Source organism: Ruditapes philippinarum, unplaced genomic scaffold (assembly GCF_026571515.1).
Source record: "Ruditapes philippinarum isolate M1 unplaced genomic scaffold, ASM2657151v2 ctg7070_1_1_1_1, whole genome shotgun sequence".
In the NCBI taxonomy this organism is placed as follows: Eukaryota; Metazoa; Mollusca; class Bivalvia; order Venerida; family Veneridae; genus Ruditapes; species Ruditapes philippinarum.
The window spans coordinates 1-72089 of record NW_026853474.1 but is presented as its reverse complement, the minus strand read 5'-3'; the positions used below and the strand labels follow the sequence as shown (position 1 = coordinate 72089).

The 72089-nt window shown below is 32.4% G+C and overlaps 2 protein-coding genes across 4 annotated transcripts; one reads left to right on the top strand and one right to left on the bottom strand.

Annotated features, from left to right (window-relative positions):
- The first annotated feature begins 13686 nt into the window (after positions 1 to 13686).
- LOC132736979 (aquaporin-4-like) lies at positions 13687 to 21737 on the top strand. The gene is made up of 2 exons (XM_060724197.1): positions 13687 to 14409; positions 21593 to 21737. The coding sequence occupies exons 1-2, from the start codon at positions 13831 to 13833 to the stop codon at positions 21689 to 21691; spliced, it is 678 nt and encodes a 225-aa protein (XP_060580180.1). The 5' UTR covers positions 13687 to 13830; the 3' UTR covers positions 21692 to 21737.
- Positions 21738 to 33973: 12236 nt separating this feature from the next.
- Positions 33974 to 60418, bottom strand: LOC132736980 (neurogenic locus notch homolog protein 4-like). Of its 3 annotated transcripts, none has more exons than XM_060724201.1 (15): positions 59994 to 60418; positions 58378 to 59278; positions 43924 to 44073; positions 42806 to 43329; positions 41598 to 41675; positions 41188 to 41293; positions 40217 to 40408; positions 38895 to 38990; positions 38218 to 38313; positions 37744 to 37836; positions 37040 to 37135; positions 36048 to 36239; positions 35448 to 35646; positions 34679 to 34755; positions 33974 to 34248 (listed from the first exon to the last, which is right to left on the bottom strand). In XM_060724201.1, the coding sequence occupies exons 2-14, from the start codon at positions 58856 to 58858 to the stop codon at positions 34725 to 34727; spliced, it is 2334 nt and encodes a 777-aa protein (XP_060580184.1). In that variant the 5' UTR covers positions 58859 to 59278; positions 59994 to 60418; the 3' UTR covers positions 33974 to 34248; positions 34679 to 34724. The 3 variants fall into 3 exon arrangements, with proteins under 3 accessions (XP_060580184.1, XP_060580182.1, XP_060580183.1); XM_060724199.1 differs by having other exon boundaries at positions 34679 to 34795; positions 59994 to 60417; XM_060724200.1 differs by having other exon boundaries at positions 34679 to 34795; positions 60012 to 60417.
- Positions 60419 to 72089: the final 11671 nt, after the last annotated feature.

Here is a 72089-nt window from a genome sequence, read left to right as displayed (position 1 = left end):
ATATTAACAGCAAAACCCCCACATTAATAAATCCTTGTCTGTAAATGTCTTCTTTTGGCATTTGAGATCGTGAATATAAATACCACGTCATGGCAAATAATGCAGGAAAACATGCAGCGTAATAATTGTCTTGAAACGGTACACTTGTCCAAAAAAGGGGGAAATAGGAATAACGAGAGAAACGCAACTAGTTAAAGAAACCATTTACTTTGTGTGCCTTATGTTTAAGGTACAATATCCCTAATTGGCACTAAAGGGAACTGTAAAATTGACAACGTAGGACCGTTATATGCCATAAAAGACACGTTTATGCAACATTTAAACAAAATTTACCATATGGTTTATGGGTAATGGATTATTTTTTCTGATCTAAAACTTTGCTATTAGTTGGGCTCTTTTTCAGAAATGAGGAATCTCTAATTAATCTATAATATCATCCTTATCCAATTTAAAGAAGCAAATATCAACATCCAGCTAACAATCCTCATAAGCAAAATGAGTGTTGCTACTCAAACTTTATTTATATGTATGAAAATGTTACACTACCCCAACCATTTTAACACGTGTCTGACCATTTTCCTACTTAGACAGCCTAATTAAAAAATACCTAAACTGTACCTGTTTTCAAAGTTTCCCTAAATTTTATCAAAAAAATATTGGTTGATCTTGCAAAATATTAAATACTTTTACCGTTTAGTTTTGATTTTATTACATCTTGAAAATATTAGGTACCATATTTTTTATTATATTTAGCATTATTTAGCCAATAAATAACTACAATAATTATATAATTGAAATCAAACACTTTTTTCTTTCCATAAGGGATCTTAGAGATACATAAATAATGTTTAAAAGAAGAAAAAAGAAAAAGAAAAAAGTTGCCCCTTGTGGTGTTTGAACCCACGCCCCTCAGTTTCAAAGCAGTTGACAGTAATTCTAGCCCATTTGAATACTTTTCAATGCGAAGATAATGCATTAATGGTAAACTACCTTAATATAGCACTTACTAAAATAGTTAAATCTTGTCCGGCCTTCACATGTCAAACTACCCAGGTATTTCAACTAAACTTTACAGGAGTGATCAATTACATCATACCTTGATGTGCATGTCGCCGGCACTTTCCGCTTCGCTGCACATAATGGCCACCAGAGCTAAAAAAAAGAAATATCTTGTCCGCCTTTACAGATCAAACAAGTGGTAGGATTTCAACCAAACTTTACAAGAGTTAACAGTACCATCCCCAGTTGTGCACATCACCGGCACGTTCCGCTTCGCTGCAGAAAATGGCCACCAGAGCAAAAAAAAAAGAAAAATCTTATCTTGATCGGCTTTCACAGGTCAAACTACTGGTGAGATTTCAATCAAACTTAACAGGAGTGTTCAGTACCATCCCTTGTTGTGTACATCGCAGGCATGTTCTGCTTTGCTGTACAAAATGGACACCAGAGCTAACAATTAAAAGTCTTGTCCGGCTTTCACAGGTGAAACTACTGGTGGGATTTCAACCAAACTTCACAGGAGTGAACAATACCATCCCTAGTTGTGCATAATGCCGGCACATTCCGCCTCGCTGAACAAAATGGCCACCAGAGCTAAAAATAGAAAAAGAAATATTCCACAGGTCAAACTGCTGGCGGGATTTCCACCAAAATTCACAGGAGTGATCAGAACCATACATCGTTTTGGGAGACATATGTTTATGTGACAAAAACCCTTCTTGTAATAATATTATTATTCAAACTTCAACCAGTTTATCTTCTGACAAAGTACATGCATCATCATTTTTAATTAAAATATTTCAAGACTTATTGAATCAAATACTTTCTTTCACAATCTAATGATAACCTTTCCTTTTATGACGTCATGTGTAAGTTAATAGATCAAGATAGTTACTGTTGTTATTTATAAATTGCTTAGTGACAGAAATAATTACTGGGATCAATGGATGAAAAAAGTTCCCTTTCAATACTTCATGCTTCATACGCCCACTAAAACCCACCTTTATTTGCTTCGCTTTAAATCAATCTAATTTGATAAAATTAGTGAGGTGAAATTGCAGTTATATGTCAAATGAAACATATTTTATCAAGACGCATACTATTTCTGACACGTTTTTCTCTTAAACTATATTCTTATCTACTGAGATGTACAGATAATAATAGAAGCAACTACGTTTTTATATTGGAAAATAACGGATAAAGATACTAAAATCACCAAAAATAAAATCATCTGCCTAATAATAGCAAAATAAATTGCTCACCTGATTTGATATGAAGCTTAACAGTCCTGTCCTTATATGTTAAATATGAGAATCCTAAATTTGTATGAAATTTCCCTCTTGAAAATTATATGATTATCAAATGTAGAGAACAAATAAATACTATAATTATTGTATTAAATGGTCATATCTCTAATCAAGCTCTTACAGCGAGCATTGCGAGAGTGTGTCCCTTTCCTCAGAAAATTGCACGTGACGAACCTTGTTCGAAATCAGTCTCTACAAAATATGTTATCTTGTTAAAGTAACATAAAAACAGTTAGTTGATAATGTCGCAACATTCTTAAGTTATGTCATTCTAGTAGGTTATCAGTTATCATTCAAAACATTGGTAAATAGAAACTGAAGACATTAAATGTAACTGAAACGTTCCTTGTTTCAAATCATTATATTTGTATGAACAATTATGTTTTAACAGTAATGTATTATCTGTTTATAAGCTAGTTTGTCAATTCTGGAATAAAGAATAAACCAAAGAATGAAAAAGACAAGCACGCTAACTGAAATTCCTGCTAAACGAAGTATGAAAAACAAAATCAACAAGGAAAGGTGGCATTCAATGGACGCATCTCCAACACAATACCACCGGCAAGAAGCCAAGCACAACATCAGACAGGACGAGGCACACGTATTTGAAATATTCATTACATTCATTACATGATCAAAAACATAGCTGCAATCTTTTTGATTCAAACCGCAGTCAACAGAACAAATGATAAAATCATATTCACTGGGTGAAGTATCATATTTACTGGGTGAAGTGTGAATTATCATATTCACTGGCACAATTTGATTTTCCTTATCTAAAAAAGGAGAATCAAACCGTGCAGCATAGGCTTTTGCAAAATTGTTGCATTTTGTTTTTGTCATATTTCTCGATTCAAATCTTTTTACTCCACACTAATTATTGGCGTCCGCGCCGAAGCGCGGCGCACTTATGGAATGAAATCAGATTTTGTGAAAGGGCGACAGCAACTTCTCGAGCCTTTTATAGTTGTTCATAATAAAAGCCGATCATTCCGATCGGTATGAGGGTGCTTGATTATTAATTAGTCGCGATATGTAAAATGAATAGCGAAATGGAGAATTTCGCAATGCAAACATTTTCAAATTAATTAACCTTTTCCGTCAATAAATCGCGCTCTTCGGGGTATTTTTATTTTTATCATTTTGTAGTACACAGTGGGTTATTATGGTATGTTATTCCGAAAGCTGTAAATAGAATGTTGAGTTGATGACCTAAATATTCCGAAAATCTATTTATAGAGGGATGTACTCCTGTCGGTAATTCCCGGTCTCTGCTGGTCTATTTTGACGACCGGCGAATAGTACCACACGTTTATTGTCCGGTCTCTTCCGGTTTTGGAGTAGATGTTTGATATCGTTACATAACAGAACAAATATTTAAGATAAATAAGCTTTTTTTCAAAATGAATGTTTGTCACTTAGTTTGGTTACAATAATTAATAAAAATAGATCAACTCTCAAATTTATTGATTATTATTATACATAAACATACAATTCGAAAAAAAACCAACAACACAAATCGCATGTTTTATTTTATCTTTATGAGATAAAAACAATAAGTAAACAATAATTGAGAAAAAATGTACATTTTTATGGCATTAATATGACACTATCAACTTTGAAACATTTTATTTAATTTGTTATTCGTGTTTAGTAAAGATGCCGAGGAATTATTCAAAGTTACAAATCAGATTTTATGAATTATTCAATTGATTGATAATTTAAAAAATGATTAAGAAAAATTCAAATGTACATGTATATGGTTTAAGAATAAACAATATTATATATTGAAAGTTTAACCATAATTTATTGACTTTTTCCAGTCAAGTTTTGACTTATACTCGTTGGTCATTATGACAATTGAATTCTTAAAATAGTAGTAAACGTAAAAACTCAGTATTAAAGTAGTGCATAAAACACAAAAAAGAAAAGCAAACAATATTCATAAAATCTGTATTTTTTTATTAAAAAAGATATTAAAATTAGTGTATAATAAACATTTATGCTCAACATGGTAATATAACAAGTGTCATATTGTTACTAAGTGTAAACAGATAGCTTAAGAGGGGGTCTTCGCTTATAGCGATAACATAATAAGGGACAATTACACAAGTGTGGTGTTGATCATGCGTTACTCATATGGATTATAAATGATTGTATACATGTATATCCGTTGCTATTAATAACCACGATCATAAAGAAATAACAAGTAATATTCTAATTTCTAGCATGTCAATCAAAGTTATAAATAATTAATGAACAATGTCTTTCGTTCGTTGATTCATAAGTGATATACAATTCTGGTAAAAACCAATGAACCATTGAACAGTTTATAAGAATATCTTGTCATCATATATCTACTAGTTCATCTGCACCTGCTGCATTTCTTGCTTGGACGCCCTTTGATGCTTTGCATCAATGCTTTTCTTGTTATAATTGTCACAAGTCAATAATTGTATAGTGTTTGTCTATTCTATATGCGCATTGTTATTGATCAGATTTAACTATATAAACAGTGTTGGTGGCAACAAAGACACACTATTTGCTGACAACTGGTCTGTCCAGAGAGGATACGATTGTGTTTCAATACGCATATAGCTTCCAACAGAATTGAAATAAAATAAATTAGTCTAAATTTAAGAGTATGTGCAATTGGACAAATTTGTATTGTTTTGTTTGATAGAATGATTATCATTCGTGTTATTTCATGAAAGGAAGGAATTTCAAACAATACTAAGTCTTATACTTTCAAAGTATCATCCAAACATTCTCCAGATTGAACTGAAGGTAAATGATATTCATTACAAAGGGAAATTACATTCACATTCATTTTATAAACAAGGAAGTAGAGCGTTCAGTGATAGGAACATGACCTTTCATTTTTCTGATATTAATGCTTGAAACATAATCTTGTGATACAATAAAATATCATATAATAGAACTTCACCCCGGCTGTAAAAAGAATCATAAACGGCAAGTATTAAAATCCAGAAAAAAATGTGCAATTATCTTTATGAAAAATCTCGGAAATCTCATAATTTGAGTCGTTAAAGAATTAAATACTGTTCATTTGCATTATCTATACGAGTCAAAACAGAAAAAATATTTCTATTGATATAAGAGTTCTTTATCATTTCGCTATTAATAAAAAAACAGAAAATAACCCCATTAATGTTGTCAAACAAGATAACATGCTCTTATTTTATGATGACAAAGACGAAAGAAAAACATAAATAATATTTAATAAGATAAAGATATGTTCCTGAAATATCACACAGTCAATCAGCAAAAAAAAAATATAAGAAAACATGTTGATGACAATAAGAGGCCATGGTCATCATCTATGTAAAGCTTGTTAATGCTAAAGAAAGCTTGCCAAAAGATTAAATTACTTATAGCTTTGATTCTCGTATATTATCCAAAAATAACGATACGATATATTTTTTTCTAAATAATGTAATATTATATCACCGTTTAATGACGATATAGGATTTGAAAAAGCAATAATTTTATTCCAAAGATATAAAGAAATCACGAATTTTCACAGCAAATTGTCACAAATTAAATTTATAACTAGATGTAATGCTCAAAATGTATGTTCTCAAGTTTCCTTGTTACCACTATAATACTTAAAGTAACTGACAGTTTTAGACCAGCATGCAGAGTGACTGTACAGATCTGATTTTCGATCTCGATAGACATAGTAATGCGAAACATCATATATAAGGGTTAGTTTTCTAATATCTGACTCGTTACTTAAATATAAAAGCCTAAATTCGAACGCACACCAAAGTCCAATGACGTCCTTATAGCTACAATATATTGAACTTACTTTATATGATATGTATCAACATGAGGGATCGCGATTTATCTTGCCTTATAATCATGTAAGTTTGGATCAACAGGAATTGTGTAGGTTATCTCTATCACTTTATTTTATATTCCATGAATTAATTTAGGACCTTTTCTTAAAACTAAGTCAAGAAACTGAAATAGCTGCCTGCCTGATTCATATGGCATGTATGCAGGTTTTCATAAACTAGCACTGCTTATATATTTTCATACCATATACATTGTCTCTACATCTGTATTATTTGTAACATACATTGGGGATACTCAATCAAACCGAGTCTGTAATTTTCATTTCATTGCTCCCGAGAGATATCATTTTTCCTGATTTTTATACCTCAAAAAAGAACGTCTGAAGTGCCGTATGGTACCAGTAAAAAGTTGCCCAATATTTATGTCAGTGTTGTTATCTGCTTCTGGTCCTTCGGGAACATTCTTGGTAAAGAAGACTCTTCTCTTCTGCTAAATATTAAAGCAAACAAAACAGTTTATAGTTCTCGTACTTTTAAAAGTTTACTGAACTAGAAAAAAACATATTAATGTTACTGTCAGATTATAATTAATAATAATAATTTTAAATCAACAGTCGATTAAAACTAAGAATGAAAAGTACAAAAAAGGAAAAGCGTAGTTCCCCAGAGAAAAATCAGAGTCTTTTTAAAAGAAGGCAATAACAGTATCAGTCACAGGTGTTGTTAACATTTAGTTTATCCGCGGAAATACAGTTGCTTAAGAATTGATAGATAGTTTATGGTGTATTTCAGGAATGATTTGATTAACTTTACATTCCTTTTGATCATGTTCTGTCATGCAAAAGTACAACGCATTTGAGATGACGTAAAATTAGATTAGTCCTATCAAAGTAAACACCATATTTTATTAAAGAAAATTGCTGTAAATTTAACAATGTACTTATTTGGAGATATAAAAGGGAAGATCCACTTGAATAATGCGCCATGTAAAAGGTATATTAACAGAAAATTCCCGCAGTAATAAATCCTTGTCTGTAAATGTCTTCTTTTGGCATTTGAGTTCATGAATATAAAAATACCACGTAATGGCAAATAGTGCGAAAACATGCAGCGTTCTCAACATTTAATAATAATTGTCTTAAAACGGTATACTTGTCGAAAAAAGGGAAATAGCAATAACGAGAGAAACGCAACTAGTTGAAAAAAAAACATAAAAAATACTTGTGTACTTTATGTTTAATATAACACATACGGTGTTTATTTGATATTAACAAGGAAGTAAACAGAATATTAAATCAAAGAAATAAAAACCATCATTTGCGTCATGTTTAAAATTATATAAATGTACTACAAATGTCATAGAGCTAGGTAATCAACTTTTAAATGTACCAAAGAATAAACAAACTTGACAAAAATGCGAAATTCTAACAATTGGCTTCAGGCATACAAAGAAAGCTGGTTCCAAACTCTTTATATACCTACACATGTAGTAACCAGACCATGGTCAATCATATGATATGACGATGCGTAGTTGACTTCTTGCTGACAATAGCTGACTAAGTCTGATTTATTCAGTTCTTTAAAATTATACTTCTGGATAATTATACAGTAGGAAAATGACTCGACTCGAGAGTAGTTTGGTTTTTATTTCTTTCTTTTTTAAATGATAATAATAATGAAACTTCAGTTTACCTTCTTACAGAGATTCTTTGACACTAATTTAATCAAAAACTTTCTTTCACGATGATAACTTTTCTCTTTTATGTGTCATCATGTGTAAGTTAGCCGTTTGAGATAGTTACTGTTGTTGTTTATAAATTCCGTGACATTTTCTTTAAAATAATGACTAGGATCAATAGTGGATGAAAAGAAAATCCCTTTCAATAATTCACTCATAACACCACTAAAATCTATCGCTTTAAATCAATATAATTTGATCAAATAACTGAGGTAAAATGACATTTATATGTCAAATGAAGCATATTTTATCAAGATACATGCTATTTTTGACAGGATCTTCTCATAATGAACTGAAATGTACAGATTATAATAAAATCCGCTACGTTTTTCATATTAGAAAGATAAGAATACTCGAAATAAAATCACCTACCTAATGATAGTAAAACTAGAAATGTGTCCGTAGGACACGGGTGCCCCCACACTCCACTGATTTGTCAATCTTATGTCTCTAGGTCAAATGATTTTTTGGCTACATGTGTACTAAGGTTGGGAAGAACTTGAGTGAATGACATTTAGAACAAAACAGTCTCCTCATTTCTTTGATTGAGAATGGAATACAACTAAATTAAAAATTCATGTCCTATATTTGTCTACTGGTGATAAGTGTTGAACGTTTCATAAATTCCTTAACTAGTGCTTACATTATGTGGAATATCATCTTATGAGTAAAGCACAATGAATATTTATCAAGCACTTTAAGACATAAATATTGGACGGACGACCGGACATAAGGAGTGGTTATGCTCCCACCACACATACATTACGGGGTTATTTCTTAATAAGCAGCATAGTCAAAACAGAAGATATAGAGGATATTTGTTTGTTTGTGTGTAAGATGAAATTTTATTTCATCGAGTGGGCTTTAAAAACAGTATTCTCACGAGTGGCGTAGCCACGAGTGAGAATACTGTTTTTAAAGTTCACGAAATGAAATAAAATTACATCTTACACAACAAACAAACAAATTTTCTTTTTATTTTATGCTAAAAAACAAGTTAAAACGAAATTTCTATAATATTAACGTAAATATTAAAATCTGTTTTCCCCATTGAGAGCCCCATTTAGTCGGAATTTCTCATTAAAAATAAGAATTCTTGAGCTGAAAAATAAGTCCGACAATCAACGTTAAATGACAGTGATATTATTAATTTTGTTCAAAAAATATGAATGATAGCTTGTTTTAATAATAAAAACAAACAATTCTTGTAGGAGAAAATTCCAACCATCCATCCATATTTCTGTTACTGCGAATTTATATTAGACCTGGCTTTGTTAAATGTAAGCGGTAGCCATTTTTTAAAGTTGTGTATTTCACGGGAGGAAAATAATTGTGTTTGATTCACTTCAGAGGGCTATCATTTGGATTTATTAGTCATACACCTTTTAAAAAGAAAGAAAACATATTTGAGGATTGAAACAGACATAAAATAAGTGTTAACAGATGTGAAAACATGAGAAAAGCAGCTATGAAAATGGAAAACTTGGAACTTGCTCGGAACGCTGGGTGGTTTACTTGTTCTACGAGCTGATAGCTGTCTATGCTTTTCAATTTTTCATAAACATACGGCAGTTATTGCTCGTAGGATACTTTGATATGCCCAAATGTCATCAAGAGCAGTTTGCATGTGGAAGGAATGTATTTTTCAGACTGTAAAAATGAAACAAAAAAATTAGAGACGAAATTTGGTGATTGAAATTTGAATGAATAGAAGTAAGTTTTCTTTTTAGATCTATTACTTTTGACATTTAAGTTATTTATCAATTTCAGCTTTGCGTTTTCTTTAAACAGCCTGACATTGTCAGAATTGTTAGCAAAAATGAAATTGAGATACCACATGGGAAAAATCTTAAAAAAGTAGTTTCGTCATTGAAAAGTGTGAAATTATATTTTGATAATTTTCACTGTGAAATTATCAAATATAATTTTCACGGATAAATCAGTAATCCACTGAAAAGCATAAAATAAATCTTAATAATTTCTATGTCATTTCATAAATGAAATATCATGAAGCACATCAAAATAACAAAATACTAGTACTAGATAAAGACAACAAAATATCTTCAAATGATGGGTTTTATTATATAAACATTAACTGAACTACGAATGAATTTTTAACTTCAAAGTTTTGTAAATCTGCCGCTGATCATGATTCTTCATGAAATGTTTTCATGATATACTAATCAACGCGATACTCATTTGTATAGAAGTGTCCACAATAGCACTTAATATTTGTATTAGTCAAAGGTAGACAGACAATCTTTCAAAATGTGTATTTATTACGATTGTTGTTGTAAATATTTATACTTTTGATATTTCAGCATTGAAATCAAATTAGATAAACTTCATGCATCTGAATTGCATTAAAATAGCTTGTGAGGGGTGTTTATTTTTAGGGGAAAAGCGGAACACGACACACCGTTAACATAGTGTTTTAATATTTTTTCTGGTACTTCAGAATCATTCTAGTCTCAAAAATTGGTTTAGCAAGCTCTACTAGATGTGAGAGAAGTTGTTTTCCATTTACACCATGATTAGGCTTGATAATAACGGGTGTATGATTTTTTATTAAATATTAACTGATCTCCAATTGCTATTGATCTGTCATTGCTTCAATATTTTGTACTTGATACAAAACAAATTGCACATTTACGACATTCAGTATATATTATTACTAGAAGCATTTCAATTGATCAAATCAATGTACATTCGATTAACCTTTAAAGCAAATACAATTTATTTTTAGTTGCTGTAATTACAGAACATGAGTTCAATAGCGAGGTCAATACAATATTAATCTTTTCATTAGTAAATTTATAAATATCTTAATCCGGTTACGTATTAAAATGTATTAAACTTCTGCACATAAAAACGGATATAGCTGCATATACAGAAAAGGCAAGATTATGAAAAGTAATTGGCTCTCAATGTAATATAAGTTTATAACTTGTGTTTAATTGTTATTATTGTTTTTCTTTATGCAATGAATGAATAATATTAAACGAATAATTTATTTATAGTGCAATGACCGGTACATGTCTAACAACTGGTGCATTTAAAAGCTGCATGCCTGTAGATTAGTCAAAGTTTTTCAAGAAAATCAAATTTGAGAACATTGTACTAATTGTTTTTGAGAAAATAAAAAAATTCGAGATTCAAGTAATAATTATATGTTATGTGCAATTAATGACTGATTTTGTAGTATTTTTCACCATATTATTTATCATCATTTTTACTGTGTAACTAATGCAGTAAGGGCTATTATTTCATATTTTACATTTTTTGCTATTTCACAGTACGTGGATTGTAAGCGCTGTTTGCAATGTGTAAATTAATCACAATTTTTTATTTTCAAAACATTTCAAATTTTTCATAAAATTTAGCATGGGTCGATCTGGAGGCATGCTGCTTTAAACATTAAAGTCAAACAGAAAGATCAAATATGAAATTCATTTCAACCAATCCAAATACCTTAGCTTTAAAAAAGAAGAGACTGATTTTCATAATTATATCATAACCTCGATATTTTATCAATTAAGATGTCGTAAAACTTGGTTGCATGAAAGTACATTAGATCGGGTGGGCTGTTAATTTGTTGACTTTAAAAAGTTATCCCTTACTTCACTTCAATGTTGTAATGTTTTTCTGGTCCTTCGGGATCATTGATTCCAGCACTTCTCGGTATTGAAAACTGTAGCGAAAATTGCGTACCGCTCAAGCCGGTGCTAGGGGTCTTAAGGGATGTTGCAATTTTTCATTATCACTCAATCAAACCGAGTCTGCAATTTTCATGTAATTTTGTTGTGATTAATGCTTCCGAGGGATCACACTTTTTCCAGATTTTTATATTCCACTATTATAATACGTCTATTTATCTTAAACATGTACACAAAACATATGAATAGACATTTAAGACAAAATAAGATTTATACTTGTTATGGCGTTAATAACCTTTTGAACCCTATATATGTCACAGTTGAATTGGAGCGCTGAAAAACTGTGGTTCGTTCCTTATATAACAGTGGTGAAAATAAAAGGTCTATTTTTTCAGTAGTTCACGTTATTTGTATAACCCTTCTCATAATATAATATGTAATCGTATTCTTTTTCAACCTTTTACACCTGACACTCAATACTCACTCATATATATTATTTTTGTCCACCTTTTGTTATTTATTAATTTTATACAGTAATTCTATACCCGGTTTCCTGTAGATACATATATAGTAGGCCGTGCAATTCTGATTTAGGGTTTAAAATGATCATAAAATGAACAATTTATATATATATATAAACTTTAATAAAACAAATTTCCCTTTTATTGCAATTATTTTACAGTTTTTATAGTATTAAATCATTCATGTGTTGATAAAAGATAAGAAATTCTTAAGATATGAAGAAGTCCGTTTGATTCTTAAAATTACTTGTACGGTATATGCATGTAATCAAATTAATAACACTAATTTTCAATGAAAACTTGATATAATAATTAAAAATGAATACTGTATCATAGAACTATTCTGTTTAGATCACCAAAAAATATTTGATATGTTTGTGCAATTTAAATGCACTTTAATTGACTTAGATTAGCCAAAATAGTCCAGCTATCACAGAAATGTACTCAAACCTGGAAGTTCGTACTTAGAAGTACAGTTATATGTGTGTACGTGCGTGGGTGGGTGCGCGCGTGTGTTTTTTGTTGCCTTTTTGTGTGTTTAATTTGGAAAATTGTTAGTTTTTTTCCGAGTTCAATAAAAAAATATAAGGTTTGACTGCAGGTTTTTTTTAAACTATGACATCTTATTATAATTGTGGTATAGTCATTTAAACCTGGGAATCCGCCATCTTAACATTTTAATCTGATCTATAGTCTACACCTATTCAATAAATAAATCAATTAGACCTTTTATTTGTCAAATATACAATTCTATACTGATACATATCTAATAACCAGCTAAATGTTTTGTCTAATTGTTTTAAAATATATCATCAGATCATGCACGTAAGAATTTCTATATCATATGACGCTCTAACAGTGATCGGTAATGATCGGTAATTATCGTTAATATTCCTACATCATATACCTGCTGATTTGTTTATACGTCTTTTCATTTGTTTACCCGATGTTTTAATTATCTTCTTTTTTTTTGAAACGTTCTTTGATTTGTTTATCCGTTTTTTTATGTTTTTTTTATTTGTTGGATCGTGAGCCCGAGCCCTATGGGTATCATGACTATTTCTCCTAATATGACACCAGTACTGGTTTGTTCCGGGAAGTGAACTTGATAGGTATGAAATAAGCTTAAACCTTTTTTCACAATCAAGCCTAAGGAAATGTTGCTGTGTCAGATATTTGTTATTAAAAACTGAATAAATTATGCTCATAAAAACCGACATTGTTAAAAGAATTGTAATTATAACAAATAACAGTCCTTTGGTGCACATTCAAACTGTTAATAGATCATTTATATTTGATAAAGTAAAGGCTTTATTAAGTTAGTCATAAAAGGTCATTCAGTTCAATTTCAACATGAATTTTTTAATTAAACACTATATTACGTTTGAATGTTGAGTTTGGCTTAAACCGGTGACTGGGGGTGAGAAGAACCTTGCTTTTTGACAACTACAGCCGATGAACAGTCTTAATTAAACCAATTCTACAACGCCATGAGCGTTCTTTAAGGTGTCTGTTTATATATTCTCTAAAATCAATTTCCTTTATACATAACAAATGGCACTGGTCACTGGTATAGATTTTTATGACATTTATATACATTTGTAGTTGACTTTATAGACGCCGGACGTGAAACATTAGATTACATTACATTGACCTTAGAGTGTCAAACGTTTACCATAACTTTACGAACTTATTTTACATTGAATTATAAGACATTTTGGTTTACATTTACAAACATTTTTACTTTTCTTTTTTTTCTTTTCGAGATTTATTTTCTTATAATTAAATATGGAGGCATCTGTAATATCTTCGCGTGAAACAATCTTTGACCGAGAAATTAAGGATATTAAATCGTTCAACTTTTGGCGGGCAGTTATAGCAGAATACATCGGGACGCTGATTCTTTTTCAGTGGTCTATCGGATCGTCGTTACATGACCCCGAGGACCAGTCACCCCCGGACCCACTTATAGGTGCTATCTGCACTGGATTTGTTGTAGCTGTCGTGATAAACTCACTTCTGAATGTTAGTGGCGGGCACGTGAACCCTGCAGTTTCTATAGGATTTCTAGTGTTGGGAAAGATCACCTTTATTCGTTTTATATTTTACGTCTGTGCTCAATGTCTCGCCGGTCTCTCGGCTGTTGCTATTTTGAGTAAACTTACTCCCGAAGGAATGATAGGACTGCCGGCACTTATAAGCCCAGCACCTGGTGTTACAAATGTACAGGCGTTTTTCATTGAATTCAGCATCGACTTTTTTCTTTTGTTTTCAATAGCGGCTCTTATAGATGACAAGCGTCCCGACGATACGTCACCGACGCCATTTTACGTCGGGCTGATTGTGGTTGGAAATATTTTATTTGCTGTAAGTATTATCTTTTTTCTTTGAACTTTTAAAATTTGACCTGATGAATTTTAAAAATTTACTTGTCCAGCTTCCATTTTTGCAAATGTGTATTATCAATTTTAAGGACATCAAATCGGAAATGTGAAGTGAGCGAACAGAACAGCCTGGTCAGACTTCAGTATGTAAATGTACGCTGGCCTGGCTCTATACTGGTGGCAAAGGCTTATTTCTTCCGGTTCCAGCAGATTAAAGATAACTTTTGTCTCTCGTATTCAAGTCAATATTATATGTTTGATAGGACTTTTAGTTTATGATTTGTGTACATGTAACGTTTGGCATACAATTAAATGGACAACAGGGGTATTTCAAATATTGATAAAAAGACACCATTAGAAATGCATCATTTGAATATTCCTATAAAATGAGTCTTAAAAAATCATAAAGTAATTTGGTATGAATATTCATATTATGAATAACTAGAACACTGGATCATGTTACCCAAGCTTACTTTCAACATGAAAATACATTGTATAATTCTTTTGTGGTTTGTTGTCACGTATGATACTAAATAAGACCGTCTCCGTGGTCGAGGGGTTAGAGTCGATGACTTCTAATCCCGTTACCTCTCTGGCGTGGGTTCGATCCCCGGAAGATGCTTTAGTAGTTTAGCACGGAGGAAGGTAGTCTAGTACTGGTGTAACTCTCCAGGAACAATGGTTAGGAAACTACCCGCCTAAATGACTGAAATGCTGTTGGGAAAAGGCGTAAAATGAAACAATCAAACAAAAAATACTAAATACAACAATTATGTATGGTATCGCAGATCTTCCATTATTTACCAATTTACTTTAATGAAACAACATTCAAATTGCTAAATTAACGAATAAACCTTTATATCGTTTAATATACATGTATATAAGGGTGTCTTAATGTGTAAATTACTAAAAGGTGAATCAATATCTAGGCATAAATGTAACTATATGTAAAAACGAAAATGAGTTTCAATAACTTGTGAAATGAAAAAGTAAAACATCAACACCTAGGAGAAAACAAAAAACATTTAACCATATTACATATTATCTCCGACACAAAACAAACATTATCATGTGCGTGAACATTTAAAATCATTAAACAGCAAAAATATATATCCTGTTTACTTTCTTTAAATTTGATAAAATTGCAGGGAAAATGCAATCATAAGCCTTTGATCATCGTACGCTAAAATAAAATAGGATTTTTTTTTATTTATCAAAAATTTATGGCTATCAAATGTGCACTTACACTCATAGTTCAAGCGTCTGTCTATCACGCTAGGTATCGTGGTTCGGTCCTTATTGAGAACTTGGTCCTTATTGAGAACTTGGCCTTGTTTTCTCATTTGGCACCCTGGTACAAGAAAGCTGATTCGATATTGATTCTAATTTGCTACAACATTTCTTCACAATCAAACTAAAATAAATATTTTTTAAAACAAAAGTAGGGTTTATTTCGACATTTTATATCACATGTAATTTAATAATTTAAATACGCAGAGACATCTTGCTCACAATTCTCTATCTTGTTTCCGTTGTTACCCACCGGAAAGCCTTTGTAAATAGCTACGCATGAGTACCTGATAGTTTTTGATGAAAATTTCCCAGCATGCAAATGGTCTATATATGTATACATTTAACTGTCATGCAACATACTCTTGTAAGTATTGAAAAGCTGGTTATATTATTTGCATGAAAATAAATTAGGATGAAATTTATGAACAGTTATGAAAACAGCTGATGGTATTGTCTGTATCTGTTTTGAACTATGTATGTCTAAAGAGAACATAAAATATAAATCTACATTGATTAGCCAACAGCAAAATTTCCACTCATACATCATGACTGCGCAGACTCTATGCTGGTTGCTTATGTCTCGGTGATACGTAATGTCAAATATAAGTTTTTTAATTGCTGATAAAGTAGTTTTGATCAGATTTGTAAGATACGCTATAAACTGGACCAAACTGATTAGGACCGTGTTCTTAAACGTTATGAAAGCTTTCAATAATGTATAAATGTCATCATAATTCAGATGAAATTAAGATAATTTTAATTTATTTTCGGTCGAAGCCCTCACATTTCTACGCTTTCAAATAAAACTTTGCAACCTAAGCAAAATTTGCACACACAAAAAATCTATATGTACGATAAGTATACAAAACCAAAATGAAGGATGTGCAACTGAAAGTGACAACATTTAAAAGGTTTCCTAATTTACATACGCACAAATTCAAATTTTATTTTTATTACATTGTAGAGATAACGTAATCAAGCCTGAGGCGACTACATCATTTGCAACTGTATATTTGTTTTTGAGCAAGTTAATCGTATTCCATACACCCCATCCCGTACCATTGCACCCTCCAATCGAGCGGGAAGGCGGTGCGGAGGTATCGAAGGAAGTGAGGCGGTTTTATTTTAACTCTCTATTGTTTCCGCATAAAAGTTTACTTTTTGTTTAGCACCCAAGGAACCGACTTAGGCTGGCTGTTCTGCGATACTAGCGCATTTTCCTTGGTTGACCCCCGCATAGCAAGAATCATAGCAGAGATTTGCAGGTCTAAGAGTTAAAGTTAGTGGGTACAAATATGTCTAGTGTACTATGCTTGCTTAAATCATTTCCTCATATCTCGTCATGTAAAAAGACGACTGTTGAAATTGTATCTTCTAGCCAGGGTCTCTCTATATTCAGTATATTGGGGTTTCTATACGTTATCCGACACTCGATTATGATTCAAAATTTAGATTTAAGTTGGTTAAATGTATACAAACACTGTTATTGACACCGTATGTCAACAGTTATATTATATTAAACCTTTTAAAGTGAACCTTACACTTTGAAATACATTTAACATGCATAAGTATTCAACTTATTGTACTTTAGTTTTAATGTTCAGTTTATATAAAATGTATATGTTAGCCTTCTTTGAGAGAGTGTTATACGGTTTGTATGCAATACATTATTGTGCTTGGATAACCGCCGTATGAACACATCTGCGGATGTCTCTAAATTCAAAATTTCACCATGTTGAATTCTGCTTAAGCCGGTGCTAGGGGGCGTGGACGCTAACTTGCATTTTCCAGTACCGTCCATGAACAGGCTCAATCAAACCGAGCCTGCAACATTTTCAATTTTGTTGTGTTGGACTTTCTTTAGGGATTCTGTTTTTCTCTATTTTATTGTCACATCCGTGTTATTTGTGCCGTGTGGCGGCTGTAAAAAATCTCCCCGTACATTTAATCAATGATGTTATATTTTAGATCATTGAAGATAGTTCAGCGCGACATTATTGTTGTGTATACATGTTATGTGGTACTTTTAGTTTCTTCTTTTTTGGCCATTTTCAACTTGGGTGGTTCCAGTATTCCTACATGAATTCTGTATAATCACCCTTAGGATATGTTGCCTGATTTTTAAATTTGTGTTTTGACGTCTTATCTGTGATATGCAGGCTTCATAACCTCAGATCCCCTTTCAAAATTCCATTTTATTTAGTTCCGCCCCTTGTTTTCTCGTTTAGGACAAAAGCATTCTTTTACTTGGGGACCATACGCCGCTTTTCATGGAATGGCACTACTGTGTCACATTGAAGGTTCCATGATGACCGCCGTATGAACACATCTACGGATGTCTCTAAATTCAAAATTTCACCATTTTCGTGTTAAATGTTGAATTCTGCTTAAGCCGGTGATAGGGGGCGTGGACGCTAACTTGCATTTTCCAGTACCGTCCATGAACAGGCTCAATCAAACCGAGCCTGCAACATTTTCAATTTGGTTGTGTTGGACTTTCTTTAGGGATTCTGTTTTTCTCTATTCTATTGGGTATATTTTATAAGTAAGTTAATATTATCCCCGTACGAACAGATATTCAATAGCAGTTTATTCGGGCAAAGATTTATTGTTATGTATACTTGCGACCTTACCATGTTAAAACAGAAATGATTAATCTTTAACACTATTAAAGAGTCAGACCAACCTGCACATCCGGGCAGTCAGGCCAGGCTCTTCACTTTTTTTTTTACAAATTCAAATTGACATCTTGATATCCTCAAAATTGATAAAAATTTGTTCTAAAATTGGAAGCTAGACAAGTCAATGAAAAAAACTTTAGGTTGGTTAACGGCTAATAATTTATGTAAAACTTAAAAATAAAGACACTAGCGAGATCTTTTCACGTCCTACCATAAACATTTGCATTTCTGTATTTATCTATTTGATTTATGTAAAATGAAACTTGAATGTAATAGTCTCAACTTTTCTATAAACAACATAAGTTATTTTAAGTCTTAGTTTAAATAAAGGTATATATTCACCTAATGTATATTTGAAAATGTGCTAGCGTAGCTACTATTGATTAATAAGATATATTATAAGAAATGTTGGCTGACCTAAAGTTAACCTTATTATAAAAGCATGGATATCATTTTAAAGCGACAAAAGGAAACTGAAATCATGGCAAGGTTAAACATATCACGGAATGTAACGTGTTGGCATGGACGAAAGCTACATGCTTTCCATTGACAAAACATGACAATTGTCGCAATTAAAGGCATTCTTCTGAAAATGTTAATATCATTGTTACCTTTGTTCAGTCTTCAATCAAAATAAGTAGACAATCTTTGTAGTGAAGAAAACGAGCATAAAAGATCAAAGTTTCCCCGCTGTTAATCAGCTGAAACACATTTAGTTTAGCTCAATTGTGAAAAAAACGGAAGTAGATTTAAGCTGATTTCGAACTGATTTCTGATTTCCATTTCTTGGCCATACCAGTAATGACGTATGACGAAATATAATGGTCACTCAAGTACGAGGGGTGTTCAAATATGGATGCAACTGGGTCAATTTTCAGAAGTGCTTAATAAACAGTGCCAAATAATGATCTCGATCATTCAAAATACTCACCATAATAGAAAACGTTTAATCCATAATTAGGAACCCACTTCTCTTCGCCAGTGATGATATTTGCGAAAGATCGATTGTTGTACTAAGGAAACAGTTTCAACAATTGTTTGGAGATTATTACCCGAGAAATTTTTTGTTCTTTTGTAAGGAGATGGGGTATCCATCTGGCACATATCCTTTTCATTTTTAAATCACGTTTGAGAATTGTATGAGCGGCTCCTACAGAGATACCAACGCATTTAGCTATATACCTAGTAAATATGGCTTCAGTAGCAATCAAATCCTTTACTTTTCAACCATTTTTGGCAAAGTTGCAGTTTTCGGACGGCGGCATGAGTTTCATCTTTTACTGAATTCACACCAATTTTTAATTTCTTACACCACCGGGTGACAGATGAAAAAGAAGGTCCATTGTTCCTATAAACACGACATATTTCATAACATATGTCTTTTGCCTGTATACCAAGAATTCAGCGGTTTTTGATATAGGACCGTATGTGGTCAGTGAAAGGAGATCTTTTCCCAAGTATACATGAGTAGATAGAGTTAATCGAGCTATTGTCAAAGCTGGACTGAACTGATTTACATATGTATTGCTTACACAACCATCTATGCGATACATGTATAAAGTTCGTTCAAAACGTGGGTAAAAGCGAGTTAAATCAGAGGTAAAGCGAGTCAGATTACATTTGACGGGCCAAGTGGGAGACTATATGATGGACAGTTCTTAAAGCCCTTTGGGACTGAATTGCCTTCGTCGGGCCCTTGTAGGTGATTTTCTTGTTGCTCTGTCTTCCTTTAAGACATCGAGTACTTTTGTTATGGTCATTGGGTTTACTTTTATATGTTTCTACATGATCATTTTGGTGTTTTACTTATTTAACCTTTTGTAACCATAACAACTGTTAGAATTTCACTTGGCGGGGATTCATTTTATTTACACTGTCTCGTTTATAGGAACATGGTGGGGCTAAGAGCGAAGTTTGGTGCACCATTAACCGGTTTAAACTCCCCAGTAGTCATTATTATGCTGCTGACCGTTCCAAGGCGGCGCCCCTCTGTGTTCCTCAGATGTATGTCTATGTTGTTTTATACTGTTTTGGTGACACTTTTGCTCGTGTCTCTTGTTGTTTCTCGTCTACGGTAAGTATCTTCCCTTTGTCCCTAGTTTTTATTTATTTTATTCCCCCCCCCCTTCCCCATGTTTCATGTCCCCTTCCCTTGTGCCTTTTGACATTATGGGCCTTATATTAAATCATTTATTTGTTTTGTTTTATTTCCTTATAAGTTACTAATTATGTATTCTGATGTAGTGGTTTGCCTGCCTTGTGCCCTGTCCTGTTTTTCTTTGGGGTCCTCCTGGGCTCCTTGCCGCTGGCGCTTGTTGCTGGGTCGGGTGGGGGCTGCGTTCATTGAATGCCGCCTTTCCTTGTCGATCTTGTTTATCATATTAAAAGCCTAGTTGCATTCATATTTGAACACCCCTCGTAATGCTCAAACTTATGATCCATGACTTAAGGGCAAACAAACAAACGTGTTACTCGCATGCTACGATTGCAATTTTTACTAAATATATTAGTTTTCTATCCTATCTTATTAATCAAATGTTACGGTTTATTTCACTAATATATTTTACTAAAATTAAACCACTTATATCTAAGTAACAGCAAAAGTTTACGTTATTTTGAATAAAAACACCATGAACTGACACTTTAATTGATGCTTTAAAACCAATGTTAATCCGGTTTGTACATGTGCCTAGGCTTGAGAAATTAACATATACCTCGTGATATATAAAGCTTTACAAGTCAAAACTTGTATTGGGCAATCAACAAAATTGAGCCGCGTCACGACAAAACCAACATAATGTGTTTGCGACCAGCATGGATCCTTATCAGATTGGTCTGAATCCATGCTGGTCGCAAACCAATGTGTTGGTTTTGTCGTGACGTGGCTCATTAATGATGCACAGAACTGAATTCATGTGTAAATTAAAACATTATTTAACTTTGTCATTATATATATAATTTATATGACATATATCTAGTGTGGTTGGGTTCTGTGAACATCGCCTTGCCTTTCTGATTTCTATTCTCATTGTTTGTACAAATAACTTATATAAGGCTTGCGTTTTAAGTACTGTCTTTGGCAACAGTTGAACTCAGATTTGTATCATACTCTGGTTGAAGCTTTTCAAATTGTTTTGTTTAATATAAAGATACAAAATGAAAAAAAATATATGTATGTACATATAATTTTAGGCAAGAACTTCCGGTGGTTGTATGAATCCAGCAAGAAACTTTGGACCTGCAATCCTGACCGGAAATTTAGAAACGCAATGGGTAATATGTATTTTCTGATTTTATGGATAAACGATTAATTTGTAAATATTTTATATGTCCTGTTTAAGGAAAAAAATAATGAATTTTTTTTTTACAAAATAAAGCAGTATTTAAAGTGACATAATGCCCATCAAATGGTATGTAGTGAGTGAACATGGGAAATCAAAATAAGTTAATGTTTTGTCATAATTCATTTCAATGTCACAATTAATTTAGCATGAAAGATAAAAAAAACTCACGTGACCTAACGGAATTTCTGTAAATATCGATCAGAATTTACCTGTAAAGTTCAATTCATAAAAAGAATGGGACAGTCTCTTTGTCTCTTTCTATTTTAGGCAGATATATATTTTATCCTTAAGATTTTCCAATATCAATTGTTGGTCAATCACCATTATAACTGTCAATCTTTTGAAATATACTGACAATTCAGCTCAACTTGATAATGAAAAAAATGAGCATAATGTCACTTTAAACATAACATTACCTACTTGGATGACACATCTCAGTGATGTTATGTTTTTTTCCTGTCCTCCGGGACCACGTTTATTTTGAGAGTTGCCGGTTGAACACCGTGTCAGCCGGTGCTATAGTGCGTGATGAAAGACGTTGCACATTCTAATATTTTTAATGATCGCACTTTACTTTAAATATTTGTAGTTATTTTAATTCTTTGAAATAATTACTCTTTAATATGATATCTTTTGTAATCTTGATGAGTACAACAAAATACAAAATAAAACTAATTAACACAACATGACATTAACTGCTTATAATAACAGCTCCTTCCATAGGCCAAAATAAAAAGCATTCCATAAGAGACGACGCCGCTCACCGGCGTCGCCAACAAACTATTGTTATAGCTTGAAAATAAGGAAACAAAGTTGATGTTTAAAATCTAAGGGTCGATTAAACGTTTCACAAGGATATATGGTTGCCGCTTAAACGGTTATCATTTGTGCACACTTTGACATCCCTACTTGAATATATCTAGTACAAGTACAGATGTTGCAGTGCAATGTAGCAGTTAAGAAGCAGTTAAGAAGCTCCGCGCAAAAATGCGCTCATGACGGATAACCTGTCAAATAATTCCTGCTCAAAGGTCATTTACTATTTAGGTTATAAATAGACCTTTTTCTGAATGTTCATTTAAAGTTACATCATTAAACTTTTCTCGTCAGCACTGTCCATTAGGGAGGGGACAGGTATTGAATATAAAAAATATGTTTACACCAATTCCTACCTGGTAAGAAAAGTAATTCCAATACAAACAAAATTGTAAAACAAGAATTAGAAGACGTGTACTGTGACATGACAATTAGTAGCAACATTGTTTTGTTTCCGTCACTATGTATGAAATATGAAATGCTATAACCATTCCGTTTTCAGATTTGTTCTGTTCAGCGATTTATCACCTACAGTTTAAGTCTCTGTACTTAAAAATCTTATGATCTTACATGATAGATATATGTTGTTCAAATGAAGAATTATCAATAATGCATTTTTGTTCGTTCATTAATAAGCTTAACATATTGTGCATTGTAAGCCGGTATCAGTCTAAATATTAAGAACGAAATAAAGTTGATTTATTCACACTTGACTATCAAGTAAATGTTAAGAAATTTTCTTTTATATAAAAACTTAATATCGATTAGAAAGATGTTGTTAGTATACTAATACCTTGAAAATGTTAATGTGTACGTGTATTTTTTTGTTACTAAACATATTTGTATGCAGTACAAAACTGCTAAAAAATTATTTAGCATTAAAGATAGTGCACGTTGTTTCAGTATATGAACTTTTATTATATATGCTTTATATTTTTATAAATCACTCCGACTCACTATGTTTTCATCCTATTAAAAAACATACTTTTTTAACCCATTGCTTCATGAGCATTTTGTGAAAAATGGCTGTTTTCATTGAAAAGTCTCCCGTTACAAGTTCCAAATTGCTATAATACTATAAAAACTGCTTTCAACACTAATCAAACTTGGCACAAATGTTGACTGGGACCATTTGCCCTTGGCAAAACAACATGGCTCAGGCTTAAATTTTCTGTTACCATGGCAACGAGGGGACATCTCAAAATTTTGCCAAAAATCACTATTTTGCGTTGATTTTTTTCCATCAAAAAATTGATTTCAAAGTGCTGCAACTTCTTCAATGGATCGAGATAGAGTCAAATGCTTTTCAGCGTTGGTTACACGTTACATTATGATCAATCTGGGTCATTTACAGCCTCTCACAAGTCCAAAAATTTTCTTGGCGATGAGGGGACTCCGCCCCCTTCAAACCCCCCAAACAGAAGGGGCACATCCCCCTTCTGGCAACCCCTGATGTATCTTTTGGTTGGGGGGCCGCGCCGAAAAAGAGGTCACTTTTTTTAACAAAACAACATTTCTCCTAACAAAAAACAAAGTGTTTGGGGGCCTAAATAAAGGCATTTTTTTCATCATTTGAGACAACAAAAAGGGGGGGGGACGAAAAAGGCGTTAAAAGGCGTATATATGAAGTAATGGGTTAATAGCGGCTCGGGTTATATTTACAAACAGCCGTTAATATAGAGTCATATAACCTGTCAACAATCTTTATAACGAATGATATTCGGCTGCTGTCAATTTTCTAAGATATCTCACTTTTTTTCTCAAAAAAAAGGAAGATTGCGGTATTATAAATTCGTTATAAATATTTCTGACAGGTTCATGAACGTATATAAACGGTTTTATGCAATATAACCCTCGCCTAGCGGCTTAAAAAACCATTTGTTTAGGGTCATATAGCCTGTCAAAAATCTTTATAACTAATAATAGAAATCTGGAGGATATTTTCGTAAAATGTAAACACTTATAGCTTCGCGCCAATTCCTTTTTCATAAAAAGAACGAGTCTAATTTTTTATACTGTATTTTGCTGACATCTTCTTTTTGTAGACTTGTCTTAAAACAACAGACTGCTGTTACTGTAAAGGGTATAGCAGATTGAAAAGATTAAAAAATTTAAATGAAAATTACCAGTGCTTTCATTTCTTAAATTAATAGGTTTACTGGGCTTCGGACCCTTCTTGGCGCAGCTTTTCAGGGGCATGTTCTGTTACGACAAATTTCCTGTTCAGCCGCCTTGCTATTGTCCGGTTCCGGTAAATTTCTCAAAATTCTTGCTGTAAAAAAATCAGACGAAAAAAAAGACAACCAGGACCTGGCCAGAATCATCAAATAACGAGAAGGAACGGCATGCATGCTTACAACGGGCAAGCTTAGTTTTTTTTGAAATTGTTTACCTCTAAAGACATCTACTTTATATAAAATAAAATACCTGACAAACTGAAGTAAATACTAAACACAAAACTCGTATATGGTATTGGTTTCAATCTTATGTTATGGGCTTGTTTTTTTTGAAACTTTAATTTAGTTATTTCTTAAATTAAAACGTTCAAATTGAACAAAGATGAAATAATTCCAGAGTTACCGGCCTTGCTCGCTGTTTCTTGCATGGGTTTGTCATTATCGTGACGATTGTATGAATTTTTTGTATCATTTATGTTTTCAGTTATTCGATGAACTATTTGTAGTATTTTAATTTTCAATTATTCGATTTATGAATTATTTTTTCAGTATTTGTATTTTCAATTATTCGATTTACCGATTATTTGTAGTATTTGTATTTTTAATTATTCGATTTATGAATTATTTTTTCAGTATTTGTATTTTCAATTATTCGATTTATCGATTATTAGTAGTATTTGTATTTTCAATTATTCAATTTAATTGTTATTTGTAGTATTTGTACATTCTATTATTCGATTTATGAAGTATTTGTTATATTTGTAATATTTGTATTATTAATTATTATTATTATTTGATTTATGAACGATGCCTAGCATTTGTATTTTGAATTATTTGATTTCCCTGCAAAATGTATCCCATTGCATGTTTCTATGACTTGCCACATTATTTTATAAGAAAACGGTCAGACGTTTTTATCCAATGGATACTAAGCATTTTGATTGATGTTTCAATCGTACCTACACAATGTATCATTGTTAATGTTTTTGTTATTGTTGTTTCTATTAAATTCCATTCATCATGTTCGTTGACATCCGGAGAAATACGTCATGTTTCGAATATTTCAATATTATTCTAAAAGTAATCCGATGACAATTTGTTTTGAAACACGTCGATTATTAGAACTTTTTTTTAAACATAGAAAGGGATTGCACGCTCACGTAGTTATTTCCCCTTCTCTCTGATCAGGGAAAGATGTATCTTCAATATTTTATTATCATTATTTACGTAATTGTAATTGTTATTATCTATATTATAAAATTCAATAAAAGTTTATGTTTTATTATTATTCATAACCCCAACTTGATTAGGGTTCAATGATATCCGAATTGTGTTCGAACAACCAAACTAGACGTGTATCATTTGTTTTCACCGATCCTATAGAGAAAGAAGAAAATAGAACCGGGTGACTTTGTAACCAGCAAGAATTAGGTGATGAATTCCATTATATTTCATATGTATTCATTTTACTCATGAAAGTATGGTGGCATAGAGGTGACATTTGCAGTTTAATTTTATCTCGTGGCCACGACTTATTATCTTGAGGCCTCAAGATATTATCTCGTGGTCACGACTTATTATCTTGTGGCCACGACTTATTATCTTGTGGCCTCAAGATACTATCTCGTGGCCACGAGTTATTATCTTGTGGCCACGACTTATTATATTGTGGCCACGACTTACTATCACGTGGCCTCAAGAAATTATCTCGTGGCCACGAGTTATTATCTTGTGGCCACGACTTATTTCAGCCAATGAAAATGTTCGTTTCATCTCGAACAAAAGTTAATATCACACTGACATTAACTTTCACAGGAGGGGCGGGTCAAACGCACCACCGTAGATTCACTTCAGTAGTTTCCTACGCATTTACCCAGAGACGTGCTGAATTTCAGTAAGGGCTTATCAGTTAGTATCGCTATTAACTGTATATATCCCAGTTACACATCGACTGAGTAGTGTCTTGTCATCACTTATATTATTATGTTCTCTGTATTCTTATCTAATGGTCCTAACGTTGAAAGATCAAGTTTCTATAAATGCAGTTTTCATACAATTCACTCACTATTATAAGTGATAATCACCGGAAGGAAGTTATCAGTGAGCAGTAGCAGTAACACAATTATAAAACAACAAGTTGGCAGTAAAATTGGTAGTAGCAGTAGCAGAGCAGTAGCAGTAGCAATCAAAGAGGAGATCTTAAAAGAATTGACATTTGTCTTTGAAACATTTATATGTCAGTTTTGATAAAAAAGAAAGAGACTCAGAAAGCCCATCAAAAATAGTCATTTATCATTATGACATCTTGATATATCTTCAAAATAACTATCTAGATACATGTCTTTCACGGAATTCAAATCCACAGGGAAAAGGGTCAAGTAATTGAATGAGCTACCTTAAAAGTATACATCATCCGCTTATATTTCTTAATTAAATCCTATTGTTATACTGTCCTCATCCTTGAGTAAAATATATTTTAATATTAATTAAATCTTTTAAAGATATACTGTGCTGATCCTTGAGTAAAATATTTTAATCACAGAAATGTATTTAAATATTTTGAATTCTAACTTAATGCGTTTAACTCAATTAACTATGTACTGGAAGTTGATCTTTTCTTAAAAAACTGACACTATATATATTCATGGTGACCACCTTTAACTTGTAGAATGTTAAACATAACACATCTACTTCCTGTGAAGTCAAAACATGTTTATTTTATGTTTACAAAGAGACAGTGTAACAATTATTAATATTTTCTAATATCAAATTTAAGCAAAGTATATCTTAAAAGATGAATGAAAGAAACACCTGACCATACAAAAAAGAAGAAAAGGGTACACTAATAACTATAAAACGTCCCCCTTATTCACCACTGCAGCGTTTGAACCGCCGCTCTTGTGACACTTTGGCCAGGGTGATAAACGGTCGTGTGATTCAAGATGAAACGACCATTTTAATTGGCTGTAATAAGTCGTGGTCACAAGATAATAAGTCGTGGCCACGAAATAATAAGTCGTGTCCACAAGATAATAACTCGTGACCACGAGATAATATCTTGAGGCCACACGATAATAAGTCGTGTCCACAAGATAATAACTCGTGGCCACGAGATAATATCTTGAGGCCACAAGATAATAAGTCGTGGCCACAAGATAATATCTTGAGGCCACAAGATAATAAGTCGTGGCCACGAGATAATAACTCGTGGCCACGAGATAATATCTTGAGGCCACGGGATAATAAGTCGTGACCACAAGATAATAAGTCGTGGTCACAAGATTATAACTCGTGGCCACGAGATTATAAGTCGTGGCCACAAGATAATAACTCATGGCCACGAGATAATATCTTGAGGCCACAAGATAATAAGTCCTGACCACAAGATAATTCCTGGCCACGAGATAATATCTTGAGGCCTCAAGATAATAAGTCGTGGCCACGAGAAAATAACTCGTGGCCACGAGATAATAAGTCGTGGCCACAAGATAATAAGTCGTGGTCACAAGATTATAACTCGTGGCCACAAGATTATAAGTCGTTGCCACAAGATAATAACTCATGGCCACGAGATAATATCTTGAGGCCACAAGATAATAAGTCCTGACCACAAGATAATTCCTGGCCACGAGAAAATATCTTGAGGCCTCAAGATAATAAGTCGTGGCCACGAGATAAATTAAAACTCCAAATGTCACCTCTATGCCACCGTACGAAAGACACAAGTTAATCAGTAATTACTATTAAAGTTTCCTAGTATTTTAAATTTTCAGACTTTAATGTGTAGTGATAACAGAAATATTTTACTTAATATAAGTAATAATGCTGAAATTTCATTAAGTCATCTTCCTTATTCACTTATTTACCCCTTTGCCAAGTTTGTATTATCATTTGTTTTTGTATTGTTTGTTTGTTTGTTCACTTTTTATGCCCTTAAGGGCCATGATTTTATGTTTAACAAATAAAAAAATTAACATTTACATTTGCTAAAAATAAATCTTGCTGCATAACTAGTCTCTTATTTAAAAGTTTCAAAAAGTTACCTATCAACCGCTTTATGAAACGTTCCTTTGAAATTAAAATGAGGTTAAATACTATAATACAAGAGAAAATAATATTAATTAAATGTTTATCTTCACCGGAAGTTTGGCACTATTAGGTTACATTACATGAATTACAAATTGTAGAAGAGTTTGAAATATATGAATAAATTATGTTAATTTAGTTATATAATGACGCTACAAAGTGATAGTTTACACTCGATATATCTTTTAAAAAATTCGGCCATTTACATGTATTATTTATATAAAAAAAAAAACTGGGTGAGAAAAACGACACTGTTTATCTTTACAAGCACAAGTAACTGTGTTACACGGTTGTGTCCCTAACAACTTGATATTTTATTCTACGTTCATATGGAATGCTTTTAAAGTGATCATGATTTATTATTTTTAATTTGAGATCAGAGAAAATGATAAGTGTTTCATTGTTGTTTTTGCCCTTTTTATGTCTATTTTCTATTTTGTACAGACATAACCGTATCCTTTCCAAATGTTTATACTTACAACAGTAAGTGTCAAGCTGTGAAACTTTCCCCCGCACTTCTCTTACTTTGGTCATATTCAGGATAATTTATTCCAATGCTTTATTCTGTTGAAGATTGAATACTGTTTAAACCGGTGCTAGGGAGCGTGAGAGCCGGTTCTAATGAGCGTGAGAGCTGGCGCTATGGAGCGTGAGAGCCGGCGCTATGGATCATGATAGCCGGTGCTATGGAGCGTGAGAGCCGGTGTTATGGAGCGTGAAAGCCGGTTCTAATGAGCGTGAGAGCCGGCGCTATGGAGCGTGAGAGCTGGCGCTATGGAGCGTGAAAGCCGGTTCTAATAAGCGTGAGAGCCGGCGCTATCGAGCGTGAGAGCCGGTTCTAATGAGCGTGAGAGCCGGTGCTATGGAGAGTGGGAAACCGGTGCTATGAAGCTTGAGAGCCGGCGCTATGGAGAGTGAGAGCCGGTTATAATGAGCGTGAGAGCCGGCGTTAGGGAGCGCGAGAGCCGGTGCTATGGAGCGCGAGAGCCGGCGCGATAGAGCGTGAGAGCCGGTTCTAATGAGCGTTAGAGCCGGGTGCTATGGAGTGTGAGAGCCGGTTCTAATGAGTGTGAGAGCCGTTGCTATGGAGCGTGAGAGTCAGCGCTATGGAGTGTGAAAGCCGATTCTAATGAGCGTGTGGAGCGTGAGAGCCGGTTCTAATGATGTGAGAGAAGGTGCTATGGAGCGTAAGAGCCAGCGCTATGGAGCGTGAAAGGACTGCGCTATGGAGCGTTAAATCCGGTGTTAGGGAGCGTGACAGCCGGCGATATGGAGCGTGAGAGCAGGTGTTAAGGAGCGTGAGAGCCTGTATTATAGACCGTGAGAGCCGGTGCTAGTGAGCGTGAAAGCAGGTGTTAGGGAGCGTGAGAGCCGGTGTTATGGAGCGCGAGAGCCGGTGTTATAGAGCGTGAGAGCCAGTGCTTTTGAGCGTGAAGGCCGCGTGTTAGGGAGCGTAAAAAAAGCCGGTGTTATGGTGCGTGAAAGCCGGTGCTATAGAGTGTGAGAGCCGGTGCTATGGAGCGGGTGTTAGGGAGCGTGAGAGCCGGTTCTAATGAGCGTGAGAGCTAGTGCTATGGAGCGTGAAAACCGGTGTTAGGTAGCATGAGAGCCGGCGTTAGGGAGCGTGAGAGCCGGTGCTATTGAGCGAGAGAGCCGGTGCTATGGAGCGGATGATAGGGAGCGTTAGAGCCGGTTAGCGTGAAAGCTAGTGCTATGGATCATGAAAACCGGTGTTAGGTAGCGTGAGAGCCGGTGCTATGGAGCGTGAGAAATATTGCATTTTCTATTGTCCCTCATGAACAAACTAGGGATCATCCCTTTTCCAGATTATGATACGTTTCGGACGTTCTTCAGAAATGTTTCTGTGCTCTCTAATTGATAAACTAGGTTCATTTATCATCCATTTAACTTTGCATTGCTCTCGGAAGAGCTATCCTTTTCCAGAATGATTTCAAAAAAGCACTATCCTGAGGGACATGTTTTTATATTATTCTGAACCAGTATGTTATTGTAATTTTCCACGCTTTGCATTTTTACTCGGTATTTTTATTAGGGGAGAGAACTAGAACATGACGTTTTCATTAGTCTATATAGATTACTCTCCCCTGGCGAATATTGCAAATATTGACCGGGTGATATGAAAGATCAAAATATCATCACGTGACGTCAAATTAGGCTCTATAGCAAAAAGTTTACGTGAGGTACAATGATCAATCAATTCAAATGATATTTATGAATTTAAGACTTTTAATTGGATTTACAATCAAATTTTTCTTAGAGTTTAAAAGAATGTAAGAAGACATATTGCTGGAAACCAACGATACTCCTTCAAACATTACATTAATCGATGATGGGAAATAGCTTGAGAATGAAATATTCAGACGTCACGAAATGCTAGTTAATAATATTTTACAAGCAAAAAAGGATTATTTAAGATCAAAGACCATAAATTAATCACTGAATTTCTAGGCTACCTTGTTTCTGAAACTGAAACAATATAAGTGCCTTATCATCAAAGGTGTGAAATACAGGGGAACTACAAGTCGTCAGTAAGTTAGCAACTATATACAGTGCTTATAAAATATATGCAAAAATTAAGTAATACAAGTTATAGCTAAAAGTTAGCTGAAGGATGCACAATTTTGCTATTCACTAGAAAACCATATCGTAGATAGAGAAAAGTACGCAATAAGGCAATAAATATCATTCCCTTGTGGCTTAGGGATTGCCTGTAGGAATTAAGGCATCAGAATTCAACTACTGTTTATCCCTGCGTGATCGTAAAAGGCGACTGTATGGGTTTGAATTATTGTAGTCTATGTATCTCTTAGCCTCAGCAGGTGAAGTGGTTTCGCCCCAGATGTTGCTTAAGTGTGTAACACCCAAGGTTAGCCAAAATCATATTTCCTGTTTCGGCGCCATATGATCTAAACTGTGTTGTTGCGCCGTAAAACCAAACAAAATAAACATAAATACCAACCTTTTATGGCTTTTAGTAACAAGAGAAAGCATCACGCACATTAGCCTCAGAAATGAATATTTTTCCCTCTGTGGGAAGGGCAAGCATGTGTTTAATACTGTTGTAATATTAAGATCTTGTACGATGGTAATCACATGAAGAAAATAGCGTGATAAAAGAAGCAAAATATATAAACAAATGGGTAATTTGACTTTCATTCAAAAATACTAAATCACTATAATTGACAAAAAGCCGCACAAGACGCAAAAGATGGCTCGGGTATATAACCAATGGATAACTTTCTAGAAATTGTAATTTGACATCAAAAATAAAAAAGCTTTTGAAAAATAAAAATTATAGCATTTTATACTTAATGGATAAGCATTTAAAGTAATTCGGATAAAATTATAACAAAGAAGTCATGTATAATTTTTGATAAATCTGTTTATCTTATTTCTATAACATTAACATGTAAACCATCTACATATCTTAGTTCAGTACCTCTTAAATTTGAGATACAAACTTTCTAGAATCAACATAATAATTTTTTTCACATTACTGTCTATGGTCAAAAGTGCACAATAGTGCATTATAGTATAATTATAGCTAGTATTTTAAATATTTGTCAAATCATGTTTGTATAATTTTACCAGTTGTTTTCTACTATCCTCTACAGTTTGTACCAACTTTTTATAGTATTAATGATACTATGAAAAATTCAAAACGTTTTTCTTTCATATCAGAAGCCAATGATAAAAATAAATTTACCTTTTTCATACAAAATAATCGCTAACCAAGTCCATAAACAAAAAATGAATCAAACAATGACAATATCAAATGAATGACAAAACTGCAATAAAATACAATTATATCACAATTGAATATACTGGCTTTGTCGAACTATAGATCAATTTTTATCCTTACTACGCAATCACATTTCAATCTGGAAAATGCCATTCATCATTTCTAGAATTATCTGCAAGTAACGTTCTGGCTGAATACCGAACAGTGCAGACCGTGATCAGACGGCAAAAAGAGGGGCGGGAGGGGGAAATTCAGAAAAGGCTAAAACAGTCCAATGTCAAATTGTGATTTAATAATATTATTTCTTTTAAAACTACAATGCTATCCTTTGTCTCACTATTATGATATAGAAAGAAAGGTCTAAAAATACATGCAATTCATGTTTTGGGAGTGAATCTTTTGTCAGAAATAGGGAAAATATACACTTTTGAGGGAGGGAGTGAGCCGTCTTTCGGTCCGAAAATTTGCCCTAAAAAGCTTTGCAGTAGCTACCAGCAGGCTATGGGTTAACTAATTAACCAAAACAAAAACAATACAAAACATGAAGTCTACCAGAACTAACGTCAAGAATGATATAGTCGTGCATTTTAACGTATACGTGATGCAAAATATACATGTACATCATACCGTAAAAACCAAATTGTTGCGTTGATTAAAAAAACCAATTAAGTCGTATTATCTGAAGCCTCAATTTCACAGACAATGTTTGCACAACAATAGCTTATTGCCTATTTTATTTTGCAACTTCAATTTGACATAGCACGGTCTCTCGTAGCGTCCCCTAATCAGTTACTAACAGTCACCGAATCGAGTATATGTTTTCTCTTTTGGTTTTGAATTTTAATACTATATATCATTTTTATTTTAGGTTTCTTTCATTTACTTATATTATTTATGCACACCGAATGATATCAAACAACGTAAAATAAGGATATTCGAAATTTTATATGGCCGCCCTTCTGTTCACGTGATAAGCCTACTCGTATACTACTCCAATAACCTGACATTTGAACATTTTATTGTGTTATCATATTTCTTTATCTTATCTAGACATGCCCATAATAAATCGTATCAAAAATGTATATAATACACGTGCGACTATAAGCACGAGCATGGAAGAGCGAGATTTAATATAACATCAATTTAACTAAACTAAAAGCTGAGGTAATTAATAAAATAGTACCCGTATAGGTTTTGATTCCAAATAGTGCAAGCACATATCTGTATACTATATTTGTCATTTTTTTCTCTCCTTCTCTCTTTCCTAATTCTTATCTGTACTGTAGATTAAATAAGAAACCCTTTTCTACAGAAAAAACTGTGTTCAGCACTCCATTTGCTTGTACTTATTTCTTTGATTTCTTAGTAGAATTATTTGAAATTCATAGTTTCGGAATTAGACATTTCAAATATCTCAAAGTTTTGGAAGTATAAAATTTCACATTTTCACAGTTTCGGAATCTGAAATCTCACATAATTCACAGTTTCGGAATCGGAAGTTTCCGTTATCATAAAGTTTTGGAATCGGAAATTTCACACATTTCACAGTTTCGGAACTAGAATGTTCACTGTTCAAGAATTGGATCGTTGATGTCACCGCTAGAGTCTTTACATCTGTATGCAGTCTTGTACATTGTACGTGTTGCCAGGACATACACTAACCTGAAATTAATGTGAAACCATGACATACAGTAATCTAGTTAGACCATGAATATTCCATAATACAATTATCATTCAGTTATATATATATATATATATATATATTATATATATATATATATATATATATATATATATATTATATATATATATATATATATATATATATATACATGTAGTGGCTATCATCATCAATATCATCATCATAATCATCATCATCATCATCATCTTCATTTTTATTATTGATGCATCGATAAGCTGTTTTGGATTGGTTAGAAGATAGCATTTTCATCAGTTATAGCATAGAGGATAATAAAACTTAAGAGATTTATAAGGGATGGGATTAAAGAAAGATTCTAAGTAGCCTTTTTCTTTATAATCAGTTTCTAAAATTTCTTTTCCTTTGATAATATTAAATGCCGGAAGTACACACCTTGTTTCTATACACATCTTCCACTTCCAGGGACCACAAAGTGTAGCTACATCTTGTCTCTGGGGTTGTCTGTATGTCTGTATGTAAGGCATAAGATAAGTCTCGTAAGTGCATTCTCTATAAATATAAAAATCATGAATTTTCTAGATATAACCTTCGTCAGTTTCTGTCTTCTAGTTTGATAATACACAACATTAACTTATTCTTTATATTTTCTATTGTTAAAGTAGACCTACAGATTACACTGATTTAGCTTAATAATATTTTATTGCTATTTGAATACAATTTATACATTGCTTTCAAAAGAAACAACAATTTTAACAAAGGGTAAAAGAGCCGAACAATAAGATCTTAACTGCCCTTCCCTTGAATTACACCGATAGCTGGCAACACGTATCAAAATGGCTTCCTATAGCTAATCATAACATAATGTAATATATATTGAATAGTTGCAAATGCAAATATTTCAGCCTATATTAATTTGAAACATGCTGCTTGGTTGCAAGGTACTTCTTTCTTAGATGTTTGTTATTTTTAGTGCACATACACAGTATTTATGTCATCATTACAGAAGTAACATACTATGATTATCATTGTCTGATATCATAACCGTATTTTCTTTATCTATATCTATAGTTTTTATAAATGAACAAATGAAGAAAATACATGCAATATCAAAAACGTAATTGTTACGTAATGAGTTAACTTACTGCTATGTAGATAATTTATTAAAATGTTTTACAAAAAAAAACTTTCCGTGTGTATTTACCTTTTCTCGCATCTTGATCCTGTATAACCCTTTCTACACCGACAGCGCCTTTTTCGACATTTCCCGCCATTTAAGCACGTGGGACATCTGCGGCGTTTTCTTATTTTATGACACCATCTTCCTCTATAACCATCTGGGCACGTGCATCTGTTATTTCCGGCACAGACGCCGCCATTATGACACGGTTTTCTACATACCACTAAATAATAAAACATACATGTATTAGGTATTAAAAATACACGGAGATTTGGACAAAAAGGGATTAAGGACCATTACTTATCTTTTCTGGTAAAATAAAAGAAACTGACCCAAACGGGAAGGAGGACTTTTCTTGTCCTCAAGGCTACATGTACCTCAATCCTTTTGAAAGGGTTGACACACGCATTATTCTATACATGTATTTATGAAAGGAGTATTAAGAAATAGTTGAAATTATTATCGAGTTATTTATGAACTATAAGGAAGTGGATTTGTGATAATAAAATGACAAGATGGGGTATATTAAGATATACAGCATTACCTCCCTTGATGTTAGTGTCATGTGCGTGCATTTACATAAAAATGAAAAAATAACTATTACATTGGAGTTAAAGTACTTACGATTTTCACAGAGTGGTCCGCTGAATCCACGTTTACACTGACACACGCCGGGATAAAGGCACCGTCCTCTGTTTTGACATGCCGGGTAACAGACCGGTCGATGGCATCGGGTTCCAGTAAAACCACGAGGGCATGAGCACGTGTTGGGTGAAACACAGCGGCCTCCGTTGTAACATCCGCGTTGACAGACAGCTATAAATGAAATATTTTACTCATTGATACATTTATTTTGTTACCGTTTTGAATGCATGTAATTGAAATAATAATAAATTAAGTCATTGACAAAACAGATTGTCAAAGGAAAATCGTGTTAAGAATGAAACTGTAGAATATTAAATCGTTCTTTTATTAAAGGGACAGTATACCTCAGAAATAGATTTGAAAAGAAAACTTAAATGCTTGTTACCTTAAGGAAGTAGCAATAAATGTCAACTAACTTGTCATAAAAGTAGCGAAATGTAAACAAAGTAGTATTTCAACTTCCATACAAAATACTAATTCACTATAACTGTACTTACTGCCAAAAAGGAACACATAAAAAATGGTTCAGGTAATTGGCCAATGAGTTACTTTTTCATTTCTATAAAAGTACACCAAAATTAAAAAAACAACTTTTTGCGAAATAAAAATGAAAGCATTTCTGAAGCATAATGGGCATTGAACTTACTTGACCACTGCTGAAATGAAACTCGTCTTGTCATTAAAAACTGAGAAATGTGAAAACTATACAAGTCATTTTTAGACTTACGTTAATGAGTTTTATACCAACGGTACATGCTATTATATTGATAATTTACAGTTTCTATATTCTCTGAACGTAAGCCCAAGTTTACCTTATCCCAATCCAGAGTTACCAATGATTCAATGTATGTACTAATTAACTGAACCAAAGAATTTTCATTAACAGCGGATTTTGTTTTGTCAACGAACCGTAGAGTGATTTGACATGTAATCAAGCAAGTAATTTTAAAATGAACAGAAAAAACGCTTACGCATAGAGCAGTCGGTTCCGACATAGCCTTTCTGACATTTACATTTATTATGTCCAACACAGGTCCCACCATTACGGCATGGTAAAACACACACAGCTGTAAAAATGAAATAAAAAACTTTTGATGTGTACCAACGCAAACTATCTTAGTACAAATGAGCCACTAGATATGTGACATAACTTGTATTGACTAGGACAGCTGGGTGATTTTAATAACTTAAAATAAGCATAATATTATTTATTGATATAAATTATGATTTTACAAGAATTCTTGTCACTTCTTGTCATACACAGACTGATGTGACTCTACATAATATGTTAATGAATTTTTCACGATGGTAATGCTGTTTTGAAAATATTCAATCTGAAACAAAACGATTGTGACAGAATGTACGGATAACCTTCCAACTAACGTCATTTCCAAACTGATATAAGTGTCTTTACTTCCATTAAGCAGTCAGTCTTGTTTTGTTGTTAAAATGTACTTACTTGTCAATTCAATAAATGATTACAGTCTTAACTAAATAAATCAGCATATAAGAATTCGTGTTATAGGCAGATTATTTAAGATTTGTTTTAGCTGAATAATGAATACTCATATTACTCTTTATTCTTTAAATGGGTTAAACAAAATTAAAACAGGTAGATAATTAATGTTTTACGTGATTAACTTTGTCTAGAATTTTACATAATGAAATAACGTACGATCACAGTTTGGTGGCATATATCCATAAGGACAGGAACAAAATCCAGGCTGTATACAATGTCCTCCATTACCACAAGCTGGTTCGCATATTGCTAAAATAATATATAAACCATACCAATATCATAATTGTAATACAAAAATAATTATATTTTACAACAAACGTCAATATATTGCAATGTATATACATGTATGTAATTAGACTCTAATCTGCAACACATAAGGATTTTCAGTTTAAAACGAGGCTCTACTTCCCGGCCAGAAAAAGGCTCGTAAGTAGTCTAACAAAATGTGATGTTTAAACATTCAAACATTATAGAATACAATAATGATTTTTTGTTTGTTTTACAGTTGACATCTATTTCTTATTGTTTCAACAATTTAAATTGATATTAAAAACACTAAGGTTTTGATATTATATTGTATTCAAAGTTTGAAAATGAATGCTATATTCTTTTTCTGTATAGATATATTACCTGTTTGACAGTACGTGCCGGTGTAACCAACAGGACAGGTACATACATCAGGAGAAACACACCGACCACCATTCATACAATTTATACTACATGTTGCTAAAAATAAAATAAAAGGGCAGTATAAAACGATATCTAAAATTCTAGACAGACACTGCAACCTCTGCAGAGCGGCTGTAGAATATGGTGGCTGATTTGTGCCATGTCGTATTTCTTTTGCTTCGCGGTGTGCCAGGCGAAAATACAACAAAGTGACCACTTTGCCATTCTTTTGCTCTGTGCTGCGCTACGCGAAAAAACACAAAAATAAGACAAAGTGATAACTTTTTCGTATCCATTATTCGTGTTTTCGTCTGGCGCCCCACGAAGCGAAAAAAGACATGGCACACATCAACCGCCATAGAACACCAATGCCACAAGCACTTATTACTCCTAAAGTCTTACTTTACAATACACTTAACCTCTGTGGAGGGATACTCCTCGGCAACATCTAAAATCATTGTATCTTATGTTAAGAGCATTGCACTGCAAAATGAGAGGGATATCCGAGTACGACATATGTCAGGTAGGGCAAATATTGACGTATGTGAAACGTATTAGAAATATTATTTATTGTTAACAAAGAAGTCAATCTAAAATAAAAGTTAAATATAAGAAAAAATGATTGATTTACTTAATACCTGTAGAGCAGGTTGGCCCTGAAAAGCCACGCGGACAAAAGCAAGTTCCTGTGCCAAGACATTTCCCGCCATTTTCACATGCAGGATCGCAGCCGACTGAAACAATAAATAACGTTATATACACTTAACACAACTTATAACTGTGCAGTTTTTAAATCTGAATAACTTTTTTATTACTTGACATTTTTTACCCAAATTTTGGAATTCATCCTTTGAATGGTTTATTTTTACAATGCTATATTCAGAAATTACGGTTATTTTTGTTGTGTGCGTTCATCCGTGACATGACATAAACAACAAAGTGCACGTAAGGATGACAGGTTGGCGCTAAATGAAGTTATTGTTGACCATCAAGGATTCTATTAAAATAAAGACATCCAAAAAACATAAATTTATTGCAGATTTTTGCAATTGAAAGAAAAATGGCCGTCTAGAAGTTTTACGCAAGAGAATTTGCATTTCGGGCGCCCATTTTGAAAATAAATTTGCATAATATTTTCTCAAATAAACATCATGACTAAGATTTTACTTTAAAACTAAAAAAAAACTTTCTCGGTACTTTCATATTAATGAAAATACCGTGTTTGCATTGCTTTTAGTAACTGGGTACAACGCGTTACGGAGATCGACATAAACCAGTCTTTACTGAAATTCAATAAAGCAAATATTAAAATGACAGTGACATAATGCCCTGGACTTCATTGTAGTATTATATCCTATAGGTGATCCTATGTTTTATGTTTGTATTTTAGTGAAATCAAGAGATTTAGACCTTTTTACACCAATTATAAACACGCATTTTACAGAAATGTGAAATTCGGTTTTTGCACAATCTTGCACACATCGCTATTTCTCAGTAAATACGAATCGCCCTGACATTAAAATCGATACCCATCATTGCACATATCTGTACTATACTTGGTAAAAATTTCAGAGACCTATATTTCTTTGTATCTGAGAAAATTTGATTTTTATACGTGCACAGTTATAAGATTTGTTAAGTGTAGTTCTAATAGATTGTATTTAATCACTTAATAGCAGGTGAAAATATGTGGACTTCTCATTTGTATAAATTCCAATAACCAATTGATAAGCTATTTGAAATCCAATTGAACAATCAGTAAAAATTGCCATTAATTCATACGAAGAATCATATCCCGACTCAATATTTGAATACTAATCTTAATAATTAATAAATGAACAACCATTCTTGCACAATCCACGGGACATTATCCATGTTATCATGTATAACACGTCAAAATAGTTTCCTCCCTTTAATCACAATGATCATTAGAATAAGAACGTGTTTTCTGTTCCTTTACCTTCACAAGACTGTTGATAACACCATCGAGCCTGCTCGCTGTCAAGACCTGCCTGGATACAAGTACTGATAACGTTATCCCCGCAGTACTGGGTTCGAGTCTGTACTCCCCGGCCACAGGTCCGGCTACACGGCGACCACTCGGTCCATTCAGCACGTATATCAACTTCTGTCGTAGTTTCAAATGTTGTAACTGTATGTATAATATAAACATTAATATACATGTATATAATCCGGTCCAGTCATATCATAGGAATATGGAAACAAGGTAAGTAAGCGTCATGTTCTAACTGTATTTTTTTTTAAATACAAAAACAAAAATATTAGCCTTCGATTCAAATGATTGTTAAATCAGGTTATCATCATGTATAAAGAAGAAGTGAAACATATACATTGTATATTTCTGTATTTACCTATCCTTTTTATAAGTTTATTTTAAATTTATTATATTTTTTGTTTACTTAGTAACATGTCGTCTGCTTGTTGAGTATGTCCATTTGATTCCCATATGAGATTATTAACTTCTGGTTGTTGAGTACGTCCGTCAGGTTTTTTAGTTATCATTTTTTGACTGTATAAACGGTTGTTTGTATATATAACCCGACCCGCAAGGAGGGTGCATAAAATACGATCATATAACCTGTCATGACTCCTTATAAAGAAATCATAATGAAGTAAATTTCCATTATTTGAGAAAAAAAAGAAGAAATGGTGGTGTTGGTGGTCGTAGTTTACCCTCTGGATCACGGCAGTAGGCCACATTGAATTTACCAGAGCAGTCCGTGTGGTTTATATATGGTAATATTAACATACCTTTTGGTTGTTAAATATGCCCGTGTGGTTTATATATGGTGATATTAACCTACCTTCCTGTGGTTGAGTATGTCCATGTGTTTTTTATATGGTAATATTAACCTACCTTCTGGTGGTTGAGTATGTCCATGTGTTTTTTATATGGTAATATTAACCTACCTTCTGGTTGTTGTGTATGTCCGTGTGGTTTATATATTGTGTTATTATCTTCACCATGGCTTATATCATCTATTTCGTTGTTACCCTCATCTTTAATGGCACGTTCCTAAAATAGTTTCCATCTTTATATGAATATATTCATTAACTTTCACTTTAAGTTAATTTGAAAGCAAAAGGAAGGGCTTTTAGTAAATCAAATCTTACAGTTAAAATATAGATAATAATAGGTGTTTCTGAATATTTCAAGCTGGTAGAGACGCTGTTACATTAATATAATTTACAAAGATGCTGTAACATTAGATTTGTAAATCTATGTCATGCCTAAAATACACCAAAAGCAATGATAGCTTCTGAATTATCTTTCTCAGCATACTTCTAAGTAGAGAGAAGTTGTACAATGACAAACTTACCGTGTGATCTATTACAGAGGAACAATGTTGTCGTGCTGCACGGGAATCATCACACAAGACAAGCTGCTCCAATTCCCCCTAATAATGATAATAATACATTTGTTATAATAATAATAATAATAATAATAATAATAATAATATATGCGACAATAATAATACAATTGTAATAGTAGTAATACAGTTGTTGTAATAATTATAATAATAAATCAATGATGACAAAATAATAATTATCATTGTTGTCATCATAATGATCATGATATAAGATGTACAGATTAAACTTGTGTCAGATAATTCTGATATAAAGATAATTCCGATATAAATATAATTCTGATATAAAGATTAAACTTGTGTCAGATAATTCTGATATAAAGATTAAAGTTATGTCAGATAATTCTGATATAAAGATGAAACTTGTGTCAAATAATTATGATGTACAAATTTGACTTATGTCAGATAATTCTTGTGAACAGATGTAACTTGTGTCAATAATTATCATGTACAGATTTAACTTGTGTCAAATAACTCTGGTGTACAGATAAAACTTGTGTCAAATAATTATGATATACAGATTAAACTTGTGTCAGATCATTCTGATGTACAGATTAAACTTGTGCCAGATCATTCTGATGTACAGATTAAACTTGTGCCAGATCATTCTGATGTACAGATTAAACTTGTGTCAAATAATTTTGATGAACAGATTAAGCTTGTGTCAGATAATTCTGATGAACGACGGATTAAATTATCCATTGCTTACGTGAGGCAACTAAAGAGAAATATTTTAGACTTACTATGATGTAAAAATTATTTTCAGATATAACTTATGTAAAAAAAAACATAATCAAAACAGACGCATTATCATTTGACGCATTCTGTAACTTGTTTTTTCAAATGTAACACAAATAGATGTGACATTAACGTTTCATTACTTAACGAGTTCGATAAAGATAAATTATATTCATTAAAAATGAATACGTTTCTCTTCCATTGCAAAGTCTAAATGAATAATCATATTCAAATTTGAACAAATTGCTCTTTTTTTATAAAAAAGCATACATGTATATATCATAGAGACAATTTAGCACCGCATTAATAAAACTAAAACAGCAAGAGCTCTGAACGATAAAATTCTACATCAGCAAACAGTGGTTTTACATTTAATTTATTAATAACATTAGAGTAAAGTTAAGGATTTGAAGTTCAGTTACCTCAAAGCTGTCACCATATCCGGTAAAATATGGTCCTAGCGCCATCATCAGATTGCTGCTGAGCGGGGACCGGTCTTTAACCGGAACCGGAAACTCCTTTTTCAATACTTTATCACAGTCTAAATATAATTCTACAGCGTCTTCAGAAACTCCAAAAGCAAACCGATGCCAGAAGTTTTCTTTTAGCTGCATTTGGAATTCCGGAGCGTTTTCTCCCGATAAATCTTTATCGTCGTAAAACTCAAACCGTATCACGGCGTGACTGTTCTTTATTGCAAACTTAATGGCGATCCTTTGTTTTCCTGCTAAATCACTGAGAGTGAAAAAATAGCCTTCAAATTGTTTAAGTTTAATAGATACCATGATTGAGAATTCCTGAGGTAGTTTGTATGGATAAATTTCTGTAAGAGGTGAGTAAAGTTTAGCACTTTTGGTTATATTGAAAGCTCCCGGTCGATCCTGCACGTGGTAAACTCCAAGAGGTAGTTTATAAATACCTAGATACGACAACAAATCATGGGCATCTGAAATAAATAAAAAAACATGTTAATGATAACAAAACTGTAAGTTTTAAAATTCAATTTATACATATAAATTTTATGATTATAATGTATTAAAAATGTATTCTAGAGATGGTGATGATAATCATGATAATGATTTCATCATGTTCATAATGGTGATGATTATGATGACGATCATAATGATGATGATGATGATGATTAGAAGGAGGGGGATGTTCATCATGATCATGATTATGATTATGATGATGATGACGACGATGACGATGACGACGACGATGATGATGATGATGATGATGACGATGACGATGATGGTGATGATAATAATGATGATGATGATGATGGTGATGACGATGACGATGACGATGATGATGATGATGATGATGATGATGATGATGATGATGATGATGATGATGATGATGATGATGATGAAATGATGTGACGATAAGGACTTAACGCATCTATAAACGATTCGGTCTGACTTCTTTCTTTTTGTATTCTTTATAAGATTATAAATGTCACACAAATATGATATCATTTTTTCAAAAAGCAGAAGAGAAATATTTATCAATGTAAGAATTGTTTACCAGTCAAGTTTACCTTCACAAGGGAAACTATTACACGATCTGCGGTCCATTGTAGCCGTGTCACACTTCTCGGACTCGGTCAGCGAACAATTACGTTTTCTAACCTGGTCACCGCCACCGCAAGACTTCGAACAAGATGACCATTCCAGCCAATTAGTCGAATCTGGATTATAAAAATAAATTATATATGTAACGTACAAGCTTTTCTTATAACTAGAAGTATTACTTTACATTTTATCAGACTTGTTACTTTTGAGGATGCAATATGGCATTGTAATAATACGTAACTTCAAAGACACTTACAGAAAAGGTTTTTTATATATATTCTTTAATCTCAAGACACTGACCAAACTTTCATTGTCTTTAAAATGATTTGTTTTGACTATATTCATCAAAAAGGATCGTAAGAATGTCCTTGGATCAAGGTAGAAGTCCATATAATGGCACGTCACATTTACCACAAATGTAATTGCTTATACTAGTAATATGATTGTCATATTAAACACAAATATCCCTATCTAATTTAATGTAGAATGATATAATATGCGTGCATTTTTGATTTTACACATGTACATGCATTTCTTAAGTGAGATGAGTGCCTTTAATATTAGAGGTATTTTAATTAATTGATGAAAGAAATGTAACTATGTACATGAACAAGCAAAGTCAAGTGCGAATCATGTGATGGTGGGGGGATGAATAACCTACTACAAAATATGTAAAAGAAACATTAAATGCCAACATTTATGAAGTCACGGATAATTACCTGCGAGCTATCATCAAACACCTTGCATTCGTTATAAAAAGTATCTCGTAATAAATCAATTTAGATAGGATACTTGATGTGTCACAGGCGATAAACTTTTCAAATATCAACACAAAAAATCACTTAGAGACACATAATGAAATGATTGCTAGGCGATGCAAAATGTACAAGCTTGAAATAATGATAAAAAAAAACGTTGTTGTTCATTGAAAAATCGTCGGGTAACTGCATAATTGTATGAAAGTGCCATGAAAGTCATGCAAAACATAGAAAAACAATCATTTAAGAGTTCAGAAGTTTAAGGAAGAAAGACATTTCCTCTTATTCCAATCCACTGAAGAAATGTTTAAATTTTGTTAATTATCATATTTATCTCTATCATGTTTTGATTTTGAAAATGGTCATAGAATTTCAATAATAAGTATGAAAAATCATTTGCATTTATTAATTAATTTGTTATCAAAACTAAAAAGAACACCTGTAGCAGTTTTTATCTAATACAATATTACCACCCTCAAAGTTATTGTCATAAAAAGATTAAAAATATGCATTATCGGTGGTATACGATCGTTATGATATGTATTATCGGTGATATATGATCGGTATGATATGTATTATCAATGTTATATAATAATAGATGATATGTATTTTGACTGACATTATATGGCATGTAACAAATTAGTGCTCGTATAGAATGATATATTAAACAATAAACGCTTCAATATCAACTTTCTTCATGCAAAGATTATCACGACAAAAGAATCACCATCAGATGTCATACAGTTATACCGTCATGTAATGATTCCCACGAGCGCTTTAATTGTATCAACTTTACTACAGCGTCTGCTCTTTCAAATGAACCCAAAATGTCACAAAATCGCTGAATAAAACAATTAAATCATTATAAAGAAGTCGTTCATATCTAATTGCCTATAATGCTCCTTGCCAATCACTTTTTATGTAATTAATGTAAGGCAAGATATGACTGAAATTGCATTGTTACACGGAAGCATATCTTTACAAAAAATCAAGTTATCTTTACAACAGGACGTTTAGTTCATCAACCTTTGCTTTGATCGGTCGCATTCAGACTTTGTTAATTTAATTGTTGGCATTTTTGGGATTGAGAAGGTATTGTTGTGTTTTACTATTCAACAAAAAAACACCCAGTCAGCTTTTGTGACAGATATGTCAGACATGAATTTTGCATTTATGGCAAAATGTTAATGATTTAAAACACAGAATGAGTGACAACTGCATTTTTTTAAATATATCAGCAGACTGGGTATATATGTCATGTAAAAATCTGGAAAAGATGATCCCTCGGAAGCATTAATCACATCAAAATTACTTGAAAATTGCAGACTCGGTTTGATTGAGTCTGTACACGAGGGATAAGGATCCCTAGCACCGGCTTGCGATATACTAATTTTTCAACGCTTGAAAGTGCCGGAAGAGCTTTACTTAATTTCCAACACATAAAAGTGCTAGAATCAATGATCCCGAAGGACAAGCATGTTTCCTTTTTGTAAAAAAACATGTTCCCTTACGTGTCTAGTTTCTGTGTGAATTAGGCATTTGATAGACACCCTTTGTATGTGATCTGACACATAAACGAAAGAAAATACACCATTTCCAAAAATAATACATATACTAATTCCAATTTAGATTTAAATGCTAACTTGCCATGCTAACGGTCTTTTCAAACAGAAGGGAATTATTGTTAATTATGTGTTTAATTCTGTTCATGCAATCCAGTCTCGATGTTACTACCGTGGTGGCTGGAACACCCGCAAATTTACAAACAATGGTAGTAAAATTTATTCAACTCCTTAAATAAACCTTAAATAAAACCATTCATGAATTAAATTAATGACCTCAGAGAGTACTTTGGAAATCTGACAATTTGAGGAAATATCAATTATAATCGCATTTTACGCTTTAAAATGGCCCCACTATACCAGGCGCCGTCCAATTATTTGCTTAGACGGACCTCTGTCCTGGTTGTATTAAGTGTATTCTATTCCTTAAATTCTTCTTTTATATTTTTATACTAAGCAAACACATTTCATTCACCCTTGTGTGAACTTGAAAGACGAATTATTGAAATCAACGAGCTGTTATGAATGATAAGTTGACAAAAGTCCGCTATTTAAAATGGTTAAGAGTCGTTAAGATGTTTGAAGTAGGCAATAGTTATTTAAATTCTTAATTCAGCATATTCAATGGGATAATGTAATTGATGATCAATTTAAGGGAATGTTTAGAAATGATTAAGATGGTACGTTACGAATATAGTCATGAATGAACGATGCACCCGAAAGTGAGCCGCATACTATATTGTGCGCCGTCGCATAAAATTTGTTAATTTTTTATAAATTAAATTAAAAAGCACATTCCTTTTTTAGTAATCATTATGAGTGTAAAGTAACATCTTGCTAAAACGTCCTTAAGGATTCCGCCTCTCCCTATTTTGGACTATTTCATTGTCTTTCAAACTGTAAAGTGTATAAAGTTATGTCTAATTAAATACTTTTGACAAAATTTATAAACGGTAAAAGAATGTTGTTTCATAATCCATAAGAATTATATAATAGAATGTCTCAATATTAATCACATATGAATACAGGATTTTATAAGAGTAGTATGTAGTGTTTACATTAAGTTCCATTGATTAAAGGCACAATATCCCCCAATAATGAATAAATCTTTACTTCTTTAGAAAGGGCAAACATGAATCTAATAACATTTAAATAACTGTTTTAGAGCATGTTAGATGCTTGTAAACTGAAGAAGTTACAATTAATGTGAAATAATTTGTCATAAATCTAGCAAAATGTAAACAAAGTAGTATTTTGACTTCCATACAAAATATCAAAATCGCTACAACTTTACTATTTGCCAAAGGACAACAGATGATGCAGATGACCAATCAGTAACTTTTTGGAAACTTAAAAAGTACACCAGAAATAAAAGGCATTTGAAAAATAAAAATAAAAGCATTTCTGATGCATTATGGGCCTTTAATATTGTTTAAAATATATCATATAAACTCATGGGATGTAACCATATAAACTTTCCATCTCGCAATTATAACAATAATATCATATTATACAAAACAAGTTTGAACGAATGAATTAATTCAAACACTATCTACAGATACAGTTATAACTTACATGTAATTGTAAATCAATGTACATGACTTTATTTATTAGGTTTCATTATTTGTTTGCTAAGAAAAACAGATACAAACATATGTTAGCGTGCAAATAAACATGTAAATTTACGAGTATGTATAAATTATGTGTTTTTTTTAAATTTATTCAACAAACTTTACATGTAAATATATAAATGAGCCGCGTCACGACAAAACCAACATAATGGGTTTGCGATCAGCATGGATCAAGACCAGCCTGCGCATCCACGCAGTCTGATCAGGATACATGATGTTCGCTTACAAACCCTATAACAAGTAGAGAAACTGATAGCGAACAGCATGGATCCTGATCAGACTGATCGGATGCGCAGGCTGGTCTGGATCCATGTTGGTCGCAAACCCATTATGTTGGTTTTGTCATGACGCGGCTCTTATACTGTTACTCCTAATAACACTTAGATATCTACATTTCGCTTAATACATTTATTAAAACTGATGAAAATGACAAATAAAGTGTAATAGATATAAAAGGACAGACGTTTTTCTATCTATAAAGATACTGAAGTCCAGCAATTCATACATATTCGGTGTCACATGTTAGAATTAATAATAATACAAAATGTCACACCTATACAATAGCTTGAATAATTTTTAAAAATCTTTTTTTATATTTTATTGTCATTTTTACGTATGGTATAGAATACGTATGCATTAAAGATACATAAATCATCAGTTAAACAGATGAAATGCTATAAGTTGATTGATAAGCTAGTTAGTAAAATTGAAATGGCATACATAATTGAATATACAAAAATAGCATGTGAAATAGGAACGTCGACATGCCGCCAAACAGAAATATATACATCAGCGTTGAGGGCAATGGAATAGGTGTTTTAAGTTTCAATTTCATGATTTGAAATGAGGTCGGACATGAGGATTTGTCCACAATAATTGCATAAGCTTAAAGAAATCACTTTCGATGTTTTATTCAACAATTATTTTTGTGGCCAAACATATATGAAAATGCGAAATTGTGATTTGATGTGTAAGGCAATAATTGAAAGATATACAATATTTCGTCACAGACATCAAACTATAGCTATAAGATTTTTAAATAATAGAAAAATATTTCTGAGGCACTGAATCGTATATGAATCTTAATAATCAAAAACCATTTAATCTGTCTGATTAAGAATTGATTAAACAATTATTTTCTTTCTTTGTAAGTAACCAAGTTGAAAAGACATTAACATCATTTTCAGATTGCTGACAGACAAAACGTACATGTCAATTGTACGTATATTAAAAGGAAACAATTTTAAAAATACTTCTTAGAAAGCTTTTACTTCATCGCGTTCAATTTTGGACGGAAATGCATTATGAAATAAACACAAATGTATAATGTATGGTTATTATAAACATAAAATAAGTTGGATTGATTTGATAATATGTTTATTTAAAGTTCAAAGCATTTATTTCCTATCCTGAGAAATACAAATGCAACAGAAGTGATCGATGATTCTTTAAGATAAACGTTTTCTCATACATAATATAACGACATTTGTACTGATAGCATGTGGTTAAATTAGAAGTGTACCTCGTTTGATATTTCTATAATAAAAAAAACCCAATGTTATCTTGTACAAGATTCACTCTTTCCTTCTCTTCATTATCATCATGTACTTATTTTAATATATCATAAATGATACGAGTAAATTAATTTAAATATACGAAAGATCTTATCAATTCATGCCAATTCATCTTTCATACTTTCTTTAAACGAGGTAAATAAACAATTTTTACTGTTCAGTGGCTTTCTTTACATCTACCCTCTTGGGTATCAAAGCGGCTCTTTACAAAACTGTTTAAATGTCTTATTAAAATTCATCGAATGTTTCAGATAAAATTTTGCTTGACGATGTTGAAGTTAAACTTTAAGCTTATGTCATTTATCAAAAATAAAGTCCCTGATGTGTGCGTATTCTTAATTGATTAACTGATGTAACCAGGCCTTAGAGAATGTCTCTGTCAATAAACGCTTGATTACCGCATGCTTTCCATGACTGAGACGTTGAAGATAACCCAGAATGCATCAGCAGGATATCCGGCCCAACAAAACAACATCAAAGTGCAATCGAAAATGGTAGTTTAAAAAGTCAACTGTTTTTGGAATGCGCTACATTTCGAATGATTTGGCAATTTCAAAACTCCCGTTGAGAGCAATTTTATGATTTAAAAGTTCTTCTCGGATGTAACAAAACACTATCTCAAATGTGATTTTAGTTAAACTAATATCCATTTTCTAAAACACGAGTTTGCCAATTTTCCCCTTAATATATTTTGAATACAGTTATTTAAACAATTTAAATATTATTGCATTGAATACAGGTAAAGTCAACTAAGCATACAAAAGTCAAAACATTTTTTTTACAAACATTTTACATATATTTTTAGATTTTTTAAAAATTGAAACAGGAATAATTCAGTTATGAGGAAATGTATTCCATCAATTGTTGATTATTTTACTTAGTTGGTATATGAAATTTATCAACATCCTTAGTATGAGAATTTGGTATACATTTGTATATATTTATACCTGTATATCTTTTCTGTAGGACACAGAACAAAAGGAGTTATTTTTGTACCTTAATTGTGACTATTTTGAGAGATATCCATACAATTATATGTAAGCAGATTCAAAATGGATCAAGTACAAGTCAATATTAACTAATTATGCGGAAATGTTTTATTTACGGGCTTGATCTATTGTACACCGGGCTCTAAATCTCCATATCGTATTTATTAAATAAACGTGAAATAATTCGTCAAATATCCTTGTATAAATGAAGCGGTTAAAATAATGAAAAATGTAAACGGTAGGATTTGCATTGTACATAAGGGGTTGTAAATATTTTACGAAATTTGTTTGAACTTAGCCGGAATAATCAGAGGGATATATTACTTGCCAGACCCGCAGTTGCACAATGTTTGTTTTAGGGTGATATGGATAGCTAGTAGTGTTTATTTTGAACTTGTTGACAATATCTTAATCTATTATAACATGTAATCGATGTCTTATATCAATTTTATAGCGATTGGGGATTTAAATTTTTCCATTATCGGACTTCTTTTTAACAATATCCAGGGCGAAATGTTTTGTGGCATCGCATTTTTTTTGCACTTAACGTCACATTTTTTTTTATTTATTTGTTAAAGTAAAAGGGCTCACATATTTTTTGTGCCAATTTTAAAATACCAGGAGCTCTTTTGGGTCATTCAAATTATTTTTATTAGTTTCACGGAATATTCTTAGACAGCTGAGACTTGTTCTGATTAAAATGCTGGTGTTATATCAACCTGACAACATAACGTATCTTCATCTTTAAGAAAAAACATGTAACCTTAATTTCAAACAAATCGTTACAGACGAAACTAAAAAAAAGAATTGGGCGTAAAATAATTCGTCAAATATCCTCAAATGACCAAAAAAAGTCAAATTGGAAACCTTAAATTCAAACATATCGTTGCAGACGAAACTAAAAATGGACTTGACCTTTTATATTTAAGAATGCTCAGTCAGTTGGTTTATAAAGCTTGAATAATATGAACGCCAATTGTTAAAAAAAACATAGAACTGTTAGCTTGCAAATGTTGTTAGCTTTTTAATGAACACGTAAAATCGGCAATTACATTATTCCCTATATATTTTCAACTGCAACTAGCGGCAAAACTTCTTTGTATTTCAAATTTTAGTATTTTAACATGCAATTATTTGCATTATTAAAAGTTCCTTAAACAAACAAACGGCAGTTTTCTACCTAATGCTGGACCCGTCCATTACACAAATTCAGCAAATTAAAAGGGGGAGAAAGAATTAGCAGATCTCTAGGGGGTCTTCGTTTTTTTTTCTAATCGGCACGCCTCCTTTCTTCTGCTAAATAACATCTTAAAAATGATACATGTAGTTATTCAGATTAAAATTCTTTGGTACAATAAAGACAATACTTATTGTGCGAGCACATATGGGGTTTCATCAATGGGTCTTCTGTCACCGATCAAACGAGATCACACGAGATCACACGAGAGCCCACGAGATTACTCAAAACAAACCCATACATCGTGCGTTTACAAAGGAAACTTAAATATGCGTCAATATTGTCCTACAACTAAAAGACAGGGCAGTCTATTGAAGCAGGTAGAAATTTGAGATTATTTGTACTTATTTGTATGAATAGTTTGTCAACATACAGATCATTTATTGCCAATTACAATATAAGAATAAATGAACAGCCTTTTCATCCCCCTATTTACTTCATACCCTCCGAAATAAACGTTTAATTATTTACATCATCGGAATGGTATGAGAGTTTTACATAGTAATTTAAACATTGCACAAGCCTTTTTTTCAGTGTATTAATTATATAATATTTTTCATTATCAAATTGCAAAAAGGCATACTTTATTATTATGCTTCTTTGTCAGGTTTTATTACATTTAATCCCATGCAAAGCGACAAGTCTTCTTAGCGAAATGATTTTGTTTTGAATTCTTTGATTTATAATTCCTTATAACATCCTCTTCGTTATGAGAAATGAATTCCGCAAGTGTATTGTTATATATTATTTAAGCTATTAAATCATGTTTGTTCAATGAATAACAATCATATATGCCAAAATCTGTTCAAAGTTCTTGCTCAAAGATATTGTGTGGAAAAAAGAGGTAGATCGGTGGGGGACGGCGGCGGGGGGACGCTATACGTCGCAATACCGATGGAACAAATTTGCCTCCACATCACCATTTGTCGTGGTATTATTTTTCATTAATATTAAATTCAAGTTTCTCAATACAGGTCATTCTCAACAATGAATTGTCTTACTAAACCTTAACAGCGAATGAACGTCTGTGTAAAATAACATCCTTTTTATATTTCATTTCGAAATTCTTACCTTGTCGGATTTTTTTTTACATAATTTCATATCTTACAGAAACGTATGAATTCTTTGTGTTCAATTCGCCTTAAATACTGGATATATTTGATATGTATTAGAATTGTATTACGTGAACGATAAAAGAGATGTTAAGGGTTGAATATTGGCATGTAATTGAACAAATTGATCATTTTATGTCAAAAAGTGAGAACTTTAAAATCCAATTTAGCTTAACTCTCGTGTAGGTAAATTAATCTAATACAGGCATTTTTATACAAGTCCGGGTTATTAAAGAAACCGCGCACGCATTTTATGTTCACGTTATTGATGTAATTTGTCATGAAATGTTATTTCGCAAATGAGTTTTTTCTTATAGATATTTAGAATAAGTGTTTGTGTTCAATTGGGTTTGGTTAAATTGTGCATTTTTAGCATTACAATTACTTAAAACATGGAGAAAAAAGTTTTGTGAAGATCAGAAATGTCTTACATGGTAATTCCTTGAAATATTGTCTTTTTATTGTCATAACCACTTTTCATAACCACATTCCACTTTTATTTAGTTTGTTAGAACACGTCTTTTAAGACAAGATAAACTTTACGAACAAATAAGATGGATGTAAGAAAATTATATTTATTTTTCAAAATCATATGTTAACAAATTGACATAACAATAATGAAGTCGGTTCGTCTTGTTTAGAAATGTATACATCATGTATATAATATATATCATCGTATCCTTTATTTTGTAAATAAAAATACACAAAGATATCAAGACACAAATATCCAAAATTGGAAAATAAAAAAAAAAATACAAAAGTATTATATTTTGTTGTTATTATTGTTTGCGTGCGTTCGTACGTGTCCTTGCGTGCTGTTGTCTTTTTTCGAGGTCTATGTAAACAATTCAATCTTAGGAACGTTAACTGTTACTGGCGGTGATGCATCGAGAAAGTACTTCTTGTCCTTATAGTCTACAATGTTTTAACGCCATAATAGCGGCAATAATTGACTTTCTTAGGTCAGCAAAGTTTTCACTTCCTTGACCATACTCTGTTCTGTAGACTCAAATCAATTCACTTAAATTACTATTACCAGAAAGTTCCTAATTCAAAACAGGAAAAATATATTACATTTATTCAGCGCAGTTAATGTTAACATTTATTAATATTTATTCATGTATGTAGAAGACCAGTAAAGAGATTAGATAAGAAGAAAATAGATATTTCTTATTGTTCACAGTCAAAGTTAATACTGTAATATCCTTCTTTGGTTTTATAAAGCAACTATATGTTTATAATGTGCAGTTTGTCAGTTAAAAGAAGAAACAGAAGTAACTTGTTACTCAAAATGCCTTGTAATTTAAAGAGAAAAAAAAATAATTTAATTTTTTAAAGTACAATGGTTAAATATAAAAATTCTGATTTTTCCAACCAACAGCGTCTAGTAGTAACATTGGCGTCAGCATACTACACTATATTCTTGAAAAATATTAATTTTAAAATGATAATATCTAATTTATTATGATTTTAATGCATTATTAGATACCACAGCATTGGTTATATTTACAACAATTTTAAGAAAACAAATAATCACTGTTGCCCATTTTTTTTTTTATAATTCGTTGGGTTGAAGAAACAAATATTAAAAATAAGCTTTATAGGATATTATGAGTACATCATTTGTTTCATTGAACATTTTACATATGTTTTTCATATAATCTTATATTTAGAAAAACAATGAATTATTTTTTTCCTTCAATAAGTATTTGTTTGATATAAAGTAAATTATCCCTATTACTTTTTTTTTCGATGTTTCGAGTCAGTGCAAGGTACAGGAATCAAGTTGCCATTCCCCAAATTGCACTTCCTGAGGAAATATTCAGACGTCAAATTGGAAAATATTGCGAATGGTGACAAGTCACACACAATGAGTTACTGCAGTGGAATTTTTGAACATGTTAGCACTTGAGGTGCCACGAGCAATTAGTGAACAGTTCTTGAATTGTTAGAAGTACATTTGTTATAATTGATGTGTAATAACAAACAGATGTAACGTGTGACGTATCTGAATTCAGGGTATAGCAATTTCTGAACATTTCTGACTGTTACAGTTGTAATGTGTCGGGTTAAAGAATGAATATTTTATAAAGGTGGACGTCTTGTGGTTATTACGCTAACAAACGTCTTATGTTGTTATATCAGGCGAGGAAACCGCTCTTCGTGCGGTATCTTATATTATACAGTAAATTATAAACATTTCTCTTCTGAGCCGCTCATATTTTACTGCTAAATTAACATATGAGCCGCGTCATGACAAAACCAACATAGTAGGTTTGCGACCAGCATGGATCCAGACCAGCCTGCGCATCCTCGCAGTCTGATCAGGATCCATGCTGTTCGCTATCAGTTTCTCTACTTGTAATAGAGTTGGTAAGCGATCAGCATGGATCCTGATCAGACTGCGCGGATGCGCAGGCTGGTCTGGATCCATGCTGGTCGCAAACCCATTATGTTGGTTTTGTCGTGACGCGGCTCAAATAGTTTTACATTGTATTATGGCTGTATCGGGAAAAAGACCTAAGCAAAAGATACGTAAAATTTTAAAACACATTTTATTAAAATGAATAACCACTTACAGAATAATGTCATAAGGTTTTGGAATATCCGTTACATTTTTAGAACAAGAAATCCTACGTGATCCTGAGATAGCACGTGCTAGTTCAATACTTTATTGTTGTATTGGTCCACAGGAGGACATTGAATTCTCTTGGTACCACTATAGGATAAGGAAATCCTTTTCACATAAAAAATGTAACTTCCGTTGATTTTTCGGGTCTAAAAAAACAACGTATCCTCTTTCAAAACAAAACTGAATATAACGATCAAATAACAATGCTTTTCTTATTTATACGAATAACGTTTGTTTTGCTGTCATGACATTAATTTTATTTGATGGTCTCATTTTTCATAACGTCTAACTACAAAATGCATATAAACATATAATATTTCAATTTCACCAAAACAGTTGAGTGCATAAATATATTATATAGCGGTGCAAAATATCACTGTTTCAGATTTTAGCTGACAAAACTCCATCTTTTAATATAAAATTTCATTATAAGAATTTATTCGACTTATCAAATTTCACATCAGATATAGTTTGAATATGTAAGATGGAGATTGCACATGAACTAATTCCATACGAAATTGTAAGATTTAAGTTCTAAGCCACTTGTAGACGTTTATTTCTAACATAAATTGTATCTTTTAACGTTGATTATTATAAGTTCATCATTCACTGACTTGCCAGCAGTATCTTATCACCTATCACAAACAACAAGACCAAATACAGAATCTTAAATTTGCACATTTGAATGTGAAGGAAGCTTTATATTTAGTCAACAACCCCTTTCAATCCCATCCGCGCACACTAACGCGCGCACGCGTTGGCATACAGACGTACGGACGCACCACACTCAAGACAAAAGAGAAAAAAACTTGCTCTTAATGATAGTTCATATGCGTTATTTATAACGTAGGAATTGTTCAAAGATATACTTAGGGTTAGAAATCTTTTATTTTCAACTTTAAATAAACCAAACTAATACACGGTTAAAATGTTCAGTTTCTCAAATATCAAACAGAAAATCTTGGAGTCTTCACAAAAACAAGATATCATTTCAAATATTTATATATTTTTCTGGTCTAATTTCTAATGGTATTGGGTTCTTCTTTTATGCGTATATGTCTTTTATGCTTATTACATTTCATTTCAGTTTTAATGAAATTTTATGATTTTAATCACTTTTGAGTATTAATCAACCACCACATAATAAAAATAATACACGGTTGAAATATCCAGTGTCTCTGATATCAAACAGATATATTGAAATCTTCACAATAAATGGTATCTAGATTATTATTCTTTGTTATAATTGTATTGAGTATTTTCATTATGTGTATATTTTATTTTTATGCTTTCCAGCTTTCAATTTTAAATGATTTTCAGTCACTTTTAGTATTTATCAATAACCACATTGAATAATATATTAAGTGAAATGAGGAACAATAAATCTCCTTCAAGACGGTCAGATTAAAACAATAATTGCATGCGCTGTTATAATTGGCCTGGTCTTAGACGACAGTGCTTGATGCAAGATACCGTCCACACACCCCTAGCACCGTCCACACACCCCTAGCACCGTCCATTTCAATATTGTGCTGAAGTGCTACCCTGTTGGTTGGTTGTTGTTGTTTTTATTGTTGTTGTTATTATTATTATTATTATTATTATTATTATTATTATTATTATTATTATCATTATTATTTTATTATTATTATTATTATTATTATTATTATTACTATTATTATTATTATTATAAATGTTATCGTTATCGTTATCGTTAACATTATCATTATTATTATTATTATTATTATTATTGTTATTATTATTATTATTATTATAGATATTATTATTATTATTATTATTATTATTATTATTATTATTATTATCATCATCATCATACTGGTGTAATTAAATCATATACTAGTACTCTGAAAGAATTATAACATTTAAGTAAGCTATAATTATGTATATTTTTATCTAAATTTAAATGTCTGCTATGTATCAGTATTATATAAAAGAATGTCATGTAATACTGTCAATATGACTAACTAAACATTGATGACAGAATTCTTACAAACGACTTCACACGTTTTAAATTACATTACAATAAATGACGGTACTTATCAGCCAAGCATATTAATAGGTTTCAATTATTTGGATTATCGTGGTATTTTATAGATCTTATCCACTACAAAATTGTGATGTTATCTCAAAAAATTTAGTCGGTTCGTTGAACACCTGACATGGGTCTTGCACATACCACGGTTACATTTAGTTTTTAAAAAATGGGGAAAAAGAAGAAAAAAATATCTCTTTAATACGGAAAGTGTCTGAACATCTATATATTCATTGATGTTTCTAAAATATGTGAAGAAATAGTTATCACTTATCAATTATCAAGTGCGAGTAATGTCTTTTTCGGAGTGATAAATTAATCGTATATGTGTAATAACTTATAGTTTAATGAAGAATTTTATCAGTTTATATCAAATTTTATATCTAGGATAACATCTTTAAAAATCGTACCCCATCTAAATGTGAATACATTTTTTCTCTCTTTCAAGTTTTACAATTATTATGAGAATACATTAGAGAAATCAGTTTATAAATTTAATTTTAGGTGTATATTTATGTGAAGGTAATATTCATCACATGCTATTTTAATTATTTACAAATACATTATTCTGTTATTTATCATAAAGCAATGATGTAAGGTAAATGCACATCTATAACATATACATGTATATGATACCGCACATTTTATATAGTACAGTAAAGCATTAAATGATTGTTCGGATCCATGTAAATAATCAGGTGTCCGCTCATGCGCGGAGGAGCACCTGAGGTCTTCCTGTAGTAGTAAAGCTAGAAACTCTATGTTTGTTCGGCGTAAAACTCAACAAAAATAAATAAAAAAAACTAATGTATATTCTTCGACAATATGAATAAAATATTTCTATTTGATTTTAAGATTTGTATCTAACTTACCTTCACCTGTCTGCTGTAACACTTGTTGCACATTAGCCTCCGTATATTTTGTAGCTGCTCCGAAAATATCGTCATACTTGGCGGACAATCTCTGTTTGTAGGTGGTCACAAAGAGTATGTAATTTTTCCCATCCAAAACATCTGCGTAACACATTTTTCTGTCACCAAAATTTGAAATATTGTATATACTCGGTGCATTTTTATTCACAGGTATATTTCTCAATAACTTTTTCCCCTTATATACTTCAAACAATTTCACTGTGGCGGTATAAGTTCGGGCTTCCGTCCTGTATTGCTTTTCTTTGTAAGTTTTAAGAACCTGTGCCGAAAGTACAATATCTGCACGTGCAGTACGGTCCCCGATCGACATGGGCATCCATCCATTCAGTAAATATATGCACGAAAATACAATAGGAAGAAGCTGTATTATGATGAACGTCCGTAAAACGAGAGACGTCAAATTAACGTCATGACGTCGCATTGTTCATTCGATTTCGAGAATGTGGCAAACTAATCCTTTTTGAAGAAACGTCATTTGTATCTGTTTAAGTGTTGTTGTTTTTGTTTTTGTTGTTGTTGTTTTTTGTATGTCACAAGAGACGAAACTCAGTTACTAAATGCTGCTTCACACACATATATTCACGCTAATGTATCATGGAAATATCATCTTTGGAAATCATATAGAATACAAAATATCTATTTTATAGGTTATGTGATTTTTTTTTTATTTGATGCCAGTCCAAAGTCTCCTATAAAATTTCTGTGTGAAAGATATAACTGAGAGCTATTATTTACCAAAAAGAATTTAGACTTTGAATGTAAGATCTAATAAATCAAAATATTCTCTTCAACGGGCCATCTTTTATTCTACAGTGTCCATGATTTACTGCCGATGACTGATCTATGGATAAAATAAAATATATATTAAAACGTAATATTACACTCTTTACTGAAACACCACCGGTATAAAATACATTTTCATTTAAAATTTGTGCGGTTTATTGTCCCTTTCAAGAAATTTATGGTCATGAAAGTGTTTTGTTCGTTTTTTACAAATGCTAAAGAAATGTGACTTATACGTGTACCCTCGTTAGTAAATTACACAGCATAAAAGAAAGTTTATCTTTCCTACAAATCATTGTGCAAAAATAAAAAATTGGTAACCGAGCTGAAGATTTAATGTTTTAAAATTTACAACAATATCTTCCCATCTGATAATTTATATATAAAAAAAGAAACACTCATTTTGTACACTCTTACATTTCATAGGGATATAAAGAACAGGCGCCTGTCTACAGTTTTCGTAAGAAGAAAATACAAAAAAAAATATAACTCACATAACTTATGATTTATGGTATGTGTGATTTCTTTCATACATTTTTGAATATATATACATATTAATACTCCTCTATGAGAATCAAATATGATATATTATAAAACACTCTTTAAATATTTTATTATGAGATAAACAATGATTAATCCAAACGAAAATATACCACTAATATATTAAGTCCACCGTAAACCTTAGCTGAATTTATAACGAAATCTTTAACGATTTTAACGATTACAAATTAATTAACGTATAATTTCGTTTTCAATAACACGTACTTATATACACAAATTTAAATAATCACCGTTAATTAATAACTCATTGAATTTATATCCATGATTTTTGCAACAGCGCGATTTTATCAGTACAAACAAGCGTGCCACCTCTTCAAAAATTTGACTGTCAATTTTGTTATACAAATCTGTCTGACAATCGGCACTTGAGAGGTTTAAGATTTAAGATTAGATGATGATATAAAACCTCTATCAAAGTGTATTAACTATTACCCTGATTCGTTCAACCAAACTAAACTACAGTTCGGTTTCGGGTATAACCTATTGCGTGTGCCGTTAACATCACTGGGGTACACATCAGCTACTGTTCCGTTCAAAACGGGTGTTAACCAATCCATGAAAAGAATGGATACATACATGTACAATCCTGCGTCTTTTGATATGAGAAAATCGAATGAGAAAAGTATGTTAATATAGAAATATATGTCAAACATATGAAAAACAGCTTTATACGTGCTTATTTCAAGAGATAAAAATGTAAATAATATCTTCCCTAATCTATGATACTTTGCTTGTCAAATACCATACAGGAAGAGATCTCCTTTAAAGAAATCATCTTATGGTATCAGAAAGTAGGCATATTTGAATCAACTCTCAAATACTTTTAATCATTGGTGAAATACATTTACTTAAATATTAGTTAAATTTTAGTTTTCAGCACTGATTCACTCACCCCCATAATTTGTTACTATAATTCATACATTGTGTGCTAAACTACGAGAGTTTTATAAAAAAAAATACATTAGGGAATCAAATGTAAGCTCAACTGGCCTTTTTCATAGGACCTACATATGATTAGATATTTAAGTGATCCTTGAAGAAAATTAAAAAATATACATATATATTACAGAATATGATTGATAGGTCTATTAAACGTGTAATTCATTTCTTCATCATATAGAGCTTTCTCGTCAATAAATATGTATCCACTATTATATCAGATAAATTTAATCATTTAGTTTAAACATTTTTTTCTCGGCAGCCCTTATCAGATTTCAACCACTATCGAGTCTGCTTCATGGAAACCAACCAACATTTGTATCGTATTCATAAAGAAACATGGTCGTGACCCATGTAGGGCTCGGACCCATGATCCCTGCGTTGAGAGGTTGATATCTAGACCACTAAGTAGTAACTCTCCTTGTACAGTGCTTAAATGTGATTGTAGGTGTTCAGCCTGTAATTTTTATTATAAGATAAACATTTTTGTGTCACGTTAACTGTTTATCCCAACAGTTATTTTCGATTATAACATAACATTTCATCACGCGTATACAATTAACTATTTTATCCTCATATATCTTTTCTTTTATTATAAGTAAACATTTTGTGACACGTTCACTGTTTTGTTCTCATCATATCTCTTCTACTTTTATAATATATTAGTAAACATTTTGTGACACGTTCACTGTTTTATTCCCATCATATCTCTTCTATTATAATATATTAGTAGATATTTTGTGACATTTTGTGACACGTTCACTGTTTTATTCCCATCATATTCTCTTCTACTATAATATATAAGTAAACATTTTGTGACACGTTCACTGTTTTATTCCCATCATATATCTTCTACTATAATATATTAGTAAACATTTTGTGACACGTTCACTGTTTTATTCCCATCATATAACCTCTACTATAATATATTACTAAACATTTTGTGACACGTTCACTGTTTTGTTCCAATCACATCTCTTTAACTATAATATATATGTAAATAATTTGTGACACGTTCACTGTTTTGTTCCAATCATATCTCTTCTACTATAATATATATGTAAACATTTTGTGACACGTTAACTGTTTTGTTCCAATCTAAAATAAATATTTTAACATTTTGTGACACGTTCACTGTTTTATTCCCATCATGTCACTTCTATTATAATATATTAGAAACATTTTGTGACACGTTCACTGTTTTATTCCCATCATATCACTTCTATTATAATATATTAGTAAACATTTTGTGATACGTTCACTGTTTTATTCCCATCATATCATTTCTACCATAATATATAAGTAAACATTTTGTGACACGTTCACTGTTTTGTTCCCATCATATCACATCTATTATAATATATTAGTAAACATTTTGTGACACGTTCACTGTTTTGTTCTCATCATATCTCTTCTTTTGTTAGAAAAACGTTTTATCACACATTCTCTGTTTCATATCCATTGTTACACGTATAATATTTTTTTCTCGAACGGAAAAAAAGATACTCGGAAAACTACGTGAAGAAAGTGTTGTGTTTTTTTTTCCTTTAAATAAACAGAAATCAACTTGAAGGATGTATTAAAGTATTTCATACGTTAAAATACAGAAAAACACACAACATTTTCTGTCATCTTCGTCAGTGTTCGTACCTATCACTAATCGCAACATTTCGGCTCGTTCTCTGAAAGATTTGTACAACGTGTTGATTTTCATCAGATTGTGAGAACTATTTTAAACTATTTTGAGGTATGAAATTCCTTTAAATAAATTCATAATTACACAAAAAAAAATTCCCTCAGCAGATTACCTTCAATGATTATATAAACGATACAGTATTATTGTAAAACATATCTGAATTATTGAGATTTCAATTTTAAAAAGCATGGAACTCATTACAAATCACCTGAAGAACACATTTTCCCAAAACGTGAGCACTGATTATCAAAATTCTGTTGTTGTTGTTTTTTTTTTAGGTAGGGGTGCTCTAAACGGAGTTTCTATGTTCTGTAATCCATTATTTTTTTCAATACCAAAAGTCCCGAATCTTTAAAGGCCCATTATGCCCTATAGGGATACTTCGTTTTATATGTCTTAAAATCTTTTTATTTTTGGTGTCCTGTAATAGTTTCCGAAAAGTTACCCAATGAGCATAACCTAAACCATCGCTGGCTTCTGTTGCCAGTACTGGTATAGGGATTTAGTATTTTGAATTGATGTCAAATACTACTGTGTTTACATTTTGCTACTTTAATGACAAATTTCACATTCAGCGCCACTTTCTTCAGGTGATTTGCATAAAATAAATTCAAAGTTACAATGTCCGTTCAAAAGACCTATCACAGCAGAAAATTGCAGCCTTGCTTTGATTTAAAATATTCTTGACACCTTCACTTACACCACCCTCTATTCCATCACCCCATGCATCGTTGTTAGTAATGTTCTATTTTCAGGGTAAGCAGTTTTTTTTTTTTTGGGGGGGGGGGGGTTGATCCAACAGAAAAAATAAAATTTTAAAAATGGTGAAGTATTGTACGGGGCGACATTTACAACCGCCACATTATTGCATCACTAATAACATATCATCATTATATTATATAATCCTAAAAATATCTTATATAACCCTTTTAGAAATATACATTGAAAGAAACAATCATTGATGTATGCGATGCGACATATTTGTTCATTTCATATTTACATATGTGTTATCAAAATAAGTTTTATTATGCGTATACATTAATAGCTAATTAGCCATATACTAGTGACATAAATGGTATAATATAGTTTTTATATATAAGCAACAATTTGTTATGATTCATTGACAGACAAGAATGTTGAAATCTTAGTCATGATTTTATCGTTCATTGATAAAAGGAGTGTGTATATTTTAAAACAGTTTACTAAATAAAATGGGAAAATTTAGGTGCAAATATCAAATTATCAAAGAGGCGTAAATTTATATAAAATTATTCAGATTCATCTGTTGTACTGGATTCTTTAGAGAATATTGTATTTACAATAAATGATAAACTATTACAAATAGATACAGTGTGGATATTTCAGATACACTATATACATGTATATATACTATAAGTTGGTTAAGTTATCGCCCTTTCGCATTGCTACGCCTTTTGTAACTCTTGTATACGTCAACGGGTAGTCAAAATAATTAGCCGTGAAGAACGTTATTTAACATGCTATATTTATCATTGTAAAATGTGAATATCAGATTAATGATGGAAAAACATGAAATAGGTTTCGTTATAGACTAGTCACGGGTCGAAATTTTGTCATGGAATTGAGTGCGATTCATGAGTCGAAGTCCCGATGTGTCGAAGTTTTTACGCAAGTCCCTTCAACTTCGACTTACCGAAGTTCTACTGTACTATGTTCTGCTTTTGATATTTAAATTTTGGGCCTTGACATTTTCTTGTAAAATGAAAATAATAATAATGATAATTAAAATATCATTATATACTGTAAGGATTTTGTCTGATAAGATGTTGAATGGTTGTGTGACAGCTAAAGACTACCACAATACATGGTTTGGAGTCCATATACGTAGGTTTTCAGCACCTGAAACACTGTAGGGGATACGCATGCATATACAGGTCACTAGCAGAATGTATTGTGTTGTTTTTAGGTTTATTTAATTAACCGTATGGGTCAGAATATCTGAGCTACTTGAAAGTATTGTGCTGAACACTCATCACATTCAGCGGCGAGTTTTCAAGCTATCTATAGATCTCTATCATCTCATTGTTCGTTGGTGGCAGCAGGAGACAACGACAACATCATCCAAGGCAATCCTTTCCAAACAACACTTTGCAGGACCAAATCCTCCCGAGTTAGCCACGCCAGGTCAACTAATCATTGCCTGAACTTACGATGACTTGACCTTGACCTGTCGTGTGCCTTCTCCACGACGTGCTGTCTTTAGGAGGGATATGGAGATTTGCAGAATTTAAAAATGCGTCCTGTTTATAGCACGAGACATGATATTTTTGTTCCAGATAAACAACGTTATTTATCTTTTACTTCTGTATTTTTTTATAAAAATATTTTTAATGTGATATTAATTGTTCTACCTTATATTAATTTTTCTACCTTATATTAATTTTCTACTTTTTTCCGTTCGACGGAATATCTAAGTGACACTGTTTGAGAACAATAGAAAATAAGTGTCATTGTTGAAATACAAAGAAAAATTCATGCAATTTAAAAGAACAATAACGTTTCTAAAAACTCGAAGACTGTACCTTTAAAAGCTCAAAGAATGCACTTTAGTAAATAACATCAAAAATGTACCAAAATAATGTTACGGATCCTTTTTAGTTTTTTGGAAATTTCGATATAAAAAGTTCGGTGCAGTAAATGGAGTGGCAGGTATTGAAATTAGAACGCAGCGCCTCAAGCAGAGAGGAGAGTCAGTTTAATTATACACTTTTCGTTTGATGAAGACCGCTATCATGTAAAATTAAACCGATTTTTGAACTCTTGCTGTATCCAATTAAAGATTTATAAAACCTCGTGGTAGATTAAATGACAGTTGTTTGTAACAAATGATTGCTACTTGTCTTCAACGATTAAGATGTGATTTCAGAAACTGTCGAAAGTTGGCATGTTTGTGACGTATCACAGACGTTTTATAGTGTTTTGATAGTGATTTTATTGCCTTCACTATCTAAACATTGTGGTGTATGGTTTCAGAGAGGCTGGACTAATATATTGGTGTACCCGATGGTTGATGATACAGAATTATACAGCATGTAAACTATGTGATTAATTATTTTACCAACACGAAATTTGGCTATGTCAAACGAAAAACAAAATTTTAAATTATGATCTTATGGTACATTTTTACACATCTGACGGTTGAATTTAAAAAGTTTCTTCCCTTTATATTAATAGGCAGACGTATTTATTTATACAATAGAAAACTGACTTTAATGAGCAATCCATCCAATGATTTCGTACACAAGAAAACGTTTATCATGTTTTTAATTTACATATCTTTTTCTCTCATTTACAAAATATATTTCTTTTTGAAAATTATATATACATATTGTATTGCTTCTCCCCATTACTGTTTTGTTCCATATCTATAATGTAAATGTAAAATATGTATTATAGATGAACGAAGCAGATAACTTCTGTATAGAAACCGTGTATCAAATTAGATATTTCCGTTTGACTGGTTCTAAAAATTCTGTTTAGTTGTCATGGCGGCATAAAAAAGTTAAGATTGATTCTTTGCGATCATTAAACACTTATTCCCTAATATTGTACTTTTATTAATGTCATTTATAACAACTTTTAACAAATTTCTGACAATTTTTATGTTAATTTCCATAAAAAGAAAGCATACTTAAATTTTTTATTCTCTGTCAAGTATTTGATGTTTAGGCGTCTGAATCGTAAAGACGCTTGAAAAGTTGTTCGATATTTCTTTCAGTTGTAAAAGAGCTGGTAATAAAAGAGCGTTAAATAATGATTTATTGTTAGATCAACATAATCTGATGTCGGATAAGACAATTTATATTTCAATTGAGTACTTCGATGATTTATTAGATGTTTGCTGCTGTGAAAAGAAAATCAAAGTACAGAAGTATAGATCGGCACCCGGTACGATATCGCATTCTTATGTCGTCTTTTTCCAAACAAGTGGCCGGAAAAAGCAAACTTGGTTTAATAGAGTTGGTTCATGAAAGATGATTAAAGCGCAATATTTCCCTCGCAAGCAATCTTGCCAGTCCATAAAGCTCAGTCGGTAAGAGCGCGTGACTTGTAATCTCGATATTGTTGGTTCGATATTCGGGCCAGCCAACTAAAATTAGTAAACAGTCTTTCGGATGAGGATTTTAATCGAGGTCCCCTATATGTGTGCTTAAACACTTGGCACGTTGAAGAACCAGGGGAAGCTTCTGGAATTGGGGCATCTTTCTGCATCTGTATCTTGCACTATCCTCACAAATATAAAATATTGGAATCAATGATTCGGTAGATGCAGCACGGGGAACTTTTTTACAGTTGCCACACATAACTTTACACTTGCTCATATGAAGATTAAATGCTGGAAAAACAGATCTACAAAACAAATGTTTAAAAATCGCAAGCTCAATTCCATTCCTGTTATTCAAAATGAAAATTAATTTTATGTTTCAAATGAATCATATGTTTCCCAGTTTGAATTAATATTATCAGATCATTATAAGATTTTGCGTGATGCATGCAAACAGCGCGCTCTTTCGTGATGAAATTTACATTTTCATTTTCAAAGATATTTTTGGGTTTTTCCATTGTTGTTAATATGAATGCCCAACACTATCATCATGAGATTCTTGCAAGGCACGTCATCACATTGATCCAAAATGCAAGAATCAATCTATTCCAACATGATAATGCCATCAGCTATACAGCAAAAGATACTTTTAATTTTCTCTGGACAAATTATAATTGCATTCATTAATGATTGGACCGCCAAAAGCCCAGATCTGAATCCAAGCGAACACCCGTGGGATTATTTAGACTATGTGACGCCGTTAAATGTCGTGACGCCGCTAAATGTCGCATTTCCCCCGAAAATTTGGTCCCCCCCCTTTTTCCGTTTAAATGTGAAAACCGCCCTAAATGTTCGCAAAATAAATTTCCCGGGTTAAATGTCGAATGTTAACTTTAAAATGCCCACGTTTTTCCCCTTTACCTTTAAATGTGCACATTTAGGGGTTAAATTTGTGGGCAAGTTTTAATTTCTTTGGTTAAAATATTTAAAAGTAGATTAAAATTTTCCCTTTTTAACTTTCCATGGGTTTTTCTATATGGTATTCCCATTTTTTTTTTAAAATTTTTTTTCTTTTATAAAAACCTAAAAAATGAAGGTTTTGAGCTGCTATAAATGAAAATTTTTGGTAGAAAGGATTTTGGGATAAAAAATCCAATAGAAAATTATTTTTCCCTTTTTGTTTCCTTTTTCCCCGTTTTTTTTTCCCCTGATTGACAAGAGAATAAAATGTATTATGGTATCGTCGCTCTCAGAATTTGGTTTAAGTAATTTCATTTATTTTCTCAGACATTACCGAATTTACTTTAAATGTGGTTTATTTGTTTACTGTGATCATATGATGCAATATCAAAGGGCAGATAATCCTAGATATAGTTTGTAAAGTTATTCCCCTTATTTCTCTAAGATGTTTTCGCTCTGGTTAACCTTTCGGTTACGGCTAATTTTAAACATCTTCACTTTAAACTTAAATACTTATTTCATATAAAAGTACTAATGCATTTCTAAAGGACAGATGATCCTGACAGGTATTTTTCCTAAATTATCTCCTTTTTAGCTCACCTGACCACGAAGTGGTCATGGTGAGGTATAGTGATGGGGCTATGTCCGGCGTCCGTCGTCGTGCGTCGTGCGTTGTGCGTCGTTCGTCGTCAACAATTGGGTTGTTAACAGTCTAGCAGTCACAGTTTTGATTGGATCATCATCAAACTTTGTCAGAATGTTTGTCTCAATGAAATACAGATCGAGTTCGAAGATGGGTTATCTCGGGTCAAAAACTAGGTCACAGGAGCTAAAAATAGAAAAAGCTTGTTAACACTTTACACTTTAGAGGCTGCAGTTTTCATCCAAATATTCTGGAAATTTGTCAGGAAGGTTGTTTTGATGATATCTAGGTCAAGTTCGAAGAATGGGTCATCTCTGGTCAAAAACTAGGTCACAGGAGCTAAAAATAGAAAAAGCTTGTTAACACTCTAACAACTGGGTTGTTAACAGTCTAGCAGTCACAGTTTTGATTGGATCATCATCAAACTTTGTCAGAATGTTTGTCTCGATGAAATACAGATCAAGTTTCAAAGATGGGTTATCTAGGGTCAAAACTAGGTCACAGGAGCTAAAAATAGAAATAGCTTGTTAACACTCTAGAGGCTGCAGTTTTCATTCAAATATTCTGGAAATTTGTTAGGAAGGTTGTTTTGATGATATCTAGGTCAAGTTCGAAGATGGGTCATCTCTGGTCAAAAAACTAGGTCACAAGAGCTAAAAATAGAAAAAGCTTGTTAACACTCTAATAATTGGGTTGTTAACAGTCTAGCAGTCACAGTTTTGATTGGATCATCATCAAACTTTGTCAGAATGTTTGTGTCTCAATGAAATACAGATCGAGTTCGAAGATGGGTTATCTCGGGTCAAAAACTAGGTCACAGGAGCTAAAAATAGGAAAAGCTTGTTAACACTCTAGAGGCTGCAGTTTTCATCCAAATATTCTGGAAATTTGTCAGGAAGATTGTTTTTAATGATATCTAGGTCAAGTTCGAAGATTGGTTATCTCCGGTCAAAAACTAGGTCACAGGAGCTAAAAATAGAAAAAGCTTGTTAACACTCTAGTGGCTGCAGTTTTCATCCAAATATTTTGGAAATTTGTCAGGAAGGTTTTTTTGATGATATCTTGGTAAAGTTGGAAGATGGGTCATCTCCGGTCAAAAACTAGGTCACAGGAGCTAAAAATAGAAAAAGCTTGTTAACACTCTAGTGGCCGCAGTTTTCATCCACATATTCTGGAAATATGTCAGGAAAGTTGTTTTGATGGTTTCTAGGTCAAGTTCAAAGATGGGTCATCTCCGGTCAAAAAACTAGGTCACAGGAGCTAAAAATAGAAAAAAGCTCGTTAACACTCTATAGGCTGCAGTTTTCATCTAAATATTCTGGAAATTTGTCAGGAAGGTTGTTTAGATGATATCTAGGTCAGGTTTGAAGATGGATCATGTCTGGTCAAAAACTAGGTCACAGGAGCTAAAAATAGAAAAAGCTTGTTAACACTCTAGTGGCTGCAGTTTTCATCCAAATATTCTGGAAATTTGTCAGGAAGGTTGCTTTGATAATATCTAGGTCAAGTTCAAAGATGGGTCATCTCCGGTCAAAAACTAGGTCACAGGAGCTAAAAATAGAAAAAGTTTGTTAACACTCTAATGGCTGCAGTTTTCATCCAAATATTCTTGAAATTTGTCAGGAAGGTTGTTTTGATGATATCTAGGTCAAGTTGGAAGATGGATAATGTCCGGTCAAAAACTAGGTGACAGGAGCTAAAAATAGAAAAAGCTTGTTAATACTCTAGTGGCTGCAGTTTTCATCCAAATATTTTAAAAATTTGTCAGGAAGGTTGTTTTGATGATATCTAGGTCAAGTTTGAAGATGGGTTATCACCGGTCAAAAACTAGGTCACAGGAGCTAAAAATAGAAAAGCTTGTTAACACTCTAGTGGCTGCAGTTTTGATTAAAATATTCTGGAAAATTTGTCAGGAAGGTTGTTTTAATGATTTCTAGGTCAAGTTCGAAGATGGGTCATGTCTGGTCAAAAACTAGGTCACAGGAGCTAAAAATAGAAAAAGCTTGTTAACACTCTAATGGTTGCAGTTTTTCATCCAAACATTCCCTGGAAATTTGTCAGAAAGGTTGTTTTGATGATTTCCAGGGGTCAAGTTCGAAGATGGGTATCTTCCGGTCAAAACTAGGTCACAGGAGCTAAAAATAGAAAAAGCTTGTTAACAATCTAATGGCTGCAGTTTTCATCTTTAATATTCTGGAAATTTGTCAAGAAGGTTGTTTTGATGATATCTAAGTCCAAGTTGGAAGATGGGTCATCTCCGGTCAAAAACTAGGTTTAACAGGAGCTAAAAAATAGAAAAGCTTGTTAAACACATTAGGGGCTGCAGTTTTTTCATCCAAATATTCTTTGAAATTTTGTCAAGGAAGGTTGTTTTGATGATGTCTAGGTCAAGTTCGAAGATGGGTTATCCTCCGGTTCAAAACTAGGTCACAGGAGCTAAACAATAGAAAAAGCTTGTTAACACTCTAGTGGCTGCAGTATTGATTCAAAATATTCTGGAAATTTGTCAGGAAGGTTGTTTTGATGATTCTAGGTCAAGTTCGAAGATGGGTCATTGCTCAGGTCAAAAACTAGGTCACAGGAGTTTTAAAATGAAAAACCCTTGTTTAAACTTAGTGGCTGAAAGGTTTTTTTTTTAAAATATTTTTGGAAATTTTTTCCAAAATTTGTTTTTTATGTTTTCGGGGGTCAAGGGCAAAGTTTTGGGTCATGCCCGGTCAAAAACTGGGTTTACGGGACTAAAAATAAAAAAAAATCTTTTTAACACTCTAGGGGTTTGGAGTTTTTTACCAAATTTTCCCGGGAAAATTGGGTTCGGGAAAGGTTTTGTTTTTGGGATGTTTTTAAAAAGGTTTCAATTTTGAATGGGGCCCGGGCCCTCAAAAAAAAAGGGTTAAACATTCCCCAAATTTGGAAAAATTTTTAAAAAACACATAGAGGTAAAATTTTTTGACTGTCGATCAAACTTGGTAAATTGATGCTTTTTTTAAGAACATTCCCTTGGATGGGGTTGTGTCAGGTAAAGCGCCCCGGGGCCCATCAGGCCCTCTTGTTATATTTTTCCCCAAAATACATAATTAATTTCCACTTAAACGTGAAGGCAAAATTATTTAATTTTATCAGAAACGGCAATATAACGTGAAAAACATAGTATAAAATCCGGGTTCATAATAGGAAAAAATCCCGAAAACAAAAATTAAATCATGGTAGTACCTCCTTTGAAATTCGGATCCGCAGGGTCGGGGCCGTTTAAAGATTTATGAACCGAATTTTAAAACGATTAACACAATATAATATGGCACCCGGAATTTTGTTAGCAGCCAGCCCCGCATAAGCCTCAAATCGGTTAAAGAGGCGCGAAGACCTTGTAATTTCCGGCTTGTTGGGTTCGATTCCCGGACTGGCCCAAACTAAAATTACAGTCTTTTTCGGATAAACACTTTTAATCGAGGTCCATGTTATGGGTGCTTAAACAATTTGGCATGTTTAAAAGAACCAGGGGGAAGCTTCTGGAATTGGGGGCATCTTTTATTGTACCGGGTAATTCCCTTCCCCAAAATCTAAAATGACAAATTTCACTTTAGGGGGGATCCCCCATATGGGAAACCGGGGGGCGATTTATAAATAAACGCAAATAAAACACCAAAAAGGGCAGATGTAAAAGGTTAGAATAATTTTTAAAAGAATTAGTACATATACGATTAAAAGAAGGGGTTTTTTTTTTCTTCGGGTTTTCAAAAAATGGGTTTCACAGAGCTAAAAATAAAAAAAAACTTTTTAACACTCTAGGGGGCATTTTTTTACCCAAAATTTTTCCCGGGAAAATTTTTGTCAGGGGGTTTTGTTTTTGGGATATTTTAAAAGGTTCAATTTTGAAAGGGTGGGTTTCCGGTCAAAAAAAAGGTTTAAAAACCCCAAAATGGGAAAAACTTTTAACCCCTTTTAATAAGGGGTTTTAACAATCGCATCAAATTGGGAATTGATCT

Bases quoted from the DNA above. Each gene is read 5' to 3' on its own strand.
- LOC132736979 (XM_060724197.1), top strand. From the start codon at position 13,831: ATGGAGGCATCTGTAATATCTTCGCGTGAAACAATCTTTGACCGAGAA. The intron at 14,410-21,592 runs GTAAGTATTATC...ATATAATTTTAG, and splicing joins TTGGAAATATTTTATTTGCT to GCAAGAACTTCCGGTGGTTG.
- LOC132736980 (XM_060724199.1), bottom strand. From the start codon at position 58,858: ATGCGACGTCATGACGTTAATTTGACGTCTCTCGTTTTACGGACGTTC. The intron at 43,330-43,923 runs GTAAACTTGACT...TATTTATTTCAG, and splicing joins TAATAGTTTCCCTTGTGAAG to ATGCCCATGATTTGTTGTCG. The intron at 38,991-40,216 runs GTAAAGGAACAG...TTATTGTTTCAG, and splicing joins TTATCAACAGTCTTGTGAAG to TCGGCTGCGATCCTGCATGT.